The sequence below is a fragment of the Haliotis rubra genome, unplaced genomic scaffold, assembly GCF_003918875.1.
Source record: "Haliotis rubra isolate DU_JTF1 unplaced genomic scaffold, ASM391887v1 Scf592, whole genome shotgun sequence".
NCBI lineage: Eukaryota > Metazoa > Mollusca > Gastropoda > Lepetellida > Haliotidae > Haliotis > Haliotis rubra.
This window is the reverse complement of record NW_025767293.1, coordinates 1,619-73,707: the sequence shown is the minus strand read 5'-3', so window position 1 is coordinate 73,707 and position 72,089 is coordinate 1,619. Positions and strand designations below refer to the sequence as shown.

The window sequence follows — 72,089 nt, the reverse complement described above, 5'->3', positions numbered from 1 at the left end:
CAAACAGTATCAAATGCTTTACGAAAGTCTATGAAGACACGAAACAATTTCTTCCTCATATTTTGGTATATATCTATCAGAGCTTTCAGATTATATACTCTCCCAAAAACGTAACGCATCATGAAAATAGCAATTTCATGTAACAATGAATTAAAACGGGATTCATTTTACGAAAAGATTTTGCTCTGTTCATGAGTCCTAGTGTTTATGTTTTGAAACATCACAACAAAACGCACCATCCGTAAAATACCCGTATTTAACAGCATGATTTTCAATGTCGGCGTGTAGTGTCACAGAATACACAATTCACATGCAATGCACGCTAAAGTTGGGGATCAGATAGTCTCAATGATGGGTATAAAAGGTTGATCGCTGTCGGTCGATTATTCACTGTATTTGGAGTATTGTTGACGAACGCAAAATGTCACGTCTAAGTGAAGCCAACCGTCCTATCGCCATTGGTTTGCTTGAAGCTGGCCAGTCTCAACGTGCAGTTGCCCGACGCATGTATGTTCACCAAAGCACCATTTCACGGCTCTGGGAGAGATATCGCCGGCAGAATGCGGTAGCAGATACCCCTCGTAGTGGGAGACCTCGAGCGACCACTGCGGCGCAGGATCGCTACATCCGGGTACATCACCTGCGTCATCGAACAGCTACGGCGACCAGCACCGCTCGAGAAATACCCGGATTGAGGAGGCTTTCTGCACAGATTGTCAGGAACAAGTTGAGAGAGGCTGGTTTACGTGCCAAAAGACCTATTTTTGGCCCTGTGCTTCGACAACAACGTCGACATCGAGTTCAATGGTGCACCAACGTTCAGGCCCGGAACCTACCGAATTGGCGTAGAATCTGGTTCAGTGATGAATCACGATTTCTATTGAAACGACGGGATGGAAGAATGCGGATGTACAGACGTCGACGTGAACGTTTCACCGACGCTTGCGTTTCCCAGGTGGACAGATTCGGCCGGGGAAGTGTTATGATGTGGGGAGCGATCACCTGCCGTAGGAGAAGTGATTTGGTGATGATCCAGGGCAACCTGGCAGCTCAACGGTACTGTGACGAAATCCTACGCCCACACCTCTTTCAAATCATTGATCGCCAGAGGGGGGTGTTTCAACATGACAATGCCAGGCCACACACAGCACGTCACACTAAATACTACCTCCAGAACCACAACATCAATGTGCTCCCCTGACCCTCAAGATCACCGGACTTTAACCTGATCGAACATCTGTGGGATGCAGACAGACAGGTGCGACGCCGTAACCCTCAGCCCCAGACACTTCAGCAACTCGCACAGGCACTATAGGCAGAGTGGGCTGCGATTGGGCAACACGAGATTCTGATCAAGTTCAAGTTCAGTTTATTCTCAAATAACCACGTTTGGTGGTACAAGAGAAAATCAAACATAATCCATTTAAATACATATAAATAAACATGACAAAATGACAGGTAGAACAGTTTAAAATGAAACATAATAATGCCATAAATTAAGATCTGTTAAGTGATTTGTTGTCTATAGAAAGAGCTGATTGAGGTTTAACCATTTTTGACAAAGAGTTTATCTAATACTAGCAGATATTTGGATAGATTTCTTATTTCTTTTGAATTTCTACTATTAAATATTTTCTTCAATGTTGATAAATTGGGGAAGTACATATGTCTAGTTGGTAAATATTTCAATCTAATATCTGTAAGGGCTTCACATTTAAATAAGTAATGAAATTCGTCGCCTATTGCTGGTGAATTGCAAAGTTTACATGTTCTGTTTTTTCTAGCGATACCATGCCAACGACCAGTTTCTACCGGGAGATTGTGATTACAGGTTCTGTATTTCAAAATAGAAGAGTAAATATACGCTGGGAAGAGAAGATAGTTTTCAAATATGGGAGTATCTTTAATATGTTTATAATAAAATCCCTTAGAGCTATTTTCAATATCAGCTTTCCAACTTTGTTGACACTGGTCTTTTAATACAGTCTCCACTTGTGAAACTAGCCATTGGCATGGTACGCTTACAGGGTTATAGAATACAAAAGATAAGCCACATTTATCTAATAAAGATTTAACATGATGCATCCAGGGATCAAAATCATTCTCAAAGATACTTTGTGCATATGCATAATTGTTGATCAGTTTTGATAATTTCTGCTGCATTCCAGGATTATTAAGTTTATGCCAATAACAAATAATACGCTTAGCTGCAGTGATATATAAAGGAAATCTTCCGAGTTCTCCATATACCATAAAAGTAGGGGTAGAATTTCGTAAACCGCTGGCCAATTTCAAAAATTTCAAATGTTTTTTTCAATTATATTTAAATTTTCATATGCCCAAGTTTCGCAGCCATACAAAAGAATTGGGGCTATCATAACATCAAATGCCTTAAGTAAACAGTCCAACGGGATATTATGATTTCTAGATTTTTTTAAAAGACAAAACATTGCTTTGGATGCGCTTGTTGCAAGGTTTTTGATTGGTAGATTAAATTTCCTATTTCTACTAAATGTCACTCCAAGATAAGTATAGTTATCTACAATTTCAATTTGAGATTGTTGAAAGACAAAATTAAGTTTACTATTTTTAGCAGGGCCACTGTTTTATCAAGATTCATTTCTAATTTCCAAATTTTACAGTATTTGCTAAAAGAATCTAAGGTACTCTAAGTTCGGATGCGGAATCAGGAAACAGGACAGTGTTGTCGGCATAAAGAAATACAATAAATGATAGACATAACTGTATGTTTACATTCTCGAGCATAACACTTTTACAACTGTCATCGATGAGAAATTGTTCTAAATCATTTATGAATAAACAAAATAAAAGAGGTGAAAGATTTTCCCCTTGGCGGACGACGGAATAACATTGAAAATAATCTGAGAACTTATCATTTGAACATACACAAGATTTGATATTTGCATACATGTTTTGTATAAGCGTAAAAACTTTACCTGTAATTCCATTGTTAACTATTTTTTGCCAAAGTCCAATCCTCCATACATTATCAAAAGCTTTAGAACAATCAATGAACGCACAATATAACTTTCTTTTACAGGCCTTTAAAATCTGAGTAAGCATGTTCAAAACAAATATGTTGTCGTTTGTGGAATGTTCTTTCCTAAAACCTGCCTGCGCAGGGGTTAAAATATTGTTTGTTTCCAAGAACATGTTCAGTCTGTTGTTCAATATACTAGTGAAAAGCTTTCCAAAGCAGCTTAAAATAGTGATTGGTCTATAGGCATTGTGGGTCTGATTTCTGGCCTTTACCTTTGTATATAGGTCTGATAGTGCCAGTCAACCATGCTTCAGGCATTATTCCTGTGGAGAATATCAAATTGAAATAATCAACAAACAAAGGACCAAGTAGATCAGAGGAATCAATAAGATAGTCATTTTCAATGTCATCAATACCAGAAGATTTATTTCGTTTTAGCTTTTGATAGCATGTGTCACTTCTATCAAGGTAATATCATCATTTAATATGTGATCATCATAATCTTTAATTTCTTGATCTATTTCACAATCAGGAGTAGTCTGTTTACTGTTGATATGCTTGAAATGTTCAAAAAATTCTTTTATGTCTGGTATTTCAGAATTATCATATTTGTTACCTTTTGTTAGTATTTTCCAGAATTCTTTAGGGGAATGCTTTTGTTTTTTTCTTACCAAGTGAGAGAATTCATTTTTATACTTGTTTATATGTTTATTCAGACATTTCTTATATTCTTTTGAACATCGGCGATATTCAGCCTTATTAGAATTCGTCTTACTTTTAAAATACCAACGTTTTGATTTTTGAAAGCATTTGCGTTTTTCTCGACATTCTTTTCCAAACCAAGGCTTATCATTACAATCTCGTTTCGACACTGGTGGAGGCGAGCGTCTCACACCAAATGTTGCACGAGCTGCGTCAGCCAGAAGGTGCGCTACCCCAGAGGCAAAGTCATTGACTGCATGTGCTGAGCGTCTTGACTTGATGTTGATTGCAATAAATGGGTTAATTCCAGGACAGAGTTTTTGTTAATATTATTTACAAATGTTTGCTTCATTTATGTCATACCGCTTTGGTTTTGTAGAAACTTCTTTTGGTGAATTGTTTGTTACATTTTCCCGCCTATTCTCAGGTGGTTTTGAGTTAGAGTTTAATCCTATATTTAATGAGAAAGTGATGGGAGAGTGAACATCTGAATACAAAGGTGAAAAATCAATAACATCAAACTCAACAAAACATGGAAGACATTGTGGCGAGGATAAAACATAGTCAATTAAACTTGAGTCATTACATGTCACTTTACCTTTATCCTTATCTTTGTCTAGTCTCCCATTGCATATAAACATATTAGTGGTTTTACAAAGCTCTATGAGCTTAAGTCCTGAAGCATTAACCTTTCCTAAATCTTGGTTAGCTCTTGTTATAGGGAGAGAAGAGGCATAAAGAATATTTTCAGGTTCAAAAATATCTGTCATAGTTTCAATATCAATATCAAGTTCTTCAATTATATGCTTGTCAACTGTGCAATACTCTTTCAATAGTCTAGTCCTAGCATTGAAATCACCCATAAGTAAAATGTAATCACTCTTAGCAAGCATTTGTAAAATAGATTGTTCTACAAGGGGAAACATATCATCTTTTGCATATCTAGAACTATCTGGTGGTAAATACACATTACCTAGATAAAGATCATTATCAACATTGAGCAATTCTTTAGATATTCTATACCAGATAACATATTCACATTCATGGTTATATAATGAGATATGGTCAGAAAAGGTGTTTCTTACTGCTAACCCAATACCACCAGACTTCCTACGGAAGCCTGGTCTATGGTGAAGATATAATTTGTAGCCTTCAATTTCTAGCTCATCAAGCGAATCTGTTTTTCGTTTCTTGTAGGCCAATTATATCAGCACTGTTTAATAGAGACGTGAATTCAGGATACTGCAGTTTTCTTCTTAGCCCAAATACATTTAGATTGATAAATTTTAGTTTACTGACAGAACTTGATGAATCATCATTAGTTGCAGTTTCATTACTAGACTGGTTAATTGATGTAGGTTGTGTCTGTGGTATACTTTATTCTCCAGCTTTAGCGGTGTGAACTGACTTAAGGGAAGTTGTGCTGGTGTGGAGTTCATCAGTCTGCCTAGTGGAATTATTATCATAAGCATGTGTCATAGTTTCTGATGATAATTCTGATACATCAATAGTGTTTATGTTCATTACAGATTCATCATTTACAACATTTGTCAAAGTGTTGTGATCATAGCTAGCATCTTCATTGTTATATGCAGCATCAATGTTACTAGCATCAATCATATGGGTTGAGGATTCATATACACACATGTTTTATCTGAGAGACATGGACTTTCAGGGGTAATAGATGTGTTGCTAACAGTGTTAGCATCAGCATTATTAGGCATTGTATGTTCAACACTTGTATCATTCACATAAGAAGTTGATCTATAAATGTTCTTAGGTGGAGGGATAGCATGACTATCATCACTTATTATGGTATTGTAAAGGGTACTTGAATGGTGATCATTATACATACAGTGTATATTACTATGTGTATCAACATTAGACATACTTTTACACTCACTAGTGTCCACACAAGGAAACATAACACAATTAGTGACAGTCAAAGGAGTAACACAGTGTACAGTGCATGTATTTACACTGAGGTGCATATCATTTACATACCTGGAAGTATTCACAAGATAAGATGCTTCATGTGCACAAGTGTTCACATGTGGGTGGGTAGCACTATATGAGTGTTCCAGACAGATGGGACTCAAGTTCTCAAGACCACCATCGCACCCCTATGGTCTAGGGTGGGGCCTGGCACTGTACCTGGTAGAGGTACTGGGTGCTCTGTATGGGGGTGGCACAGGCACAGTTTGCAGTCTGTTCTCAACATAGAGTTTGTCAACAGTGATATGCGCCTTCTTATTGTCTCTCCTTGCCTCTCTAAGCAGGGGCATGAGAACATCCTTCCTATAAGTGCTCACTTCCTCAGGGAACTGTTCAAATATGCTGAACTGCTGTCCCTTAAGTTCCCTCCCAGCCCTCTTGACAGCATCCCTCTCAACAGTGTAGATAAACTTCGCTATCATAGGGCGGGGTCGCGGGGTAGCTCCCTGGGGTCTCCTATACTGGCCAAGACGGTGTACACGTTTAAACTTAATGTCCCCACTGTTACTCATGTGTAACTTGTCTTTTATGAAACTCCTCAGGACCTTCTCACACTCTCCATAGCTGGAGTCGGGCTCAGACTCAGGAATGTTAGTGAAGATGAGATTGTCTCTCATACTTCTACATCTAGAATCAATCAGTGATTCCTTCAATTTCAAATTTTCTAATTTGAAAGAGTCTTGTGTCCTGTCTTGAGATAGAAGTTGGTCCTTTAATTGTTTAACATCCCCTTCAATTCTGGTTTTGTCTGTTTCCCAAGTGTCGAAACTAGCACTGACAGATGAGACTCTCTCCTCTAACTTGTCCACCCTCCCCCTCACCTCCTCAAACTCCCTCACACGTATCTCTAACGAGGCTACGTCAGCTTTGACGGATGAAATATCGGCTACGATCTTATCCAGTTTACTCAGTTTCTTATCCATACCTTCAAGTTTGGCCATAATGAGTGTCATGTCGGGTACCGGGGTGGGAGCAGCGTAGGTGTAGTTGGGGCCAGTGTAAGGTGTGGCGCCCGGGTGGTTGTAGTGTCCCTGGGGGGCAGGGTAAGCATGGGGCTGTAATATATGTTCCTGAGAGTACAACGTGTCCATAGATTGCCGTACCAGGTTCCCCATGCTCTTTTCTTGAGAAGCGGGTGGGCTCGGGGTGTCACCCATATTCGTGTCTGTCTCGTTCACTGACGATAGGGACTCTTATTTCCTCTTGTTAGCCTTACGAGAATCGCTATTTTTTGCCTTTAGACATCTTAGTGGGTAAACAGTTCAAATACTAACCACATAGTGTAACTAGATGTCTCTTGTAGCGCTAAAAACTTGTATATTAAAACAGAGTGAGACTCATAGCAGTGTTACCCGCCATGTTGCCACGTCACTTGATACATTACTGGTATCAATACAGTCAATTAGCACATCGATTTCATGTAATACATTACTATCAACCTGGTTTACATAAACAACACATTTACAGGCTTCCCATGGATTCAGTGTTACACGTGTAGTACCCTCGTCACTGACTTGTGTAGGGTTACATACCTTCACCTCACTTGAAACTTGAAAGAAAGAGCACAATGAACATCTGAAAATATTCCATCAAAATCGCATATTTCAAAGTCCTCAATGATAGGAAACATTTCAGCCGTAGCAACACAATAATCAACAACACTGGCATTCTTGCAAGTATGTTTTCCGATTTTCCTGTCTCTCCCATTGATAATATACACACCATTGTTTTTACACACATCCAGAAGCTTATAGCCATAAGAGTTCACAGTTTTGTCCATGGTTTGTCTCGCAATGTCGATGTTATTTCGCTCAGTGTTACCACCATAGAGTACATTAAAGATTCGTCTATTTGGTCATTATCCCTCAAAAAGTCATCAAAAACTATATAATCAGGTAAGTCCTTAGTGCAAGCATTAAAATCACCAGTAATGCAAACACAGTTGGTAAGTGTAGACATATACTCTCCCAAAAAAGAAACGCATAATGAAAATAGCAATTACATATAGTAATGAATTAAAACGGGATTCATTTTACGAAAAGGTTTTGCTCTGTTTATGAGTCCTATTGTGTTTATGTTTTGAAACATCAAGCCAAACCAACCATCCGTAAAATACCCGTATTTAACAGCATGATTTTCAATTTCGGCGTGTAGTGTCAGAGAATACACAATTCACATTCAATGCACGCTAAAGTTGGGGATCAGATAGTCTCAATGATGGGTATAAAAGGTTGATCGCTGTGCCACGTCTAAGTGAAGCCAACCGTCATATCGCCATTGGTTTGTTTGAAGCTGGCCAGTCTCAACTCGCAGTTGCCCGACGCATGAATGTTCACCAAAGCACCATTTCACGGCTCTGGGAGAGATATCGCCGGCAGAATGCGGTAGCAGATGCCCCTCGTAGTGGGGGACCTCGAGCGACCATTGCGGCGCAGGATCGCTACATCCGGGTAAATCACCTGCGTCATCGAACAGCTACGGCGACCAGCACCGCTCGAGAAATACCCGGATTGAGGAGGCTTTCTGCACAGACCGTCAGGAACAAGTTGAGAGAGGCTGGTTTACGTGCCAAAAGACCTTATTTGGCCCTGTGCTTCGACAACAACATCGTCGACATCGAGGTCAATGGTGCACCAACGTTCAGGCCCGGAACCTACCCAATTGGCGTAGAATCTGGTTCAGTGATGAATCAAAATTTCTATTAAAACGACGCGATGGAAGAATGCGGATGTACAGACGTCGACGTGAACGTTTCGCCGACGCTTGCGTTCCCCAGGTGGGCAGATTCGGTCGGGGAGTGTTATGATGTGGGGAGCGATCACCTGCCGTAGGAGAAGTGATTTGGTGATGATCCAGAGCAACCTGGCAGCTCAACGGTACTGTGACGAAATCCTACGCCCACACCTCCTTCCAATCATTGATCGCCAGAGGGAGTTGTTTCAACAGTACAATGCCAGGCCACACACAGCACGTCACACTAGAGACTTCCTCCAGAACCACAACAACAATGTGCTCCCCTGGCCCTGAAGATCACCGGACTTAAACCCAATCGAACATCTGTGGGATGCTCTGGACAGACGGGTGCGACGCCGTAACCCTCAGCCCCAGACACTTCAGCAACTCACACAGGCACTACAGGCAGTGTGGGCTGCGATTGGGCAACAAGAGATTCTGAGACTTATTCGTTCGATGCCCAGGCGATGCCGTGCAGTTTTGGATGCCCACGGTGGTCACACGAGGTATTGACTTCAGCGCCACCACACGTCTCCATGTGACACTCCAACTGACTTTCCTCGAGTTGGTGCCAAAGACGGATAAGTCTGCATTCCCGGTGTGCAATTTCGCTATATTTCATTGACTCATAAAGCCTAAACATAAAAATACAGTTGAAATTCCTATATGCGTTTCTTTTTGGGGAAAGTATATTAAAAATATCAAGTTCGAGTTGCGTAAAGTGTTCTTTATCTCAATAATTACTGTTTTCTGGCGGCATATAAACACATCCAAGGATTAAATCAGATGGGAGTTTGAGATAAACGTTGGAAATTTTACACCATAGAGTTATATCATTTGTCCTTGGGATCACAGATATATAGTCTCTTAGATGATTTTTTATAGCTACTATGATTCCTCCTTATCCACGGTTTGACAGGAATTGAGGACGGGGATATCGGTGACATCGATTTCACACAGTTTAGTCTCAGTTAATCCAGTGATCAACAGCATGAGCATCGATCTGCTGGAACATAAGGCTGTGTATTACCGAATAAAGTGTATGTCTGTCAGTCTCTCTGGATGTACTACCAGAGAGCTGAAACTGCATCACTAGCTGTGACTACGGGGAGCTTGGTGCCAGGAGATTCCAGAGGAATTTACATGATCCTTCCTAAAATGGTACGATGCCTGCATGTCCTGTCCTTGAATCTGTCTGAAGACTTCTTGGTTCCAATGAAAGCAAAACCCTTTGATTTATACAGCTATTAGAGCACTCTAAGTTGATTAGACGCATCTACAAGATTTTATATGAATGATAAAAGTGCTCCTGTTGACAAGTATGGAATGTTTATTTGCACCGAGACGTGCATGTCATAACCCGAGTTGAGAGGGTATACAAGAACGTGGAAAAACCAAAGGGAGCAATCTTAGGTGCTAAAGATCTTTGAATCTTGGTCATGCTTTAAGTAGGTTAACCGGCCATGGTGTCTAAATGTTGAAATGGTAAGTCCTCGGTGATCCAAGCTTCGGACCAGTAACTAACCATTTCAATGTGTAGACGTTACCTTATCGGGAACATACCAGTGCTTAACATCGAGGCGTTTGTTTTAGATGCTTGCTGGTGTTGAGCGTTGACAAGTCATGTAGCATCGACAATAATCATGTCCACAATCACAAGAATTCTTCCTTGTACCAATACCATCCGCATGTTATATATTCACAGTTCACTAATAATACAGAGCGTTTCTGTGTACTTCTTGTGAACAACTGACTTTTGCACGTGTTTGTAACAAACACCGGCGGTGCAGTAAACGCTCAAACGCTCACCTGAAATATCAAACATATTTGACACATTCATAAACTCATTGTTTATGATATATGTTACAGTCAGTGTCCGTAATAAAGCAATATGTATATTGATTTATTCGCTGAAGTAATATGGTACTTTGATCAAAGTAACTACTGTAAGTAAGTAACAATATGTATGTAATGAATTGATTTGGTATATTAAACATTCATGAAGCTGTTGTCCATTTTTCATATAACTAATCTACTCAAAAATATGAGTAATGCACCCGTTGAGATAATGAATTACAGCATGCCACTGTTTATTTTCAAAGGAATTTTCTGCAATGGTTATAAATGATTGAATTCCATCGTGAGGACTGGATCACCCTTAAAATGGGAAAAAGTGGGTTTATAAATCCTCTTTCAGTGTTTCTTAATTCCCTTTGAAGATGACACAAAAGGAAATATCTGAGCTGTGAATAAAAAGCCATAACCGGAATGTCTGACACTGGACAGTCATCAATCTCATCATACACTCCTATACACAGTTATCAGTCCAGTAACAATGATGAAAACAATGCTGTGAAGAACAATCACTCACTCACTGACTCACTCACTCACTCATGCATTCACGATTTGAAGTTAAACATCATTTGGATAAAACTGAAAAAGCATTTTTCAAATAATGTTTTGCAACATTATACAGTAGCACAGGGCTTGGCATGAACAGCCGATTGATAGAGCCGGGCCTATTTACCAATCCGTCTAGGTGTAGTCAGGGTCGAAGTGATGTGTTGGGCAAAATGAAATCGGTTCCCGGCTCCTGTGCCCTCAGCCACCATAAGTCCACCGACATGGTCGCAAACACACAAGGTTGCCCAATTCAGTTGCCCTTTACCATCAGCAATGAAGTGCTGAGGACAGATTCTACCCAGGATGCCTGGGGTGGAACAGAACTTACCGTCAGCCATCGCTCACCACGAAGACGTTTCTATTCTTTCTTTCGTAAATTCCTTCTAAAACTCTAAAATTACCGGAAACTATTTGTAACCGTGATAGAAATAAACTCTGTCAAAAAAGAAACGCAACCCCTGTCCTCAGATATGAAAAATTCGTTTGAATGAAGTTATTGCTTCCAAACTAAATTTTATTCGAATGTATTGAAATTATACACGTAATTAATGAAGATTACCATCCAAACAACTGCATTTGTACGCATAAGTGTATTTTATTGCTTATTCCGTCACAACGCATGAAATGACCCTCATGGTGACTTCGCACAAAAAAAACACATGCAAATCATGAAAATGGCAGTTAATGTAGGGGTGTATAAAAGCCCATGTGCTTTCGTATTATATTCATTCATTTGTCGCCGAAAAGCTGTGTTAAAATGCCACGATTGAGTGCTGCCGACCGAAATATCGCCATTGGTCGTGTTCAAGCCGGAGAAAGTTTGGAACTGTTGCACGGCACCTAAATGTTCACAAAACAACGATATCCCGACTTTGGAGCCGCTACAACAACTTCAATTTGACCAACGATCGCCCGAGAAGTGGAAGGCCAAGAATCACGACCCCCTTCAAGATCGGTACATCCGGGTCCATCACCTGCGTAATCGGCATGCCCTACCAACCGTGACTGCCACACAAATACCAGGTTTGAGGAGAGTGTCAGCTCAAACGATTAGGAACCGTCTGAAAGAAGCGGGTTTACGTGCCTGTAGACCAGTTGTTGGATCTGTACTAAGCCCCCTACATCTCCGCCGACGACTCAGGTGGTGCAACAACGTAAGGATATGGACTTTACAAAACTGGAGGCGCATCTGGTTTCTGATGAATCCCGTTTTCTTTGCAACGTCACGACGGAAAAACGTGTGTATAGGAGACGTCATGAATGTTTTGCGCCCATCTGCGTCCGACAGGGGGGACAGATTTGGCGGAGAAAGCGTTATGGTTTGGGGATCCATCTCATACAACCAGAAATCAGACTTGGTGATCGTTGAAGGGAACCTGACAGCCCAACGTTGCATCAACCACGTATTACAGCCTCACCTTCTCCCGATTATTGACCAACAGACACAGATTTTTCAACCAGACAACGCCCGGCCTCATACTGCACTTGCAACAATGAACTTTCTGCAGAATTCCAACGTCAATGTCTTGCCATAGCCCCTCTAAATCACCAGACCTCAACCCTATTGAACACCTGTGGGATACTCTGGGTCGACGCGTACGTCAACGTCAGCCGCCGCCACAGACGCTGCAACAGCTCGGCGTTGCACTGCAGGAGGAGTGGAGAGCCATTCCCCAGGAAAGAATCCGGCGTCTTATCCGTTCTTGTCCAAGGAGATGCCGTGCAGTGATTGCAGCTCGTGGTGCTCATACGAGATACTGAGAAAGACGCCCCCCTGGTGACAAACTGGTGTCTGTGAGATGACTTTTGAAATGACAATTTTAAACATGCCCATCTTGGTTATTATTCTGCCAAATTTCAGACTTCTGTCTTAAATAATAAAAATGCTGTGTCGTCTTCAAACTTCAGATCAAAATCTCTAAAATACAGGGGTTGCGTTTCTTTTTTGACAGAGTTTATAAACAAAAATACGTCTCATTAATGTAGTGCATGTTAATTTTTGGAACCAATACTTATTGTAATCACTATTGTGTATGGATTCAGGAAAAACATGGTTCGATTTGAGGAGGGACAAATCATATCACAATGAACAGATAACTACATATTACAAATGGGGTATCCAAGTGCAATATGTAATGTGCAATTGTATATTTATTTTAACTTTCACATTTTTAAGTAAATTCCATAGTCAATCAATCCGTCATTAACCTGCAAGAACAAAATATGCTGTTGAAATACAAGCTTCGACATTATTTGTCATACAAACACAAGCATGAATTCTACGCATATGTTTTTCTTAATTTGGAAAGTAGAAGGGCCCTCGTTAGAGAACAATCTCCCTTCACTATTACATTTTTAAAGTACTACTGTGTACTTGTACTTTAATGTACTTTCACCAAACCATACACAGATAGCGTTTGTGTCATACCTAACATAACCACCAAGATTCCTTCACATCCATCCATAACGTATAGAGATAATATTCATATTCTCCATTTATTTAACATTGCGATTATTTTCAAAGTACCTCTGTGTACATGTGTCAAATTAAGCAAGTTTTGAGGGTTGAATATTGTAGTTGGTATGGTTTAGAAGAACAACCATATAAATGGTTTTATCTATCATGATTGTCATGAGCTTGACTGTTATGGAACACAACCAAAAGCATGCAAAGCATGAGTACAACCTTTGACTATAAAAGACCCAAATGCATCTCTCAAATTCATCCAAGACACTTGCAAATACTGGATGAGAAAATGGTACGTCTCAACGGTGCCCACCGAAATATTGCCATTGGACGATTACAAGCTGGCGAATCCAAGAGTGTCGTGGCGAGGACCTTCAGCATTCATCCCCGCACAATAACTCGTTTGTGGGATCGTTTTGTGCATTCCATTTCAACAAATGACCATCTAAGTCCAGGAAGACTATGAGTCACCACACCAGCCCAAGATCGCTACATCGCCGGGTAAACCACCTACGTGACTGCCATCGTTCCGCCCGGGACACATCCTCGATAATCTCCATGGTAGACGTTACGATAACTCTCCACTATAGCCTGGATGCATCTACGGCTCGGCCCCATAATTTTATTCCTTCCCTTGGTTGGTTTTTTATCCAATCAGGTGTCTAGGCTGGGAAGTTGAGCATACCAATCACAACTCACTTTTGCTTTTGGAATTATCTACCCAGTTAAACTTGTCAACATAATAATATATTGGCAGAGGTACTCTGAAAGAAGTTCTTGCATTTATATTTTTAAGGTTTCAGACCTGCCAATTTGTTTGTAACGGCAGCCTATCTGATTGGCTACTGTGAGAATGCGGAGCCTGCAAAGTGAGGTAATAAAATCATTAGGCTAAGCCGTAGATGCATTCAGGGTATAGTGGAGACGTATCGTAACATATACCCTGGAGATTATCGAGGATGCCCGGGACACAGCACAAGAACTGTTTTGGACCCGGAGAATGTCCGACCAGACAATCAGGAACCGTCCTCGAGAGGCAGGTATGCGTGCCAGACGTCCAAAGGTTGCCCCCTCTCCGACACGATTACGTCACAATATTGCTCAAATATTGCCGGTGTGACTTTAAATCTTAACTCACTCATCACTGACACGATTACATCAACGTCCGCGAATCGGGTGGTGTAACGCGGAGCAGCCATGTAACCTTGGAAACTGGAGGCATATATCGTTCAGTGATGAATCGCGGTATGCCCTCAAGCGACGTGACGGAAGACAACGTGTCTACAGACCACGCACTGAACGTTTTGCACCCAACTGCATCAGGCAAGTGGACAGATTTGATGCAAATAGTGTGATGATGTGGGGAACCATCCCACACACCTGCAGATCGGAATTGATGCTCGTCCAAGTCAATCTTACGGCCGCTCGAAATATTGACCAGATTCTCTGCCCTCACGTGCATCGCCTTGTCGACCGCCAAAGCGAGCTGTACCAACAGGACAACGCCAGACCTCACACAGCACGTGCTACAGTGGACTACCTGGACAATAACAACATCAATGTCCTCCCCTGGCCCTCCAGATTCCCAGATCAGAAACCAATTGATTACCTGTGGGATCAGATAGATAAACGTGTACGTCAACGTCGTAATCAGTCATTGAGTGAGTGAGTGTGTTAGTTAGTTTACGCTGCTTTTAGCAATGTTCCAGCAATATCACGGCGGAGGACACCAGAATCAGGCTTTAACAGTAACTGTTGTTCAACATGTTGTAGGAGGAATGGAGAAGGATTCCACAACGAAACATCCAACAACTGATTCAATGTGTGCCAAGTAGGTGCAGTTCTAGCAGTAAGAGGTGGTCATACAAGGTAGTAACGTCAATGTCGCCTCGTGGACAGCAGTAATGACTATGATGACTATCATTCTTGTGAAATGTGCTCGACATACCAATGTATTGCTCTACATAATTTCAATGCTGTACCATTTATTTTCGTTGATTTGTCTAATTGAATAAGACCAAGTTTTTGCTTTTGCGTTCCTTTTTTGAAGAGTGTACTTTCTTCAAGATCTAATTGATTTGTCCTGGAACATACCCAAGAGATCCAGTAAGTTTCAATGAAATCCATCTAGTAGGTTTGAGTAAAGATGCTAACACATAAATACACACACAAACAGGGTTGAATGCATACCCTCTGCAACAAACCTTCGGTTTGGGCAGAAGCAATTATGATCATATTGATTATTATGCATACATATGTTATTGAGATTCATGATATATAATGGAAGTTATAAAACACACATCACAAGGCACATTTTGACATACTACATGCCTATGTTGTGACAGGTTTATAAAAATATGTTTTTCTCACATTGGTGTAGCAGCTCGATTAATGAGTACCGATGTTCAGTTTCCCCAGAATGACACTTATAATCATCAGAAAAAATGGAACTATGTTTTTTCTGCATCCATATGCAATACTGATTACAATTATCAGTGGTTCCAAAAATTAACATGCACTTCCCACGGAAAGCATTTTTGCTACGTAAGCCCCTGCACTAATGATTGTGATGAAAGAAAATTTAATACCAAATGCACTAAACCTGTGAAATGATGAAGATTTGAAATGATGTATCATCATACGTAGATGTATAGTGCAATGATAATGAGCAGATTCGATTATCCGACAAAACAGATTCCATTGGTCCTACAAGGCAAAATGGCAGTAGGCGCTACATGAATGAATCGGTGCCAATCAGATCTGATAATGGGATGTGTAGGTCTTTTGTGTAAGTCGAGTTGATTGGCATGGGTTGTCGAGGATATACTGTTCTGTTCTGACATCCTTAATTAACCACAGTTGCCTAAATTGTATAATGCCATTCAGTGATTTCAAACGATATATCCGTAGTGCTTCGTTTCTGATACACTGATACTCTTCACTTTCAGTATGGACCCAAACTGCTTGCTTGATGACAAACAATACCAGAAGCATATTACATTAAATGTTTCTTATCACCAAGATAACATCAATGCTTTCTTAACATCGGTGCACACCCGTTTCTTTTGAATAGGTTCAATTCTGTTTGATAGTAAGTACAAGGGACTGCATCCCAAGGCGAATTACCTCCCTTTGACCAAGCGTACAGCAGTCACATAGAACCATTGTACATTGGCGAATGTACGATCATTACCAAGATAATTTTCCTCAAATAAATTTAAATGTCGATATACACGGGGGCATTACTATTCATTAAATGCACTGTATCGTCATGCTAAATGGGCTTCCAAGTCCAGTGTATCTGAATGTATGTATGTAAACTAATCAAGACGCTATATCCAATACGCTTCACTGTTGACAGTGTTGGAGATATAGATATAGCCAAGTTACTCATGTCACAAGTGTATTTCATACTTACTTCCCTGATGTGATGTGATGTTGTCAGTTGGTGGGAAGCAAGGACACGGGAAGTAACAATGGACTACACGCGTGTGTTTCTCTGTATTGTTCTATACCTTTGGCAGCTCTGTCTTCCAACTCATGGTAAGTCCTCATTTTATATTGTTGAAAGAATAACGCAATTTCTTCTTGGTAACACCGGAGTTGGCTACTTAGTATTGTCTATGTGGCAACGTTTAGGTGTGACTGGATTCTGAAAATACATTTACAAGCTTACTGAGTCAGAAAAATATAAATACGATGACTATATATGTGTGTGTTATGATTTTATCCAATCATCCAAATATCAAATACTTTTGTGTGGCTATTCGTCTTCCAAATATATAATTAGGACAATGATAGGATCATTTCAAAGATGTTTTTATACTTTTGCCGGGTGATATTGAAGACAGTATTTCAGACATGGCTGAAATTGATAATAAATATTTTACTTATGAAGATCCGGTTAAGCTTGGTCTTCAGCTACCTATGTTTGTCGTAAGTGGCAACTAACGGGATCGGGTGGTCAGATACGCTGACTTGGTTGACATATATCACTGTAACCAATTGCTTAGATCGATGCTCATGCCGTTGATCACTGGATTGACTGATCCAGACTCGATTATCTACCGACCGCCGCCATATAGCTGAAATATTGTTGAGTGCACCGTTAAACAACAAACACAAAATACAATCCTATGTTTTTAGCCATTCACACAGAAATAAGTATGTTGTCAAGAAAAGTGAGTGAGCAGGGGTGCGCACAGACACACACACACACACACACACACACACACACACACACACACACACACACACACACACACACACACACACACACACACACACACACACACACACACACACACACCACACACACACACACCGTCCTGAAAGTTTAAGTGACCATTGAAACTCTCGTCAAAATGCATCCCACCTTTCTCAAAAAGCTGTATCCGCCCCTGTTTGATGAAGTCACTTTTAAAATTCAGGTAGATATACTAACACTTGAGACATGGTCTTGTGGCCTTCTCCGGGACACAATAATTTTACAATGCTTCAATCCCCATCAAGGACACAGCCACTAACAATCTCAGTTCATAATCATATCCTACCAATATATAAAACGAAGACAGGTACATCAAAATTCATCAAATAATTCAATTTCTTTTTAAAAGGATAATATTAAAGGATAACCAACATTGCTTAAAAGATCCTTTACTGTTTCTATTTTGAAATATTTATCCTTGTGTTGGAAAACTCAACACAGTCAAGCAAGACGTGCTTGACTAACTCTATCAAGAAAAGAGCAATGTTTCCTGGGGGTATATAATTAAAATGTGAATCTGCCTATAAATACCAAGATGTTTCCTTTGCTACTTTGTCTCGGCATTGGCATCTATGTAATGCTAATTTACAGCAAAAAGGCAATATTTAAACTTGTTCAGTCCCAGTTAAAACAAGGTTTTAAACAAGGCCCTCCAGATTCCCAGATCAGAAACCAATTGATTACCTGTGGGATCAGATAGATAAACGTGTACGTCAACGTCGTAATCAGTCATTGAGTGAGTGAGTGTGTTAGTTAGTTTTACGCTGCTTTTAGCAATGTTCCAGCAATATCACGGCGGAGGACACCAGAATCAGGCTTTAACAGTAACTGTTGTTCAACATGTTGTAGGAGGAATGGAGAAGGATTCCACAACGAAACATCCAACAACTGATTCAATGTGTGCCAAGTAGGTGCAGTTCTAGCAGTAAGAGGTGGTCATACAAGGTAGTAACGTCAATGTCGCCTCGTGGACAGCAGTAATGACTATGATGACTATCATTCTTGTGAAATGTGCTCGACATACCAATGTATTGCTCTACATAATTTCAATGCTGTACCATTTATTTTCGTTGATTTGTCTAATTGAATAAGACCAAGTTTTTGCTTTTGCGTTCCTTTTTTGAAGAGTGTACTTTCTTCAAGATCTAATTGATTTGTCCTGGAACATACCCAAGAGATCCAGTAAGTTTCAATGAAATCCATCTAGTAGGTTTGAGTAAAGATGCTAACACATAAATACACACACAAACAGGGTTGAATGCATACCCTCTGCAACAAACCTTCGGTTTGGGCAGAAGCAATTATGATCATATTGATTATTATGCATACATATGTTATTGAGATTCATGATATATAATGGAAGTTATAAAACACACATCACAAGGCACATTTTGACATACTACATGCCTATGTTGTGACAGGTTTATAAAAATATGTTTTTCTCACATTGGTGTAGCAGCTCGATTAATGAGTACCGATGTTCAGTTTCCCAGAATGACACTTATAATCATCAGAAAAAATGGAACTATGTTTTTCTGCATCCATATGCAATACTGATTACAATTATCAGTGGTTCCAAAAATTAACATGCACTTCCCACGGAAAGCATTTTTGCTACGTAAGCCCCTGCACTAATGATTGTGATGAAAGAAAATTTAATACCAAATGCACTAAACCTGTGAAATGATGAAGATTTGAAATGATGTATCATCATACGTAGATGTATAGTGCAATGATAATGAGCAGATTCGATTATCCGACAAAACAGATTCCATTGGTCCTACAAGGCAAAATGGCAGTAGGCGCTACATGAATGAATCGGTGCCAATCAGATCTGATAATGGGATGTGTAGGTCTTTTGTGTAAGTCGAGTTGATTGGCATGGGTTGTCGAGGATATACTGTTCTGTTCTGACATCCTTAATTAACCACAGTTGCCTAAATTGTATAATGCCATTCAGTGATTTCAAACGATATATCCGTAGTGCTTCGTTTCTGATACTACTGATACTTTCACTTTCAGTATGGACCCAAACTGCTTGCTTGATGACAAACAATACCAGAAGCATATTACATTAAATGTTTCTATCACCAAGATAACATCAATGCTTTCTTTAACATCGGTGCACACCCGTTTCTTTGAATAGGTTCAATTCTGTTTGATAGTAAGTACAAGGGACTGCATCCCAAGGCGAATTACCTCCCTTTGACCAAGCGTACAGCAGTCACATAGAACCATTGTACATTGGCGAATGTACGATCATTACCAAGATAATTTTCCCTCAAATAAATTTAAATGTCGATATACACGGGGCATTACTATTCATTAAATGCACTGTATCGTCATGCTAAATGGGCTTCCCAAGTCCAGTGTATCTGAATGTATGTATGTAACCGAATCAAGACGCTATATCCAACACGCTTCACTGTTGACAGTGTTGAGATATAGATATAGCCAAGTTACTCATGTCACAAGTGTATTTCATACTTACTTCCCTGATGTGATGTGATGTTGTCAGTTGGTGGGAAGCAAGGACACGGGAAGTAACAATGGACTACACGCGTGTGTTTCTCTGTATTGTTCTATACCTTTGGCAGCTCTGTCTTCCAACTCATGGTAAGTCCTCATTTTATATTGTTGAAAGAATAACGCAATTTCTTCTTGGTAACACCGGAGTTGGCTACTTAGTATTGTCTATGTGGCAACGTTTAGGTGTGACTGGATTCTGAAAATACATTTACAAGCTTACTGAGTCAGAAAAATATAAATACGATGACTATATATGTGTGTGTTATGATTTTATCCAATCATCCAAATATCAAATACTTTTGTGTGGCTATTCGTCTTCCAAATATATAATTAGGACAATGATAGGATCATTTCAAAGATGTTTTTATACTTTTGCCGGGTGATATTGAAGACAGTATTTCAGACATGGCTGAAATTGATAATAAATATTTTACTTATGAAGATCCGGTTAAGCTTAGTCTTCAGCTACCTATGTTTGTCGTAAGTGGCAACTAACGGGATCGGGTGGTCAGATACGCTGACTTGGTTGACATATATCACTGTAACCAATTGCTTAGATCGATGCTCATGCCGTTGATCACTGGATTGACTGATCCAGACTCGATTATCTACCGACCGCCGCCATATAGCTGAAATATTGTTGAGTGCACCGTTAAACAACAAACACAAAATACAATCCTATGTTTTGCCCTAGCCATTCACACAGAAATAAGTATGTTGTCAAGAAAAGTGAGTGAGCAGGGGTGCGCACAGACACACACACACACACACACACACACACACACACACACACACACACAAGACGTGCTTGACTAACTCTATCAAGAAAAGAGCAATGTTTCCTGGGGGTATATAATTAAAATGTGAATCTGCCTATAAATACCAAGATGTTTCCTTTGCTACTTTGTCTCGGCATTGGCATCTATGTAATGCTAATTTACAGCAAAAAGGCAATATTTAAACTTGTTCAGTCCCAGTTAAAACAAGGTTTATTTCCGTTTCGGTTATATTGTAAAATGTCGACATGAAAATAGTTCCAATTTTTCTTTTTGACTCGGAAGTTTGTGGTCTTTTTCTAAATGAGGGAATTGAAGTCATACATACTTTGAGCAAGAAAATGATCTCTCGGGGTCAGGCCTCAAAAGCCGAACATCATGGCGCGAAGCGAGTATGGTCGTTATCCATAAATACAAAAGAGTTGGCTACATGCTGTTAATATACATGGCTGTTGTAACCCAAGGAAGCGTTATAAATATAGCTGCATGCAGAACGTTTTGCTGAAGTCAGCTGGGCGTCAAAATGTAAAGCTTTCACGTTTAGTTTGTGGATGGGTTATAGTTGGAAAAACCAGTTTATTATAGTCAACATCAATTCTTTATGTCTGAACGTACGTCACGTCTTAAGTATATATACTAAGCAGCAAAAGATACGTCAGTTCGATAACTGTAAACTCATTTAATGTTTTGATTGTATATTACCTGATCAAAGACATTCCTTCCCAAACTCAGAATGGAACCCAGGAAATGGTCTAAAAACCGCACCCTGATCTCGGAGATGATACCGTGTTCTACATGTTTTTCATGCAACTCATGCTGCACGTGCTATTCACAAGGACCAGCCCTATAAAATGCACCCCCACCAACACCACAAATGATCGCCCCCGTACTGGCAAACCAAGGGTGACCACAAGACGACAAGACCACCATGTTGTTCGACAGCATGTACAGAAACCTTTCATGCAGGCATCTGAAACAGCACGCCAGACAGTGGGAACACCAATCAGTACTGACACAGTACGCCTACGTCTTAACAGCGGGAACCTCCATTGCCGTAGACCTTACCGTGGACCTATCCTTATTATGTCCATTTCTGTAATGATTTGATTACAGTGCCTATCTAATTTTGAATTCGCACTGACGTTGTTTTGTTTTTTTTTGCTGCTGAGTATATGAACACGATTGGCATGATAAACTCAAACATGGCATTGAATATCCAACATGCATAATGTTTAAGCAATCGTTTAGCTCAGAACTGTGTATTAGCTGTGTTACCATCACTAAATTTCCTGCTTATTGAAACAGGATTATACATTAATACCCCACGGAGTAGTGGACGTTGTGTCTGTAATGATGGGTATCCTGAAGCAGAATGTCACTTGTGTCAGTGCATGATTGCGAGCTGACGTTTAATGATGACCAGCAAAATGTAAGGATCACATTTCACCCAAGATTCTTAGCCCGGGCCTATTTAGGAAGCTTAACCACTGTTGCAGCTTGATGAAATCATCATCATTGTCTGTACCACCATGGTCATTGGTTTTATATTTCATTACTTAAAGGTCACATGCAACCAAATAAAAAACATAATTAAAACACAATTATCACTTATTCATGACATATAATATACATTGCTGATTATGAAAAATAAAATAAACAAAATTATAAGCGTACAATCGCAAATAAAAAGTGCAATAATTTGTACTTGGGTTTACTTCCCTTGAAACGAAGCACCCGGGATACCGAACCCACTCAGAGCGGGTTGGCGTGCACTTAAGTGTAACGAAGGCTTTCATTGGCTGGTTCATTTGCGGATACACTCAGGGCTCTTTGTGTGTGTGTATAGAGATGTTGGGTTTTGTAAATACATGCTCAGTTTTTGTGTATAACATTTTGCAATATGCAGATATCATAACATGTCATGTGTGCAAGAATCACACCTGCCTGTCTGTGTAATTACATAATGTGACAACAGAACGAGTCATAAATCAATGCATTTTGTTTATGGTGTATAGCCTGATAGGTGTTAAGTTCAAATTGCGTGTGGTCAGTGATTGAAGTTGTGTATTACTGTAGGGAAGGCTCGGACATTCCCAGTCCCAGCTGTATTCTTGCTCTTGTACTACAACCTAAGGTAAGACGAAGCTGACTTGTAGGTACTTACATGGTAGCTGCATACCCTTCAACTAACCTAGCTAAAGAGTTGCCAATATTATGGATAAGACAAACTCTATGTATGTCAACGGACAGAAAGTGAATGTTACAACTTGTGCGACGGGCTTACACCTGAGCAAATGAGACCATGGCGGCAGAGAAGACCCGAGACATACACGATCAACCAGAGCCACTACCAATAGAGAACTGATACCAACCCAAACAACACTGTGCTACATTGACAGGGCGGGGCAATGGCAGCAGACTGTGATGCACATTGTCCGAAGAAGGATAGAGAGTCAGTTGAACGTGAAGAATGCTCCACATTGCCGAATATACTGACTGCGGATCAGTAGAATGTTGCCGTTCGTATGAAGGACATAGGATTAAAGTGGATGGCATATTGTCAGCAACCGGACTTACAGGCTTCACAAACCAGAACCAAGTGAACGACATCGTTCCCCGGAGGACAGACAACCCAGCGTCAGCTACCCTTGCCTAACACTACCAGACTTACCGATGCACACACAACATTACAGACAAGACAACAGAACCGTAACAGCAGTGAACAATGGCAGAAGGCATACCTCAAAATAATCTGTATGGTCAGCGGGCGTCCAATGCTGAAATGCAACCTGGCCACACTAGGGTCAAACATTTGCACAATCCAACGTTTGACCTATGCTAATATAACACAATCATATTTCATGAATAGCATAAACATGATGATAAAAAAGACAGTAAATAAACACTAACAAGTTGCACAAGCTACCACACTTACCAAATGAATATAAATAATAAACAACTAATATACACACCAGGCCTAGGTGACAGTTAACCACTGTCAGTCAGTCTTGCCAAGAGTGACTGAGTGCAGAAGTGTCAACCTAAAGCCTTGTATAAACAATCAGGCGCAGTGAATACATACCTGCCAGCCCATTTATAAATGAAAAGACCTGCAGAATACATACCCACTTTTTAATGTGCATTAATGTAATAATACATAATATGTGTTATAATAATAGAAATGGATATATACTGGTAACACAAAACATATAAATATGCTGACAGAAATTTGATTAAATACAAAACACACAAAGCCATGTGAACGTTGCTACATCGTTGCCATGCATCAAGCGACAGTGATTGACAGCTAGGTACATCGCAACACTGCAATCAACACCATGAAATTTACACGTCATACGCCGGGTGCGAGGCATGCAGCTTTCACCGGGTGACATGGATAGTGGATACATCAACACCCTTTCATATTACTATGTTTTTTTACATTGCGATGATTTGTTTACGGCCGAAAAGTGTAAATAGAAAACTAAAGAGCATTGGGCTTTCACTCTATTTGCCAATGAAAAAGCTTAAAACACTCCATACAGCGAGTTTTGCTCTAAGGACATCACGAGGCCCATTTATCAGTCCTTTCCTATTGTCGTGTGACATATTTATCTTGTCACAAATTTCACAAATAGGCTTAATCCTGCTCATGTGAACAGCGCCATTGTTGTGAAAGCCTAGTGAAAGGAAAAGGCGCCTCGTAAGCGTCGATGAGTGGGGAGATCAAACTTTAGGGGTCAGCTAAGTACGTCTGTTCTCGTCCGTGTCCATTGTCGATCTGTCATCTGTCACCTGTCAGATTTGGCGGGTAAGTTGATAACGTGCCACGTTCACACCCGGAAACATACGAGCAGCATCGGATGGCCAGGCCAATGTTACCCGACATACGAATGAGGAAGCACCGATCACTACATTAGTAATCTGGTTGGGTCTATACACCTATAGATATGTCTTTCTAACGCTATTTCTAAGCGAGACACGCCCCTATGGTTGTTTCAGGGCACTAACCATGGAACAAGGACTGGCCATCTCAGAGTCAGCACCTTGTCTGAGTCTAATATTTCTATTAAACGGTGGCATGGTATTAGAGTAGGGTCGTAATATGGAACCGGTAATAGTCATAACTAGTACAAGCGCTCATGCACATGATTTTTGCTGTGCTGAGCTGGAGTTTTATCACTGCATTTTGTAATTACAAAAAAACTGGTGCTTTTTGGTAGTTTTGGATTTCTTAATAAAATATGTTTTGCGTTTCCATGGCAAAACGTTTGACTTCGACTGAAATTGGTAGTAGTGCTAGTTTCCAGAGGAGAGCTTTAAAAACGTTCACTATTTCTTCACCAAACATGGCACATAGATAGGTCTGGTGGTTTCTGGTGCCTTTTGGTAGTTTTGGAATTCTGAATAAGATATCTTTTGCGTTTCCATGGCAACAACTTTGATTTCGACTGAATTTGGTGGGAGTGCTCTTTTCCGGAGCAAAACTTTAAACTGTACAATGTTTCTTCACCAAATATGACACATGGATAGGTCTAGTGGTGAACTGGTGCCTTTTGGTAGTTTTGGATTTCTGAAACGCACTAGTAAGCTGGCGATACAAAGATGGCTACACATAAAACATTGCTCAGACAAAAAATACAACATGGAATCACGGCTATGCACTTCCTGAAGTGTGGTATGGTGGAGCCTGTAAAAGCAACCTTAAACTGTTAGATTCAATCCAATACCAAGGTCTAAGACTTTGTCTTGGATCTTTTAAAACTTCCCCTGTTGACAGTCTTTACGTCGTGGCAGATGAGCCATCTCTTAAACAACGCCGTATAAAATTATCTTTACAATACACTACAAAACTATACTCTAACGCATCTAAACCTGCATATAACTGTGTCTTCAATCCCATCTATGAGGATTTATACAACAAGAAATCCTCTCTTGTTCCGCCTCTTGGGTTCAGAATTAAACCATTCCTTTCTACTGCCGGAATTGTACTAGAACATATATCTCCTTCCTGTCTTCTTTCTTCTCCTCCTTGGCAATTGGTTAGGCCACAAGTTGACCTAACATTAACCACTTTTAAAAAATCAGAAACTAATGAATTACAGTATAGACAAGAATATAATCAAATAAAAAGTAAATATAGTACATATAAATCCTTATTTACAATGGGTCCAAGGATGGTGGCGCGGTGGCTTCTTGTGCCACTGTCATTGGATCCAGAACAAAATCTTCTCGTTTCCCGGATAACAGCTCTATTTGTACAGCAGAAGCAAACGCCATATTAACAGCCTTAAGATATATTAAAAAAAACACCCTTAATACGAACAATATTTAATATTTTCAGACTCTTTCTTGTCTTCAGGGTATAAAAAATGTTTCGTGTAGACATCCACTTTTAATCGAAATTATTGAATTATATAATGATCTTGCTACAGGCCAGTGCGACATTGTCTTTTGTTGGTTACCCAGCCATGTTGGAATCCCTGGTAACATGATGGCCGATGCACTCAACAAATCATTGACACCACTTCTCATTCCATACTCCGATTACAAAGCTGCCATTAGATCTTATATCCGTGATGCAACAGAAGTGGGACGCCCAGGTAGGTATCAATAAATTACATGCAATAAAACCCTATATCGGTTACACTTACTTGGGTTTTCAGTCCCGATTTGAGAGGGTCATTATGCAACGATGTCGCATTGGCCATACTTGATATACTCACGAAAATTTATTGAAAGGCGAAGATCCTCCGTTTGGTATCCCTTGTGATGAGAGAATCACGGTCAAGCATGTCCTGCTTGACTGTATTGATTTTGCCATCACAAGGGATAAATATTTCGATGTAAAAACAGTGAAGGATCTTATTTACAATCAGAGTTAATTATCATTTAATACTTGGATTTTTACAGGAAATAGAATTATTAGATAAACTTTGAATATGTTTTGTAAATAAATAATTGGTATTTTTAACATGATAGTGTGAATTAGCAACTGCGATTGTTAGTGACTGAACCCTCAAAGGGGGCTGAAGTAGCGTAAAATTATTGTCCTCCTGAGAGTGTACGTAAGTCCCAAAACCTCAAGGTCATTTAAGCTCTACCAAACTTTTAATTGTAGAATATTTGTTGTTTTTAATGATGGCTGAAACTCAGCACAGTCGCCAGCGGCTGAAGGGATGGTGTAAATCCAGCTAGGGTCCATGCAGATAGCAAAAGTACTGTAAGTCCCCATGGACCCTGGTGTGGTGATCTACCTTCAGTTGTTGGTGATCTATAGCCCGTTTTTATATTGTATCGTCTATAGTGATTGAATTTTACGATAGCGTACTAGTTTTAAATTTATATCTGTGATGCTCTAGCTTTTTTACTGTCCTTCGGTGACAGGTTTTTACGTTCTACATTTATTGATTTTAATATTGATGTAAATTAAATTATTCTCGTCAGGACATGGCTGAAATATTGCCGATGTGACGCTAAATATTAACTCACTCAGAAAAACTATATTATATAGGTATCACATAAGTCAAGGATTTTTAATATACTACATCTTGATCGGCATTCAAAGGGTTTAGAATATATATTCAATAAAGGTTACAGGTGAACTATAATAAGCTTTACATTTATGCTGTAGTGTAAATCACCTTTCTGGCTATCAAGGCGTTTGGTGAGGTAATCTACTCCCTTGTGCACCATATTTCTTGTAACACGGTTTTCAAATTTCAAGCATGGTAAAAAGTCACATGGCACCATATTTCTTGTAACACGGTTTTCAAATTTCAAGCATGGGAAAAAGCCACATGGCAAGTGTTCATCACGAGTTTGACAGCATAGTGCCTTCGACTCTGTTTCATGACCAGAAGAGCAGCACTCCTCGATTTGAGGTTGCATCTTCTGTTTGGTTTCTGTTAACTTCATGAAAGGCAGGTTACTATGTGGATGTTGAAACGTGTACACAGGGTGGTGATGATTGTGTCCGTGCAAACTGTAAAACCGAATTTTGCTGCAGATGTAAAGCTGTCTGGACAGGAAATCGCTGAAATACAGGAAGTATGTATGATCTGTTGAAGGAACAATGCTCACAGCGTCATGAAAACTGGAATTGACAATATTTTACAAATGGGTCCACCCGTATTTGGCATTAAGTTATCAATAGTAAATATATAACTGAATTCCATCATGATCAAACAATAGTGAAATACCTAGACTGTATATATGTACAGTGCACAAATATCAGCAATATTTACACCCATGTGTTCCTCATTTATCAACTCCTGTAACAAGAACGATGCTCTTGTTTCAATAATAGTCAAAATGTGGATCACCAAACGATCGCCCGGGAAGACTACACATAATCAACATCGTTCTTATAACTAAAACATTTGCGTTCATGTGCATGATCTTTTAAAAACATTCAAAACAGAATGTTAGACTGCACTTTATCTCACGATAAATGTGCGACACAACTGTCAAAACTCTTTCCACTAGAATGTGTGACTTATACGTTTCAATTGTCAAGTCGTGCAATATCGCCTTTACTTACTTGTACATTTGTTCCCATAATTGTTTCAACAGGCAAATAAATGCTTATAGGTGGTTGGAATGCTATAGTCGACTCTGCTTTAGGTGGGCGTCCTATGACAATGAAAAGGGGTTTTGTTCAATTTCCTGGACTAGTTCACATAGTTCACGTCGGTGACATGCTAATACCTCTGTGCGTACTTAACGTGCTATCGACTCCGTTTTCTAGTTGGTTGCTGGCGATTAATTGCCTGTCTGTTCATTGCACGGTCTTCTAATGGTCATACTATTTGTAAGACTACCTTTTAAACAGTCTGTAATAATCTACTTTTTCTTCTGTCCATTGTCGACATGTTTTCATGTTTAATATCAATGCATAACATGTTCTAGTCACGATGAGGTTGAAATATATATGAATTTTAAGCCACTATGGAATATTCCTGTTAAACTGTGGCGTGGTCATAGAGTGGGGTCGTAATATGGAACCGGTGTTAGTCATGTCTCACGCCATGATTTTGGCTGTGCTGAGCTGGGTTTAATCATCACTTGTTTTACTTACTTTCTTTTTTAAACACTCAGGATTCAGATTCTTTTTTTTTATGAAACAAGATCCAGATTCGAATTCCAAGTCTACATGTTAGGGGTTTATTACAATAATAATCCGATTTCATATAATGTGCTGTAACATATTAACATAGTTCCTTAAGGATATTTACTCTTACATTAATTACAGGGGAACTAGTATAAGCTTTATGTCTATTTATGCTATAGTGTTATGTCATCCTTCTGGATCAAATTGTGTGTGTGTTTTGTATGTATGTGTGTGTGTGTGTGTGTGTGGTCTTTTATTCTGTTGTATTTTGTGGTTTTTTTGTGTTTTGTTTTGTTTTGTTTTGTTTTTGTTTTTGTTTTCTTGTTGTTTTTTGTTTGTTTGTTTTATTTTGAGGTTTTTTTCTTGGGGGGTGTATCCTTGTACCTTGCGCACTTATTTGTTTATGCGGAACTCTTTTCCCTAGAATTATAAAGTTTTCACATTGCAATATATTCAAATATTGGAATACACATGAGGGAATATGTTACGTTGAAATGTGATCAAAAGTTACAAACGTTGGGTCACTGAATGGGATTGACAGCATAGTGACTTCGGGGTGCGGCGGCGTCATTGATTTGCAGGGGTGTCACTCATTTTCTTCTTTTTTTTGGGGGGGGGGGGGATATTGAATCAGTTGCTTCACTGCATGTTCCAACATGTCGTTTAAAGTGCCTATTAAGCACACAAAAAGTTGCATTTACCTTAGAGTATAAATGACCTCATCACGTATCAGTTTATATATGACTATCACATTTCAGGGTGTTCCCAAAATTTTTGTTTGTAGTATATAATAGCCTTCCATTGCAACCAGATTTTCTACACAGAGCCTCTGAGCCAGCCGAAGGGTGTCTACGTGTCTACGCCCAGCACACCACTTTGACCCTGACTTCATCTAGACGGGTGGTAGAATGGGCCCGGTTCTATCGACCGGCTGGTCATGCCAAGCCATGTCCATGAATTATATGCATATGAAATATCTGAATATTAAATATGTTTCATTGGTCTTGGCGATATGGATATTCTTGCCGAAGGATTGTTCGTGACAGAGCCCGTTGCCTGTCCGACATAGCTTAGGAAGATAATTCAAACGAACTAAAAAAGGGAGTGACAGTCAAGCGTTTTACAATGAAGACACGACACGTTGATGTCATCACGTCAAATACCGATCTGATTACCTTTTTACTGTCAGCCTTACCTAAATGAATATAAGCTGGTATGTCTACATCGGAGTGGAGATGTATGTCCCCAATCCACTCCAATGTTTCAAGGGTAAAAAATTTGGACATGGATCCAAGTCTTGCAATCGATCTGCTGTTTGTCACCGTTGTGGAGAGGGACATGGGGACGCAGATTGCTCAGCAGAAATCAAATGTGCAAATTGCAAAAGTCAGCATGTAGCTTCATCAAGGTTATGTCCTGTGGCAATAATACTAAAGTTAAATACTAAAGTTATTACATGAAAAAAAACTCGTTTCATGAGGCAAAGGAACTCAAATTTTTAAATTCAATCTCAAAACTCAATAAAACCATTTCTGCATTTGTTGCTCATTCTGCACATCATTTTCTGTTCATGCTAATTTGACATGGATCAAATCAAACCAGCCCACTAACATCATTTCAGCCATATACGAATACAGATCTATCCAATTGCCGTCCAATATCTCTCACTAGCTAGGTCTGTAAAACTATGGAGCGTATGACGAATAATCGAATAGTCTGGTACCATTGATCACCTTGTGCGTCTAGAATCGTTAAAATAACCCATCGTAAGTAAACAGCATGCTGCATATATTTTTTACGATTTAGAAAAAGCTTATGATACAACGTGGAAGCAGGACATTTTAAAAGATCTTTATGATTTTGGATTGAGAGGTCTTGTGCCTCAATGCGTGTTGGATCAAGCCTGTCTGACCATTATAATCAGTATCAGGGTGTTCCACAAGGCAGCATCCAGTCTGTCACATTATGCAGCATTAAAATTACCAGTCTCTCTACAGTAGTGAACGACTCAGTTGATGGTTCACTGTTTGAAGATGACTATGCACACAATAGCAAAACAACTGCTAAACAACTTGAAAGTTCTTAATCCCCTAAAAGTTGTAACTAATTCTAAATGGGGAGAGGATCAGACAACCCTTGTAAATTTATACAGATCCCTAATTCGATCGAAACCCAATTACGGCTCAATTGTATACGACAGCGATTCCAAAAGTAATTTTTAATAAATAGTATACACCACCACGGACTGAGGCCCTGTCTTGGAGCGTGTAGAATGTATTCAGTAGACTGTTTGTAAGAGGGGCGGTTGGGTAGCCTAGTGGTTACAGCGTTCGCTCGTTACGACGATAACCCGGGTTCGATTCCTGTCATTGGATCTAAAATCATATCTTCCAGGATTCCTGATAACAGTTCTATTTTCACTGCTGGAGCCAAGTCAAATAGCCCTGGAATACGTTCAGCACGAAACTAGATATAACAATTTATCATCTTCTCTGACCCTCTTTCCTGCCTTCAAGTACTTAAGTTTTTAACTCCACAACACCCCTTCATACTTGCTATTTTAGAAGTATATAATAAGCTCTCTACTGTCCGGTTTGACATCGTCTTCTCTTGGCATTGCAGGTAACACACGAGAAGATGTCTCACAATTACGGATACCTCATTCCGATCTAAAATTTAACATACATCAAAGAATACATCAGACAGTTAATGCAACCAAAGTGGAAAGCCCAAATAGGCATAAACAAGCTTCATAAAATGAAACAAACTTTAGGTTATACCTACTTGGGATGTTATTCAAGACATGACGAAGTAGTAATGCGACGATGTTGAATTGCCCATACGCGTTTTACACATGAATATTTATTAAAAGGTGAAGATCCATGTTGTGTCCCTTGTGATGACAGAAACTGTATTGATTTCTCTCTCACAAGTGATACTTATTATTAACCATCTTCTTTAAAGGATCTTTTATGAATATCAATCCACTTTTAATTCCTGTATTTTGAGAGAAATAAAATTATTTGATATTTTTTGAATATTTGAACTGTTTTAAAGTTAGTGTGTTGTTATCCCCAACTGAGATTATTGATGTCAGTGCCACTCAGGGGGTTAAAGTAGTGTAAAAGTATTGTTCCCCTGACAGTGGCACGAGAGTCCACATTATTGGAAGTATATAACATCGACTAGCGTTTCAATAACTCCATTATAGTTATATTTTTAATATTGATTAGCCTCGCATACAACCATTAGTGGTCAAAGTGATCCGTAAATCGTAAATCCTCCGGGAAAACATGTAGGATGCAAAAGCACTCTTAATCTCCAGGAACATGGTCTTTGGTCACTAGTGGTCTATAGCCCGATTTAATTCATGCTAGTTAATATGCTGACAAAGGTGTTTTTTTATAATATTGAAAAACTCACTCACTCAAGTGTGTGTCGTTACTACGCCACGCTACACCTGTGAGGATAAAATGTAAATTTTGTCCAGAAACTGTTTCAAAGAATAGTATATCATGTGAAATTTTCCTTTCGGGTATGACCTTATGCCTTCTAACATTTCTCTTGCCCTCGCGTACACAATCCCAAACGAAATCCCAAAGTAGCGGATTAAGATACTCTTATCAATATTTCCTCATTTACAATTGCACCCGTTTGATATGGAAAGACGAAGCCCAAGAGGTGATATATTTTGGGGCATTGGTCAGGGATATCAAAAACAAAACCTCATCTGTGATATATGTTGAAGTTAATTCAAAATTAGATATGGGGTTATATGCAGTTTAATAACGAGGTACAGCAATAGATTTACACCTACATGTATTCTGATGGCACCATTCATGCTTAGAAATGCCAATCTGCCCCCTAACATGTCTTGACTGTTTGTTGGTTTACATGTCACAACATGGCAGGAGCACTGCTGTGTAGGGACAGGCAACGAACACATACTCGTTAATGCAAATCCTGAATACCCACGGTAGGGCAGAACATTTTGGCTAACACCTGTTCAAATTCTCAGTGATGCACCCACCACATTGAGTCGGCTTCAGCGTAGGCTGCATGTATTTACAAAATCCGGGAATGGAATGTATTCCGTTAGTTATTCAAAGACATTTTGCCATAAGCATTCTGGTTATTTGAACTTATTTCTGGTATTCTATGGTTTGGTTGTGTCCCTTCTTTCTGCTGTGCAGCAGTTTGGAGTTGAGTATAGTACTCGTTGGACAGTATAATTACTACAATGAAAATATCATAGATTTGTTGCGTTCGGGGTAGAAATGATGCTGAGAATCATTAGCAGGGAGAAGGTTTCCGGCACATTTCTCTCCCAGTTTACCACATTCATTTCCTCCTTTCGAGGAAACGCGTGTGCCTATTACGACCATAGATATACGTGTTTAGCGTCACCTTTAGATAAAAGCGGTGTAAGTTGATTACAATTACCGGAAATAATTATTTCATTAATAAGAAACATCTCAGATGTTTATTGTTTTAATGGGGAGTGGGGTACCTTTGTAGTTAGAACTTTTGTCGTCACACGGAAGAGTCAGGTTCGATATTCCCCCGATGTGTAAAGCCCATTTTTTTTAATCCCCGGCCGTAATATTGCTTGAATAGTGCTAAAAGTGGCATAAAACCATGATCACAATCTCAGTATTGTTGCAAACAATGCTTGTACCTTTCGTGATATTATGAAAGAAGTACACTGTTCCTTAGTTTCACCATTGAGTAAATAATTCTCCGCTCCGGGAGGATTCGAATCGTCGTTTTTATGATTCTCAATTAGTCCATACAAAACAATGGTCCAGTCCAACATGACCTATGTAAGGACCAATCGCGTTATCAGCAACATAATGTCCCAGTCAGATGTTTCGACTGAGTAGTATTAATCATATTCTTGCACTATTGTCATGCTGCCCTCTCCCACCTATATCGATCATTGGTCCGCTCGAAACTTGATTATGGCTCCATCGTCTATGGTGGAGCCTGCAAAAGCAACCTAAGATTGCTTGATTCTGTCCACCACCAAGGCCTAAGACTTTCTCTTGGGTCCTTTAGAACCTCTCCTATTGATAGTCTCTATGTTGAGGCTGATGGGCCATCCCTTAACCAACGTCGTATTAAATTATAATTACAGTATATAACAAAACTCTATTCTAACGAGTCTAATCCTGTATTTAATTGTGTTTTCAATCCTCTTTATGAGGATTTATACAACTAAAAGTCTTCTCTTGTTTCGCCTCTTTGGCTAAGAATTAAACCATTTATTTTTTGCTGCCAGCATTGAGCTGGAAAATATATCTCCTTCCTGTCTTCTTTCTTCTCCTTGGCAATTGGTGAGGCCCGAAGTTGCCCTAACTCTGACAAAGTTTAAGAAATCTGAAACTAATGAATTACAATATAAACAAGAATATAATCAATTAAAAAATAAATATAATACATACAAATCCTTATTTACAGATTGGTCCAATGATGGTTGCGCGGTGGCATGTGCCACTGTCATTGGATCCAGAACAATATCTTCTCGACTACCATATAAAAACTCTATTGTCACAGCAGAAGCTAACGCCATATTAACAGCTCTTAAATATATTAATAAACGCCGTAAATATAAACAATACATAATCTTTTCCGATTCTCTTTCGTGTCTTCAGGCTGTTAAAAATCTTTCTTATAAACATCCACTTTTATTAGAAATTATTGAATTATATAATGAGCTTGATTACAAAGCTAGCATTAGAACTTACATCCGTGATCTGATGCAAAAGAAGTGTGACACACAGGTAGGTATCAATAAATTACATGCAATAAAACCCTATATCGGTTACACCTACTTGGGTTGTCAGTCCAGATTTGACGATGTCGCATTGGCCATACTAGATATACTCACGAATATTTATTGAAAGGCGAAGATACCCCGTTTTGTATCCCTTGTGATGAAAGAATCACGGTCAAGCATGTCCTGCTTGACTGTGTTGAATATTCCATCACAAGGGATAACTATTTCAAATTACGAACCATGAAGGATCATTTAATTATTGCATTTTTAAAGAAAGTAGACTTGCTAAATGATTTGTAAATAGATAAATATTTTATAATTGGAAGTTTAAATTAGTAACTCAGATTGTTAGTGGCTGTTGTGGCATATTGTGTATTTCAAATACAGTCAAATCCCGATGAGTCGAATGTCGGTGTCTCGAATATTATGCATAACTAGAAGTACCTGTCGGTCCCGACCATTCCCTGTTATAGTTGTCATCATTTGAATACCGGTTACACGAATTCGTCTCATAAATACACACGATGACTCGAGAAGGAAATTTGGTCCCATGAGATTCAAACAACAGCAATCTTGTATACATAAGCCGAAGTCAGTCGATGAGAAGTTGATTGCAAACTGATCCAAGTAACAAACCGGCGCGGCTCACACCTTTCCGCCATTGACGGGTGAGTTCAAAAGGCAGATTAGTGATTTTACGGAAATCACTGTCTGTGCTAATCAGACTGGAACTGATAAGGTGCCCCTATTAGTGATATGGAAATCATTAGATAAACAAATGCTTAGGCGGCGGAATTAGGACTGGATCATCTTTTTTTCTGCCCTCTCGAATACATTGATAAGTCGAATTTATTACTTGGTCCCCAGCGATTCGACTCATCGGGATTTGACTGTAGTTGTTATGATGTCAGCGAACATCCTATTTACTAAAAACAAAATCTTCCATCTGTGTCCTGGAGTATATCCATCCTGTTGTTGACACAGAGTGTTCCGACGGCTACTATGGTGACAATTGTGCTTCGACATGTGTGTTTTATGTTCGTGTGATCGGGAAAGAGTGTACGAAGTGGGCATACATATTGTAAACATGGCCGGACGCACTCGTTTTCTTACAGGTGTGACAGTAACTAATCACAGTTAAAACTGAGTCGCCATTTTAGGCTAATCCCATTAATCCAAACTCACAGAAAATACTTTCATCATTCGATCCTCACTCATCATTTATGGAGTGTATCTGAATATGCAGTTGGATGCGTGATGTTCACCATGCCAGCATTCATCGGACGATAATGTTGTCGTGTACAGGAAAGCTGAATTCAGGAGGACAAAAGACAGAGACTTTAAACATAAGATTTGGAAGCAATCAACAATGAACGTTTCTTCTGACTCGTACCTTAGCGAGAACTTACGACGCTTGTTTTGACCCATCGTGTCTCCAAGGATCAGCCGGACCAAATACAAGCTGTGCAGACGAGAGTGGTCGTTGTTAGACGATCTCGTTGTTGCTATGCATTTTCGGCCATTCATTCCTCCTCCTTTGTCCGTCCACAGTACTTTCAGCCTCCGAAGGTCAAGGGAAGAGTTCCTCCGCAACGCATGCTTGTTGTAAGAGGTAACTAACGGGATCTGTAGTGTAGGCTTGACACATGTCATCATATCGCTGGAATATTTCTGAGTGTGGCGTTAGACAACATACAATAAAAAACTCCAGTGTTCTAAGATCATCGTATACAAGACACTCAATTATCATCCGCTAGTTGCATTTCCAGATGTTTCAAGCCACGTTCATCGCTCTGAAGAATGTTCAACGACCCAATCTTTCTACTATACGTCAACGTTCAACATCGCCTTCGTTCAGTTTTATGCCATCTCCTTCTCCTCGATTTCACTTGGAGTCGCTTAAACCTCCCTCAGAAGATGTGTCGAGCCCGGGTAGTCTGGAGGGTAACCTTGAGAGTACTGACACATTGAACATGCTGCCATGGATGATTGTTAGAAATGGATTCTTCCTTCTTTATCAAGAATCGGGATCTACTGTCACACTACTGCCCCTTCCGGTCATCGGGCAACTTCCAGATGCAGGGTTTAAGGAACTTTGAGAGTTCCAGATGGCATATTTTCTCTAAAGTTCTCCCACGTTTATTGGTTTGCTTCCACTGTCACATCAACTCCTATCGATGGGGACATCTACAACCTGCGTCCTGTGTGCTACAATTCTTCGCCACTTCTCATTGAGGACCGGAAATTGCTACATCTGCATACGACTTTCAGAATGGGTTTCCTGTTATTCATTTAATCCTTTCTGCTACTGAGTCTGTTTCGATTGCAGTAGCGCATGCATTTGCGGGATCCAAAGATGCATAGTTATCTTGAATTAACATGATTTTATTCTTACATTGGGTGGGTCATTTTCCTCTTGCAGTAGTTTACTAAGGTGTTTGAGTACAGTGGTCTTTGGTGACTACATCGTAGACTTTAGAGGTCATCCGTGTACAACGACGCCGAGATGATCCACACTCTCTGTCCTCTCTATCAATATTTACAGATTTACAATTGCAACTTTTTCATATCGAAAGACGAGACACGAGCTAACATGGCATTGCTACAAAAAAACCTGATGACACTGTGGTTTTCCAGACACTATTATATATATTGAACTCCTTGTTAGGGAGGTATTATATGCAGTTTAATAACTAGGTACAACAATCGGTATTGTCCCAAATTTTCCACTTAAATGTATGCTAATGGCACTATCCATGATATGGAATGTCCCTCACCACCTACCGTGTCTTGACTGTTTTTTGGTTGTTTACATGCCACCGTTTCATGACAGGAGTACGTTTGGTCGACATTCATAATGTCACCAGTACTCCCTAACTGCTGTTTAATTGCTCATCTTGAATATCAAGCTTGGAAATTCACTGACAAACGTATTTCGTCTCCTCATACGACCAGATGGATTGTACTTTTCATAGAGATAGACATCAAACTAACTGTACCAATGTACCATATGTGTGTAGATGATGTGTTGGTCTTATTTAAGGATTTGAACTGCATGGTGTGCTATTATTCTCAAAAGTATGTTACGTCTGGAACTCTTCCCGTTGATGTGAAATATTCGATCCACTTTGAATAATACTTACATACTGCTACAGCAGTAATGGCCCCTGCCCTCAGTTTAGTAAAGGGATTCTATTGTGTCAACGTTTGTTCTGGTGGCTCAACCACAGATATGGGGTATTCGGAAACTGATATCGTATTTGATACATGTGTAATAGGCTTCTCTGCCCAGTGACAGTTGAAGTTGGTTATTGTAGGGTTTAGGACCTTGCGTTGTGTACTGTTTTTAATGTGGTGATGGTAAAGTAGCCAACTTCAGGTAGGCTCTATGTGTCAGGCCTCATTGCTGGTAAAAACATAACGAATAGAAAAGAGGAACTCAATATATTTATTTACAAAAACTTAATACAGTGAAATTCTCACCCCCTGAACCTAACCTAAACTTACAACCTAACCTAGATTAACAACCTAACCTAATCTATACGTAACAACCTAACCTAACAACTTAACCTAACCCCAAACCCTAACGTCACATGGCTCTGATTTCCCAAAAAGATAAATTTATTAATTTCCTATGTAAAAGTCAATGAATGTAAAAATAATAACCCCCAAAAGCCTATCTACTTGGTCTGGATTACCAGCACTCAAGCCCCCGAAGTAAATGTCCTCACCTCTGGTGAAACAGTGTGCTAAAGACAAAGAGTACTGTGAAGCTACTCACTTTATAGGGCTAGAGGCAGGCAGTGCATGTGCTGCACATGCCAGGCAGACCACACCTACCTGCCGGGTGTGTTGTGGCTATGCATACCAGCATAGCCGAGAACACACTAATAACCCATGTTAGGTAAACCCAACCCCAAATACAACTAAAACCTTACCCAAAATATCCTAAACTACCACACATGTTTGAGAATGTCGTACATTAATATTTTATAATAATGTTTTATCAGTGACAACTCTTTTCTCAATAATTGTTATATAAAAATGTCAAAACCCTTTGAGAGAACCCAAACAATAATGTCTGTTTTGTAGTGTTATTAATTCGAAGTGCCTACAAAGAGCAACAAGTTCGCCGTTCATTTTTTCAACAGTGTACCAATCACACGTAACCACCCCCATCCCCACCCCCAAACAACAAAAAACAAAACAAAAAACAACAACACAACAACAACTAACAATCAAACAAACAAACATTCAACGAAATTGACAGTGATCGATACGTTGTAAAATTACCTACTCTCCGAGCCTAAGCGCCCGCGTCACAATATCACTTCTTACCATATCATGGCTATGACATTTTCTCTTTGTAAATAGAGATGTAATGAATACATATGTTTTGAAAAAAAAACATTTGGACTTTGCACTTGGGATGTTTATGAATGTAGACTTGATCTCGTCACTATATGGCTGGAATAATGTGACGTAAAGCCCAACTCAACTCAACAACTCCTACCATATCAGCCGTACAACAACCCGTAGAAAAATAGGTCTGTGCCAATAGATCTATGCGTGTCAAAAGCATGTGTATTTTGGATGCACCAACACTTCGTGGTCATCACCCACCGTGGTCGTATTGATGACTCAGCAACATGCAATTTATGGATATATGTATTCATGTGACATTTGGGATTCATGACAGTTTCAGGTATATTTGATCTTTAAAACCAGCCTGTTCGTGTTTGTGTCCAGCAACATTATGTTAAGTCAAGCCACATGTGAATGCTGTATTCTCCGCCCGTTCCAGAATGCATGACCGGCTATTACACGGACAGAGGAAACTGTGTACAGTGTGGAACAGGTTGTAAGCCGGGAACTTGTGAACGTGACACCGGGAACTGTACGTGTAAAGCTGGGTGGACAGGACCCAGATGTGCCACACGTGCGTTTTAGCCATTATACATCACTGTTGTCTTATATTCTATCATCTTGTGTGAGGTCTGATTTTAACAGCCAATGCACAGGGGTTCTGTGTGTGTCTGTGTGCGTACGCGCATGCATGTGTTTTTTATGGGCGTCTGTGCGTGTATTAATATATGTACCATCAGTATATACAATCAGTTGTATGTTGTTTATCACTGGCCTGTCTTGTGCAGACTCGATTATTTACATACCGCCGGCATATAGCTGGACTATTGCTGGGTGCAGCGTTAAACAACCAACCAACCACAGAGAGTTTACCATAAACATGTTGTGTTCGTGTATTTTATGCTAAATGCTTGTCCTGCCTTTCTTGTGCCGTTGGACATGTAGCCAGACGGTTGTGTTCAGAGTTTGAATTATGCTATAAATCATAAACAGTGCGATGTTTTCAGTATATCTGTCTCCCTGTTTACCACAGACATTTCATCATTTCTCGAATGTGTGTTTGCCTAATAGGATCAATTTCTATAAGGGTTTTCGTGCCACCTTCAGGTAAAACCTGTGTATGTTGATTACTATTATCGGAAAAGATTATTTTTATTAAAACTTTACCTTAAATGTATCTTCCTTTACGCATATTAGGGTCCCCTTGTAGTTTAACTCTGATCGTCACGGGGGAGACCCGGATGCAGCTCCATCGTTCTACAATTGAGTAATTGATTCTAATGCACTGAATTGGAGTTGTCGGGAATAAAATTTGGCTTTCTGACTCATGATTTGCCGATATAAAACAAGGGTCCAGACCCAGATGACCCATATGGGCGCCAATCGTGTTGCCAGAAAAATAAGATCCCTGTCAGATGTTTTGACTGAGTAGTATTAATCATATTCTTGCACTATTGGTGACATAATGTATTTCAAATAGGCACAGAGTGTCCTATCGGCTACTATGGTGCCAATTGTTCTTCGACATGTGTGTTTTATGTTCGTGTGATCCGAAAAGTGTGTACGAAGTGGACAGGCATACTGTAAACATGGTCGGACGCACTCGTTTTCCTACAGGTGTGACAGTAACTAATCACAGTTACAACTGAGACGAGACTTTAGGCCAATTCGATAAAATAAGAAGTTGGGTTGTTTTATGTTCAGACTATTGTTTTAGATCAGTCGGTAGACAACCTATGTACCAAAATCAATATCTTTAGTCTGTGTCCTAAAGAGTATCTTCTGTTTGTTAACACAGAGTGTCTTGGCGGCTACTATGGTGCCAACTGTGCTTCGACATGTTCCCCTGGATGTGTTTCATCTCCGTGTGATCAGGAAACCGGAAGGTGCTCGCAAAGTAGACAAGGTTACTGTAAACCTGGCTGGGCGCTCGGGTCTTATTACAGGTGTGAAAGTAAGTAATCACAGTTACAACTGATACAGTATTTCTGATAAGATAACCATTGCATGTAGACATTTGTGTAACCAACCCTTTTGTGGAGACCGTTTTCGTATTTTCAGACGGCTGTATCAGTTGAGTATAGTGTATGATTATCCAAATGACAATGTTTCTATTGGCGTTATTTATGTTTGTCATGATTATGTTAAATGGGAAGATTTGTCCACTAGAATGTTACGTCAAGTGGTAGCCATTATAAAGACAGTACACCAAACAGATCTTTCTTGTCGGACCAGGAAGATCACCTCCTGGGATAATTAATGTTCAAAGCATGGACACGTACGACGCATTGCCCAAGAAGTGGAAAGTTCTCTCAAACTGCAAGTAAACTGTTTCATCATTCGATCCTCACTCATCATCTATGGACAGTATCGGTATATGCAGTTGGAATGCGCGATGTTCATCATGCCAGCATTTAGTGGACGATACTGTTGCCGTGATTAGGAAAGTTGCATCCAGGAGGACAAAGGACAGCGACTCTAAACATAAATCCGAAGAGTTCAGGGCGATCTGCAATGAAGGCTCGACGATTTACTTAACGCTCCTTCCGACTCGTACCTTAGCGACAACTTACGACGCTTGTTTTGACGCCTCGTGTCTCCAAAGATCAGCCGAACTAAATACTCGTTGTTGCTACGTATTCTCGGCCATTCATTCCTCCTCCTTTTGTCCGTCTACAGTCCTTCCAGCCTCCCAAGGCCCAGGGAAGATCCGAGTTCTTCAGTAACGGAAGAGTTGACTAAGGTTTAGGCTTGAAACTTTGTCATCATATCCCAATTGCCACCATACAGCTGGAATATTTATACGTGCGGCGCTAAACAACATACGAACAAAAACTCCAGTCTTCTAAGACACTCAATCGTCCTTCCCTTGTTGGATTTCGCTCTGGAGAATGTTCAACAGCCCACTACTCGTTAACATTCAAGCTCTCTTTCTGTGAGTTGCCATCTCCTTCTCCTCGTTAGGAGTCGCTTAACCACCCTCAGATGATGTGTCGACGCTGGGTAGAGTTCAGGGTAATCTTGAGAGAACTGGCACGTTGAACATGCTGCCATGGATAGCCAACAAGCTGCAACTATCTATGGTCAGATCTGGATTCTTCCTTCTTCATCAAGGATCGGGATCTCCTGTCACACTACCGCCCCGTCCGGTCATCGGTCAACTGACTGCCTTCTCAGATACAGGATTTAAGGGATTTTGGGAGTTCGATATAGCATATTTTCTTTGAAGTTCTCTATAAATGTATCCAGACAGAATGGCATTCGGCACATTTGTCTCCTGTTTTACCACAGGCAATTCATTATTTTGAGGAGATATGTGTGGCTATAAAGACTAATTTATATACGGGGTTTTGTGTCACCTTTAGGTAAACCGGTGAAAGTTCATTATGATTAACGGAAATGTTTAATTTCATTAATGAGAACTATATTTCATATGTTAATTGGGTATTAGGGTACCCTTCTAGTTAGAACCTTGGTAAGAACAGCCTTTGAACTATCATTTGTTTGTTGTTCGCGTGTTTTCCAGCTCACACAATCTGTGCTCAACTGTTGTCGCTTCACGTCATGTTACCGAATAATAAGAGCCACGTCATACCAGGAGTGTTGTTATTTATTAGCCGACAGTAGCTTTATTATAGCATTCATTATTGTAATTTCTTCTTTCATCGACTACCGATACACTTATGGAGAAAAGTTCTAATTTTTTCATATTTTGTGTAATTTTACCATTAGTCATGGTGTCTGTTTTGAAGTTTCATTATTTCATCGTGTCTACAAAGAGCAAGAAGCAGTTAGAAGCGCCATTACAAGTCGACGTTCATTTTTCTAACAGTGTCCCAATCACACATAATCACATTGAAGAAAAACATTCAACGAAATTGATAGTGATCGATTCATTCTAAAATTACCTATTCTACGAGCCTAGGCGACCACGTCACAATACCACTTCATACCATATCACAGACTCATTATTTACAGACCGCCGCCATATAGCTGGAATATTGCTGAGTACGGCGTAAAACTAACTTCACTCACTCCCTCATGCCATATCATGATGCGATAAATCTGAAAAATCTATTTTTGCCACGTGAGCGGGCATTTCATTGTTAACTTCCTGAGGAAAGTTGATCTGTATCATAAATTGTAACTATGTAATGTGAATGACGAATTGTTAGCTTTTGAGTTTGGTGCTATGACATTTTCTCTTTGCAAATAGTGATGTAATGAATATATGTTTTGAACAAAACTCATTTGGACTTTGCACTTGGGGATGTTTATGAATGCAGACCTGATCTTGTCACTATATGGCTGGAATAATGCCGACGTAACGTAAAGCTCAACTCAACTCAACAACTCCTACCATATCAGCCGTACAACAACCCGTAGAAAAATAGGTCTGTGCCAATAGATCTATGTGTGTCAAAAGCATGTGTATTTTGAATGCACCAACGCTTCATGGTCACCACCCACCGTAGTCGTATTGATGACTCAGCAACATGCAATTTATGGATATATGTATTCATGTGACATTCGGGATTCATGACAGTTTCAGGTATATTTGATCTTTAAAACCAGCCTGTTCGTGTTTCATGTCCAGCAACATTATGTTAAGTCAAGCCACATGTGTATGCTGTATTCTCCGTCCGTTCCAGAATGCATGACCGGCTATTACACGGACAGAGGAAACTGTGTACAGTGTGGAACAGGTTGTAAGCAGGAGACTTGTGAGCCTGACACCGGGAACTGTACTTGTAAAGCTGGGTGGACAGGGCCCAGATGTGCCACACGTGCGTTTTAGCCATTATACATCACTGTTGTCTTATATTCTATCATCTTGTGTGAGGTCTGATTTTAACAGCCAATGCACAGGGGTTCTGTGTGTGTCTGTGTTCGTACGCGCATGCATGTGTTTTTATGTGCGTCTGTGCGTGTATTAATATATGTACCATCAGTATATACAATCAGTTGTATGTTGTTTATCACTGGCTTGTCTGGTGCAGACTCGATTATTTACATACCGCCGGCATATAGCTGGACTATTGCTGGGTGCAGCGTTAAACAACCAACCAACCACAGAGAGTTTGCCATAAACATGATGTGTTCGTGAATTCTATACTAAATGCTTGTCCTGCCTTTCTTGTGTACAGCCGTTAGACATGTAGCCAGACGGTTGTGTTCAGAGTTGGAATGATAGTATCAATCATAAACAGTGCGATGTTTTCAGTATATCTGTCTCCCTGTTTACCACAGACATTTCATCATTTCTCGAATGTGTGTTTGCCTAATAGGATCAATTTCTATAAGGGTTTTGTGCCACCTTCAGGTAAAACCTGTGTATGTTGATTACTATTATCGGAAAAGATTATTTTAATTAAAACTATATCTTAAATGTAACTTACTTTAATGCATATTAGGGTGCCCTTGTAGTTTAACTCTGATCGTCACGGGGGAGACCCGGATGCAGCTCCATCGTTCTACAATTGAGTAATTGATTCTAATGCACTGAATTGGAGTTGTCGGGAATAAAATTTGGCTTTCTGACTCATGATTTGCCCACATAAAACAAGGGTTCAGACCCAGATGACCTATATGAGCGCCAATCGTGTTGCCAGAAAAACCCTGTCACATGTGTTGACTGAGTAGTATTAATCATATTCTTGCACTATTGGTGACATAATGTATTTCAAATAGGCATGGTTGTTATGATGTCATCGAACATCCTATTTACTAAAAACAAAATCTTCCATCTGTATCCTGGAGTGTATCCATCCTGTTGTTGACACAGTGTCCTATCGGCTACTATGGTGCCAATTGTTCTTCGACATGTGTGTTTTATGTTCGTGTGATCCGGAAAGTGTGTACGAAGTGGACAGGCATACTGTAAACATGGTCGGACGCACTCGTTTTCTTACAGGTGTAACAGTAACTAATCACAGTTACAACTGAGACGAGATTTTAGCCCAATTCGATAAAATAAGAAGTTGGGTTGTTTTATGTTTTGACTATTGTTTTAGATCAGTCGGTAAACAACCTATGTACCAAAATCAAAATCTTCAGTCTGTGTCCTAAAGAGTATCTATGTTTGTTAACACAGAGTGTCTTGGCGGCAACTATGGTGCCAACTGTGCTTCGACATGTTCCCCTGGATGTGTTTCATCTCCGTGTGATCGGGAAACCGGAAGGTGCTCGCAAAGTAGACAAGGTTACTGTAAACCTGGCTGGGCGCTCGGGTCTTATTACAGGTGTGACAGTAAGTAATCACAGTTACAACTGAAACAGTATTTCTGATAAGATAACCATTGCATGTAGACATTTGTGTAACCAACCCTTTTGTGGAGACCGTTTTCGTATTTTCAGACGGCTGTATCAGTTGAGTTTAGTGTATGATTATCCAAATGACAATGTTTCTATTGGCGTTCTTTATGTTTGTCATGAGTATGTTAAATGGGAAGATTTGTCCACTAGAATGTTATGTTAAGTGGTTGCCATTATGAAGACAGTACACCAAACAGATCTTTCTTGTCGGACCAGGAAGATCACCTCCTGGGATAATTAATGTTCAAAGCATGGACACGTACGACGCATTGCCCAAGAAGTGGAAAGTTCTCTCAAACTGCAAGTAAACTGTTTCATCATTCGATCCTCACTCATCATCTATGGACAGTATCGGTATATGCAGTTGGAATGCGCGATGTTCATCATGCCAGCATTTAGTGGACGATACTGTTGCCGTGATTAGGAAAGTTGCATCCAGGAGGACAAAGGACAGCGACTCTAAACATAAATCCGAAGAGTTCAGGGCGATCTGCAATGAAGGCTCGACGATTTACTTAACGCTCCTTCCGACTCGTACCTTAGCGACAACTTACGACGCTTGTTTTGACGCCTCGTGTCTCCAAAGATCAGCCGAACCAAATACTCGCTGTTGCTACGCATTCTCGGCCATTCATTCCTCCTCCTTTTGTCCGTCTACAGTCCTTCCAGCCTCCCAAGGCCCAGGGAAGATCCGAGTTCTTCAGTAACGGAAGAGTTGACTAAGGTTTAGGCTTGAAACTTTGTCATCATATCCCAATTGCCACCATACAGCTGGAATATTTATACGTGCGGCGCTAAACAACATACGAACAAAAACTCCAGTCTTCTAAGACACTCAATCGTCCTTCCCTTGTTGGATTTCGCTCTGGAGAATGTTCAACAGCCCACTACTCGTTAACATTCAAGCTCTCCTTCTGTGAGTTGCCATCTCCTTCTCCTCGTTAGGAGTCGCTTAACCACCCTCAGATGATGTGTCGACGCTGGGTAGAGTTCAGGGTAATCTTGAGAGAACTGGCACGTTGAACATGCTGCCATGGATAGCCAACAAGCTGCAACTATCTATGGTCAGATCTGGATTCTTCCTTCTTCATCAAGGATCGGGATCTCCTGTCACACTACCGCCCCGTCCGGACATCGGTCAACTGACTGCCTTCTCAGATACAGGATTTAAGGGATTTTGGGAGTTCGATATAGCATATTTTCTTTGAAGTTCTCTATAAATGTATCCAGACAGAATGGCATTCGGCACATTTGTCTCCTGTTTTACCACAGGCAATTCATTATTTTGAGGAGATATGTGTGGCTATAAAGACTAATTTATATACGGGGTTTTGTGTCACCTTTAGGTAAACCGGTGAAAGTTCATTATGATTACCGGAAATGTTTAATTTCATTAATGAGAACTATATTTCATATGTTAATTGGGTATTAGGGTACCCTTCTAGTTAGAACCTTGGTAAGAACAGCCTTTGAACTATCATTTGTTTGTTGTTCGCGTGTTTTCCAGCTCACACAATCTGTGCTCAACTGTTGTCGCTTCACGTCATGTTACCGAATAATAAGAGCCACGTCATACCAGGAGTGTTGTTATTTATTAGCCGACAGTAGCTTTATTATAGCATTCATTATTGTAATTTCTTCTTTCATCGACTACCGATACACTTATGGAGAAAAATTCTAATTTTTTCATATTTTGTGTAATTTTACCATTAGTCATGGTGTCTGTTTTGAAGTTTCATTATTTCATCGTGTCTACAAAGAGCAAGAAGCAGTTAGAAGCGCCATTACAAGTCGACGTTCATTTTTCTAACAGTGTCCCAATCACACATAATCACATTGAAGAAAAACATTCAACGAAATTGATAGTGATCGATTCATTCTAAAATTACCTATTCTACGAGCCTAGGCGACCACGTCACAATACCACTTCATACCATATCACAGACTCATTATTTACAGACCGCCGCCATATAGCTGGAATATTGCTGAGTACGGTGTAAAACTAACTTCACTCACTCCCTCATACCATATCATGATGCGATAAATCTAAAAAATCTGTGTTTGCCACGTGAGCGGGCATTTCATTGTTAACTTCCTGAGGAAAGTTGACCTGTATCATAAATTGTAACTATGTAATGTGAATGACGAATTGTTAGCTTTTGAGTTTGGTGCTATGACATTTTCTCTTTGCAAATAGTGATGTAATGAATATATGTTTTGAACAAAACTCATTTGGACTTTGCACTTGGGGATGTTTATGAATGCAGACCTGATCTTGTCACTATATGGCTGGAATAATGCCGACGTAACGTAAAGCTCAACTCAACTCAACAACTCCTACCATATCAGCCGTACAACAACCCGTAGAAAAATAGGTCTGTGCCAACAGATCTATGTGTGACAAAAGCATGTGTATTTTGGATGCACCAACGCTTCATGGTCATCCCCCACCGTGGTCGTATTGATGACTCAGCAACATGCAATTTATGGATATATGTATTCATGTGACATTTGGGATTCATGACAGTTTCAGGTATATTTGATCTTTAAAACCAGCCTGTTCGTGTTTCATGTCCAGCAACATTATGTGAAGTCAAGCCACATGTGTATGCTGTATTCTCCGTCCGTTCCAGAATGCATGACCGGCCATTACACTGACAGAGGAAACTGTGTAAAGTGTGGAACAGGTTGTAAGCAGGAGACTTGCGAGCGTAACACCGGGAACTGTACTTGTAAAGCTGGGTGGACAGGACCCAGATGTGTCACACGTGCGTTTTAGCCATTATACATCACTGTTGTCTTATATTCTATCATCTTGTGTGAGGTCTGATTCTAACAGCCAATGCACAGGGGTTCTGTGTGTGTCTGTGTTCATACGCGCATGCATGTGTTTTTATGTGCGTCTGTGTGTGTATCAATATATGTACCATCAGTTTATTATACAATCCCTTGTATGTTGTTATAGTAGATATAATGATAGTCCGAGACCAAGTCCAACAAAAGCCTCTGTAAAGCTTTATTTCACAAATAAAGCTTTTGTCAGGCCCTTAGATCTCGCCCCCATTGTATATACTACTTTTGAACCCCCAGTTAACTTCCCGACCCCACGTGACACAATAGTGTCGCTATGACCACGAACTAGCACTTGACACTATGTCGCGTTGACCTCGATGAAACAGTTTAATGTGAATCGCCTATGATCTCTTTGGTGTTCGTAATAAAGGCTTGCTGGGCTTTCCGTACCCCCTGTTCTATGTCTTCGCTGATAGCAGACTTACGAGACTTGGACCGGATTTCTTGTTTCATCTTACGGTACTTGTCGAGTTCAGAGAGGATTGAACGAAATTCCTCCTCTGAGATCTTACTGTCAGTGAGTGCTGTGGAAATACGCTCACTTACCGTGTTCAGCTTTGCTTCGGCTAGAACCCTGATCTCGTCGTGTTTCAATGCCTTATGATGCCGTCTGCGGGATGCAAACTTAAACACCAACCCTGCCACCCCTACCACCCCAGCTGTTATTTCAATGCCTAGCACTATAGGTGCGGCCACGATGGTGGCTAACAACCCAACACCTGCCGCCCCTAGTCCCAAGCTGGTTGCCATAGGGGCAGTATCAGTCCCGTCCACGATATTGAAAGCTCTATGGTACTTCTTATATAGTGCTTTCCATGTGTCGCAGTCTTGTTCTAGTTGGCGTTTTACATCACATAACTGTCTCAAGCAGAATCCGTCTACGGTTTCCAGGGTCTTCGCGACTTCCTCTACGACTGGGTGCAGTCCCCTCCTGTGTGCATATAATATATTTTATGAGATATTTTCTAATTGGGCTTTAGTTAATGGTTGATCAATGTACTTGATACTTGCAAAGTCTAGATACTTACCTAGGTAAATAGGTGAGAGGCTAATAGGTAACTCTGCGTCCACACAAACCTCATAGGAGGGTCTTACTGAGGGGGTTATAGAACCCGTTAAGGGGTCCGGTTGTATGATGATACGGCAACGTCCTTTGCTACTCTTCGGAGGACTCCAGTGTATTGTCACCCCGGGTAAAAGTTGTTGCTATGCAAAATAAGAATATCCCCCGAGATAGGCTTCTATGATGAGTGTGGAGCCTCCTCTCATAGTCATAAACCCCAATAGATACTCGGGGGAGTCAAACCTTAACTCACCCTCCCCGTATGAAACTAAGCTGTTGCTCTTTTGATCCGTTGTTACCTGAGCACTTATTTTATTAGGCCCCGGGCCCGGAATGAAAGCCCCGAGTAAGATACCGCTGTTCCTAATTTCATTGATGTGGTTATCTTTGTTTATCGAGATATAAGGTGCGGTGAGGGTCATGTTGATCAACCATTCGGGTTCTTTATAGTCTGCTAGGGACACCCGCCTATACACATTGTCTTTCAAGCATAGGGCGTACAAGGCGTCTTCCTAGCCTGGCAGATTGAATCCCTCCGTGTCTCCTAGATCGTTGAGTGTGGTGTGGGGCCGATGACGATTGGAAATTGCTATAATACTATTACAAGATAGTTTCCAATTGTTTTTTTGATAATTTCTCAGGGGTGCACTTCACCCCCATGAAGTGTATGTTGTCGGGTAGGAAGATCTTGGTGAGTGATATGGTGTCTTCCACGGTCACGGTGACCCCCTGCAGACTGGTGTGGGATTCGACACCAACCCGCACGTAAACAGTGCAAACCTGATACTGGTGCCGTTTCACCCACCGGAGTTTGATCCCCTTCACGATTTCGATTTCATCCCGCGATGGTTCCCCTAGGTAGACTTTGATGATCAGAGTGGCGTTATCCGGTAGGTTCGTCAGGATGTTGACCACGCCTTCGAATTCAGACACCAACTGCAATGTCACGTCTTGCACTCCCGGTTTACTCGATAGCATGTGGGCTGCCATACTGGCGACTGGGCTGATGATCACGCTACGTCTCTGAGCCGGGACGTAGGCCACGAGCAGGGTTCCATTGTTCACGACTTTGTTTAGGTAGTTGTCTTTGTTCTCCGTGAACACGTAGGAGGAGCCGAGCCTAATGTTGAGAAACCAATCGACTTTAGCGGGCAACAACACCCACTTGTCGTCGTCGGTGAAGACGAGCATATATGGTTTGTTTCGGGCGACGGTCGTGCTATCAACATCTTCTAAGTCGAACAGTTTGCCTCCGAACGATTGGGATACCGCCCATCTATCATCACCGATCCGGACTAGGTCAAACCAAGTGGTGAGGGCCGCTCCTGAGACATCTTCTATGTCACCTAGGGTTCTACCGATGGAGGGGACTTCAACGCGTTTGTAAATGTTGTTTTCCAGTTGCAAGGCGTACAGTTTACCATCTACTCTGGGGTCGTCGAATCCGCGTGTGTCCCCGAGGTCGGAGATCCCCGTATTGATGCATATTTTCAACCTCATTCCGGAACCTTGTGCGCTAGTCATTTTATATGCAGCGTTATGCTGAGGTATCCTATATTCACAGGATTATGCTTTATATCTAACACCGATATTATCGACTCAGGGATGTTGCCCCGAGTTAACCTCTTATACTGACGTGGTGAAAACGACTCGGTTCTCCCGTTGTTGTATTTCTCCGTTTTCACCGGTACGGCTCTCAGTATCGTGGAAGGGTGGCCACCTTGAATGTTGCCCGTTGTGCTCAACTGACCGAGATGAATGCACAGCTCTCGGTACGGCACTAGGTCGGGTAACTTCGTGCCTGTGACGGTAGTTGTTGGTTTTATCTCGTCCGGCGACATCACGAGTGTCCTAGCCAATGGCCGACCGATCCTCAAGGGGTTTATCCCGTTGTTGATTAACACCACTGTGCCATTTGAGTCGTTTATCTTGAGTTCGGCTCCCAAGGGTTTGAAGACCTCGTCGCTTAGCGAGCACACACTGTAGTAGCCGTCAGTTATCTGGTTGCGGGCGCCACTGAGGAACAGCTTGTTGTTGTTGACGTTGATGTTAGTCCATCGCGGTAGGTAGGTGATATCGCAGATTGCGACTTCAAGTTGACCCGACGTGTTATCAATCGCGTGTATCAACTGAACGGACTCGCTGCTCGTTATTCCTGGAAGTGTTACGCACATGTTAGAGTATATATACCCATTACATAATACTTTAAAAATGTACAAGCCAGGAGTGTTTTACCCTAAACTGGACATAGATTTCCCACACATGAAGATCGTGGTCAGTGATGGGTTGTATTTCGACTCCCAGTTTATAGATGTATTTGCTAGGTATAGGTTTTTGGTGACTAACGTTAAGGTAGTCCACGCTTGGTTCAACCACCCGATGCAGTTCTGGCAGAATCAACTCAACTTTGCCGTGTGGTGCGCTACAACGGGGTGTGGCTTGACATTAACCCGGTGGGGACCGCTGAGTCAGTCTGTGTTCATGTTCCACGTGTACTACCAGGTTCGAGCAGGTGCCCGCGGACGTTTTGAAAATGTTCATGCTGGACACGTCGAAAGGGTTTACTCGTGCTGGTGTCACCAGATTGAACGACTCGATTCGAACGTACGTGTGGGCGCTGTTAGATGCGCAGACGCAAACGCGTTCCAGTATCATCGGTAAGGGGACTGCTTACGACGCGCAGAAACAGTTCGTTGCTAACGTCGAGGATGCCATAGCCTCCCCGGTCGATCTACCGGGTGCCATCCGACGATACCAAGACGTGTTGGAATATGCCCGGTCGAAAGTCGACTACGTGTTCGACGTGGGACTGTACATGGCTCCGAGCGACATGCGACTGAAAATCAACAAACTGGTGGGCTACAACAAGAAAATCGTTGTAGCCACGACCAAACAGAAGCAGGGTATCAACCCCAATGTCAACGTCCCCCACGTACCACCTGCCACGACCGGTGAAACGGGTATAGTCGTACCACCCCCGGAGCCCAGGGTTCAACCAACACCCCCACAACCCAAACAGCAGGTACCCAATCAGCAGCACATCGACCGTAAAACAGCGCTGGTGGTTGGCGGGGTCGCGGTTGGATTGGGGCTTATTTGGTTAAAAATTCCTTAGCCGCTACGTACACCAGACCCGCCACGGCAACAATGGCTGCCCACAGGTTTTGACCGAGCTGAGTGACAGTTTTAGCCAGCGTGCTAAGTAACCACGGGACGATGCTACCCAGGATGCCGCGTAGGGCTTCGGCGGCCTTACCAGTGAGTTTAGCCAGGGCCTCCCCGAGGGATTTCAGGTGTTTTTTTATCCGGTCTCTGACGTCACCAGTGGGTGTACCACCTGGTGTACCACCGCCCCCGAGGCCGCCGGCAGGCGTCAGCGGCACGACCAGGGTTGATATGATGAAGCCCAATGCCGTCAGAATGCTGGCGATGGGGATGCCTTGCTCTCGGAAGAGGATTCGGATCCTGTCAGCTAGTGTGGTGTCCTCATTTAGGACTCGATCGATGGTTTCCTTACACGACTGATCTGGGATCGGAGGGCTTCCCGGTTCGAGGAAGCGGATTCCAAGTTTTTTATTCTCTCCTCGATACGGCGTTTCATATCATCGTCCTCCGTTTCGGTGAGTTTTATTTTCTCGCGAGCGATGTGCTTGTCGACTTCATTCAGTTTCCCCATGTTGTTCACGAGTTCTCCGCGTACACGTTTCAAGGCTTCGTCTAGACTGTACAGTTCCCTCAGGGGAAATTCGAAACCCGGCAAGGGTTTATCATGGTACGTGGTCCATATTTTTTCGATGTTGTCTGATGTTTCTTTAGCACGTTGGGGTATATCACCTTCACCGCTGAGTTCGGCCCTGATGTTTTGTAGATCTTGGACGACCTTCGGGGGAAGCTTAGGCCGTGCGCCACTGTAATCTCGCATGTTTAATTCATCACGGATAAAGTCAGTACCATGGTGACCGGTGAGAGTAAACAAAGCGAGCGGTTTTCTCGTGCGCTTATTCACGAGATCGATCTCCGGATGAGCTTTCAATCGCAGCGTGCCCTTGTCATCGATGGTAAACTTAGAATACTCTATTCCCCATGGCTTGGCATAATTTTTATCCTGTGTTAACCCCTTGTAATAATCGTTGACGGTTGTTTTTAAAAGTTCGTCGCTCAAGGTGCCGCCCATGAATGAGGTGTCTTCACCGGAATCCACCTCAACAGGCGCACCAGCGTCAAAATAATCCATTTCGATGTCGTCAGCCATTATTTATATTAAACTTTTATATTTTATCTATATAACAATGTATGGTAGGAAACTAGATCCTTTCCGAAGATCAAGAGAGCCTCTAGGCGTCAGAGCCGTGCGCCAGTCGGTGACCATCACCAACAACCCGAGTAAGATAGATCAGAACCAAACGCTGCTGGTTAGATTCCCAAACCTGGGTGAGAATGACCTCATCGTACCAGGCACGGTTCGACTGACGTTCAACCTCACGTTGACCTCCGACAACGACAAACGTGATATCGTGCGGAACGTAGGTCAAGCCATCATCAAGAAAACCACTATCAAGATCAGTGGTAACGAGGTGCTGAGCATTGACGACAGCGACGTGTTTTATTGCTATGGGGACCTTTGGAAAAGCGAGGGAGAACGCATCAATGACGTGTACCAAGGTATAAGCAAATCAACTTGGTTGTGCGTGGGGTACGGCTTCACGGCAGACCAGCTAGACAAGATCTCGGACGGTGAAAAGGCCATCGCCCAAGCGTACGGGAACAGGTTCTGCGTGCTGCTCGACTTCGAGTTGCTCACGGGACACGCGCCGTTTTACCAGGCCGCGCTGGGTGATAGGCTTGAATACAAGCTCACGTTTAACGACTACAGCAAAGTCGTGCGTACGTCGAACGGTGATGAGGCCAGTTACACCATCGACAACATGTCTCTGGAGTTCGACATGGTCACTAGCCCGGAGCTGGCCAGGCAGGTTCGAAACCAGTACTCGGGGAAGGTGGCCATTCTGTACGACTGCGTATTGAGACATAGAGCGATCGTGCGGGATAAGAGCGACACCTGTGGAATATCAACCTAAACGTGCCGGTGCGATCAATGAAAGGCATCCTGATCGTCCATGTGGAGGATTACGAGCCATTCCGAAGGGACAGCGAAAAGTTTTTCAACCCCGCAATTGAAAAGGTGGAAGTGACCATCGAGGGCGTGCCCAACCAGCTGTTCAGCGCCGGTATGAGGGCACACCAGCAGTGGGACGAGATAATGAAACTACCGACCCGGCACCAACACGTCATCATGGACCTATCCGCCATGCAGATCGGTGAATACCTGACCACCAAGTACACACTGTGGTTGGACATGCGATCCACGGATGACGATAAATTGCACGGTAGCTGGTCGCCGCATTGACAATGGCAGCGAGGGGATTACAATCCAGATTATCAAGAAGGCTCAACCTGCGGGCAAGTTGAAATTATATCTGTACGTTATTATGGACGCGCAACTTAATATAGAGAATGGGAGATTCGTGCAAGCCATCTATTGATCTACCCCGTGACCCGCACTGCGCCATAGTGTGCGGGCAGACTGGTTGTGGGAAGACCGTTTTCATGCTGGATATGTTGGAGGGGTACTACCGGGGTGTGTTCGATAACATCGTTATCATGTGCCCTACTCTGCACATGAATAGAACATATAAGGAGAGACCTTGGGTGATGACGAACCCGAACGTACACAAAGTCGACCCGGGGACACGTCTGCAGGACTTGTTGAAGGCTTATCACAACAAATTCAAGGGGGAGTCAACGCTGTTTATACTGGACGACTGCAGCGCTAATCCTGGGATAACAAAAAAGAGAGACATGCTATCGTACCTGGCCTTCTCCGGCCGGCACACAAAGCACAGCATCTGGGTGCTAACGCAGAAGTTCAACTCGGTGTTGAAAGACCTCAGGGAGCAGACGCGATGGGTGGCCTTATTCCACTCCAAGGACAGGGATTCGTTCGAGGAGTGTTTGAGAGAGAACGATGTGATGAGCAATCTAGAACGAGAACGTGTGAAGAAACAGCTCGCTGAAACTAAGAATGCTCAGCTCGTGCTCAAGACCGACCAACCCGCGGCCTATAGGGTGTTTTAGCTTAGCAAAGCTTAGCAAATGCTTAGCAAAGCTTAGCAATTAATTGGTACAGTTATATAGGGAAGGCGATGGTTGTTTTTGAAGTGCTCGTCGTGTGCAACTTAACCTTCATTTTGGTTACGGTATGTTTTTAGCCCTGGTGACGGCGGCGATTATCACAGCAAAGCATTGCCAATTTAAGGAGGGGAAAAATAATAATAATAGTATACAAGATGGATGCTGCCCAAGAAATGAGTCCAATGTTGGGGGACCCTCCAGAGGAAGCCCCACCCCAGGAGAATCCACCGGAGGAGAATCCTACAGTCACCAGGCAGAAGAACCCTAAGAGAGTCGCCGCCGGTCAAAAAAGGTGGTCTAACCAACATAAGAGTAACTACACTCCACTCCTGTGGATTGCAGGCGCAACTGCTGCCGGGGCTCTCTCGTTATTCTTATATAATAAACAACCTCCCCAAGAGGGAAACCCTCCCCCACATTTAGAGGTCAACCCACATATCATGTTATAAATATATATTTTTATATCATATACATAATGTCTGAGGGGAAAACGTTCGTCAACGACGCATACCACGCCACCGTGGTCGCCAGTCTAGCCGTAGGGTAAGCTCGGTTGACCGAAATGGTGCTGAAACAACCGACTATCAAGCTAGATTTCAACCTGCAGGATATGGGCATGCTCATAATGAACCTGGGTATGGCGATGGCCACCAAGGACATCCTCGTAAAACAAGGGATCATACCGGAAAATATTTTGAAGTAAATGTAACTATATATAGGATGGCTACGATCGCCATGATGGTCGGTGGGGCGTTAGTAAACGCCCTGGCATTTTCCGGGAGTAATTTCCTCTTCTCGAAACTACGGGAGTCGAACGCAGCCGAGATAGAGGCAGAACGAAAGCGCCACGATTTGGCCTTTGAGAAATTTCAAGCAGCGCAAGCCGAGTACGCAAAGAAACGTGTACAGAGGATCGATTACATTAACGAACAACTCCATCGTGAGAACCATGCCGTTAAAACATTCCATGATGTCGAAGCCAGAGCGAGAGAATTATACCTGCTAACCGGTAAACAGCTAGAACCACTCCATAAGCCCACACTCGCTCAGAGCTACACATCATCCCCGGGGCAAAAGGACCGGGAACTTGTCTTTATCGCGCTGGGTCTAGCAACGACTGCGTTGGTTGTAAAACAATTAGACTAAGTACTCATATGAGTATACCAAAGATGAGACCTGCCCCGTACCGATGTCAGTACATACTTACGGGGAAGACCGAGGCCTGCGGTAGGAGATGTGGGACTGAGGGGTACTGTTGTTTTCATATAAAGAGTATCAACTACACATGTTCTGTGTGTGGTATCGGGGTGAAAGGTCACTACTGCCTATGCAAAGCTCATGGAGCAAACGTAGTCAGACATCATCTTATCTACGAGAAGAAAAAAGACTACAGAAAAGAACGTAGGCGCCGCCTCAGCATAGAGGTGTAATTAGAGATTATTTACAAGTATAAAAATAATGAATAGATGGCGAATTGAACATGTATCTATTACTGATGCCAAGCCTCTTATTATTAACAAACTCGAAGAATTGGGGCACATCAACTGTCAAATGATGATTGTTGTAAATCAGGATGTCTTCAGAGAGTGTATTTTGACTGAATCAGTTGATTTACATTCATATATCAGCGACATTCTGGAAATAATAAAACGGGAATACGACACTGAGCCAATAATCGATACGGTTATTATTGGTGAACAAATTTTTTGAGTTACCTCCCTTCCCGGCGGCCCAATTAGAAATTAACCTAGTTATGTGTGTACACAATGTCTACTACTCGAGAGCTCAAGCAGATTGCGAGACAGCGAGGTGTAGTTGGTTACTCTCGAATGAGGAAACTTCAGCTGTTGAGGTAACTCGGCCTACAAGCCCCTCTCACGGAAAAACAACTAAAACTCCGAGCAAAAGAGCTTGGGTTGACGGGTTATTCCCGCCTGGGTAAAGCCGGGTTAGTCGCATTATTACACGACCCCGTAGCAAAGACCCACACTGTGAAACAACTCAAACAGGAGGCCCGCGAGCTGGGGTTAGTAGGTTATTCCCGTATGACGAAGCCACAGCTAGTTGAACTATTACGTCAGAACAAAGCTATTGACCTAGAGTTCATGCGCACTGAGCGCACTGTAGGTAACTGTACACAGTAAAAAAAGTGTTGCAACCCCATATTAAAACTCTGGTGACGTTGGCATATCCAAAACACCCGAATAGGTTGTTGATGATAACCATTCTGCTAGGATTTGGTGTTGAAGTCATTATGTTTTCGTAGTGAAAACGATCTCTAAAACGTAGCAACCTGCGCGTCAATATCATTCTTCATGATTTTTGCAAATTGCAGTATGCCCATGTGATGAATCTCGCCTATAAAATTTGTTTTTCTGTCCGTTTAATCCATTGTAACGCAGCATGCAGGGTGCGAGAATATCAGATGCAGTCAAGTGGCAGATTATTGGACTCCATATGGCAGGTCTGTCCTTCAAGGAGATTGGCAGAAGAACCGGGCGTCATTACTCCAATAAGCCGCCTGGTGAGAAAACATGCGCAGACTAATGATGTAAAGAATCGCAGACCTTCAGGCAGACCACATACAACCACAGTCAGGGATGACAGAGCATTGCTAAGGCTGGTAAGGCGGCAACCCTTTGCTTCAAGTGCAACCCTCAAACGTCAATGGCTTCTTCATCGTCAGATCAGCCACCAAACAGTGAGACATCGACTCAAGGCCGCTGGATTGAGGTCCAGAAGAGTCATCAAGCACCCCCAACTCATAGAGAACCACAAGAGGTTATGTCTAGCCTGGTGTAGACAAAGACAAGGGTTGAACTTGAGGTCTTGGAGAAGAGTCCACTGGTCAGACTCTGCCATGTTGTGGATGGCAGAGTCAGAGTTTGGAGGCGTCCAGGTACAGCTTATGCACCTAGGAACATCATGCCAACGATACCATATGGAGGTGGATCGGTTATGGTATGGGGTTGTTTCTCATTTGACTGTAAGCTGTATCTAGTGACCATACAAGGCACTTTAACGGGCGATCGCTACATTCAGGAAGTGCTTGATTCAGTTGTTGTGCCACATTTTGACACTCATCCACTTGCAACCAGGCCAATATTCATGGATGATAATGCTCGATCACATCGTTCACGAGCTGTGACCCAGGTCATCCAGAACAATGCACTGACTCACCTCCCATGGCCAGCAATGAGTCCAGATCTCAATCCCCTGGAACACATATGGGACATTTTGGGCCCGTCTGATACAACGTAGGGATCCTCCTCCACAGAACGTGCGGGAACTGGAAGCAGCGTTGCATGAAGAGTGGCAGCAGCTGCCCATAGAGCGATTTCGACGTCTGGTGAGGGGGAATGAGACGAAGACTGGAAGCTGTTATCCAAGTACTTTTATTATTATTATAGGATATTTATATAGCGCACATATCCACACACATCCTGAAGGCCGACAATGGTGAGATCCGAAAGGCAAAGGGTGTTAAGAAGTACGTGGTTAAACAACACATCAAACACGCCAGATTCAAGGAAGCCCTGTTCAAGACCCGTACCTTCAGGCATAAAATGAACACGCTTAGAAGTGATGGGCATAGGATATACGGACTGACGATAAACAAGACGTCCCTGTCGCCGATGGACACAAAGCGTTGGATAGCTATTGATGGGATCAACACGTACGCGTACGGGCATGAGAAAATTGAACCAAGAACATAGGTGTATACATAAATACGATACCCTGTGAAAACGATGTCACGGAACCAAAGAAAGTTTAAGACTATTTACTACAGCCCGCTCGGGTACTGGAAAGGAGCTAGCGCCGTACATAAGCTAGCCAAAATGGCACGAGTTTCCCCAGACGAGGCCAAAGCGTGGCTTGAAAAACAAGCCCTGTGGCAGATCTATTTACCGGCACCACGCTACGTGCCTCGAAGAAGGTTCGGTATTACCGCACCCAATAGCGTTCACCAGGCCGACCTCCTATTCCTACCCCACGACAAGAGGTACAAGTATGCCCTAACCGTCCCGGACGTGGCCAGTCGCTACAAGGAAGCCGAACCCTTGATCGCGAAAGACTCGGCCCAGGTAGCCCACGGATTCGAACGCATGTACAAACGCAGTCCGCTGACGTGGCCCACAGAGCTGCAAGTCGACCCTGGGCGGGAGTTCATGGGTGTCGTGTCACAACTGCTAGACAAACACAATACCAAGGTCAGACGTGGCACGGCCGGGGCTCATCGCAGCCAAGCCATAGTCGAGAGATTCAACAGGACTTTGGCCGAGTGCTTATTCGGGCATCAGTATGCGAGAGAGATGGCGAACCCGGGGAAACGATCGACTGAATGGGTAGCGCGGCTACCTCAGGTGGTGTAGGCTATCAACCATGAAACCACCCGTCTCACCGGCAAGAAACCAGCCGACGCTATCAAACTAAAATCAATAGTGGCTGAGTCGGCTGCACCAATGTGTGGGAAGGAGAAACAGATACCCGATAGGGCCCCCGTGAGGTACCTCTACCAGCCAGGGGAACACGAAGGGGACACTCGGAAACGAGCCACCGATCCGATATGGTCAGTCAAAACTTACAACATAGATAAAGTGGACATCAAAGCCGACGAGCTGAACTTGTACTACTTGAGAGATGGGCCAGGGAGAGCTTTCGTTAGAGAGGAATTATTAGTCATACCGTACGGCACAATGTTACCCCCCAAGCAAAATATTTAACACTTACTGTTGAGTAATCCCAATAGTATCCTGTAACCAGCTCATTCACATTAAACTGTTTCATCGAGGTCAACGCGACATAGTGTCAAGTGCTTGTTCGTGGTCATAGCGACACTATTGTGTCACGTGGGGTCGGGAAGTTAACTGGGGGTTCAAAAGTAGTATATACGATGGGGCGAGATCTAAGGGCCTGACAAAAGCTTTATTTGTTAAATAAAGCTTTACAGAGGCTTTTGTTGGACTTGGTGTCGGACTATCATTATATTTACTACTGTTGTTGATCACTGGCTTGTCTGGTGCAGACTCGATTATTTACATACCGCCGCCATATAGCTGGACTATTGCTGGGTGCAGCGTTAAACAACCAACCAACCTCAGAGTGTTTGCCATAAACATGTTGTGTTCGTGAATTCTATACTAAATGCGTGTCCTGCCTTTCTTGTGTACAGCCGTTAGACATGTAGCCAGACGGTTGTGTTCAGAGTTGGAAAGATGGTATGAATCATAAACAGTGCGATGTTTTCAGTATATCTGTCTCCTTGTTTACCACAGACATTTCACCATTTCTCGAATGTGTGTTTGCCTAATAGGATCAATTTCTATACGCGTTTTTGTGCCACCTTCAGGTAAAACCTGTGTATGTTGATTACTATTGTCGGAAAAGATTATTTTAATTAGAACTATGTCTTAAATGTAAATTATTTTAATGCATAGTAGGCTACCCTTGTAGTCAAACTCTGATCGTCACAGGGGTGACCCGGATGCAGCTCCATCGTTCTACAATTGAGTAATTGATTCTAATGCACTGAATTGGAGTTGTCAGGAATAAAATTTGGCTTTCTGACTCATGATTTGCCCAAATAAAACAAGGGTTCAGACCCAGATGACCTATATGAGCGCCAATCGTGTATAATGTATTTCAAATAGGCATGGTTGTTATGATGTCATCGAACATCCTATTTACTAAAAACAAAATCTTCCATCTGTATCCTGGAGTGTATCCATCCTGTTGTTGACACAGAGTGTCCTATCGGCTACTATGGTGCCAATTGTTCTTCGACATGTGTGTTTTATGTTCGTGTGATCGGGAAGGTGTGTTCGAATTGGACATGCATACTGTAAACATGGTCGGACGCACTCGGTTTTTTTCTACAGGTGTGACAGTAAATAATCTCAGTTACAACTGAGACGAGATTTTAGGCCAATTCGATAAAATAAGAAGTTGGGTTGTTTTATGTTCAGACTATTGTTTTAGATCAGTCGGTAAAAAACCTATGTACCAAAATCAAAATCTTCAGTCTGTGTCCTATAGAGTATCTTCTGTTTGTTAACACAGAGTGTCTTGGCGGCTACTATGGTGCCAACTGTGCTTCGACATGTTCCCCTGGATGTGTTTCATCTCCGTGTGATCGGGAAACCGGAAGGTGCGCGCAAAGTAGACAAGGTTACTGTAAACCTGGCTGGGCGCTCGGGTCTTATTACATGTGTGAAAGTAAGTAATCACAGTTACAACTGAAACAGTATTTCAACAGTGTAATCAACCCTTTTGTGGAGACCGTTTTCGTATTTTCAGACGGCTGTATCAGTTGAGTATAGTGTATGATTATCCAAATGACAATGTTTCTATTGGCGTTATTTATGTTTGTCATGAGTATGTTAAATGGGAAGATTTGTCCACTAGAATGTTACGTCAAGTGGTTGCCATTATGAAGACAGTACACCAAACAGATCTTTCTTGTCGGACCAGGAAGATCACCTCCTGGGATAATTAATATTCAAAGCATGGACACGTACGACGCATTGCCCAAGAAGTGGAAAGTTCTCTCAAACTGCAAGTAAACTGTTTCATCATTCGATCCTCACTCATCATCTATGGACAGTATCGGTATATGCAGTTGGAATGCGCGATGTTCATCATGCCAGCATTTAGTGGACGATACTGTTGCCGTGATTAGGAAAGTTGCATCCAGGAGGACAAAGGACAGCGACTCTAAACATAAATCCGAAGAGTTCAGGGCGATCTGCAATGAAGGCTCGACGATTTACTTAACGCTCTTTCCGACTCGTACCTTAGCAACAACTTACGACGCTTGTTTTGACGCCTCGTGTCTCCAAAGATCAGCCGAACTAAATACTCGTTGTTGCTACGCATTCTCGGCCATTCATTCCTCCTCCTTTGTCCGTCTACAGTCCTTCCAGCCTCCCAAGGCCCAGCGAAGATCCAATTCTTCAGTAACGGAAGAGGTGACTAAGGTTTAGGCTTGAAACTTTGTCATCATATCCCAATTGCCACCATACAGCTGGAATATTTATACGTGCGGCGCTAAACAACATACAAACAAAAACTCGAGTCTTCTAAGACACTCAATCGTCCTTCCCTTGTTGGATTTCGCTCTGGAGAATGTTCAACAGCCCACTACTCGTTAACATTCAAGCTCTCCTTCTGTGAGTTGCCATCTCTTTCTCCTCGTTAGGAGTTGCTTAACCGCCCTCAGATGATTTGTCGACGCTGGGTAGAGTTCAGGGTAATCTTGAGAGAACTGGCACGTTGAACATGCTGCCACGGATAGCCAACAAGCTGCAACTATCTATGGTCAGATCTGGATTCTTCCTTCTTCATCAAGGATCGGGATCTCCTGTCACACTACCGCCCCGTCCGGTCATCGGTCAACTGACTGCCTTCTCAGATACAGGATTTAAGGGATTTTGGGAGTTCGATATAGCATATTTTCTTTGAAGTTCTCTACAAATGTATCCAGACAGAATGGCATTCGGCACATTTGTCTCCTGTTTTACCACAGGCAATTCATTATTTTGAGGAGATATGTGTGGCTATAAAGATTAATTTATATACGGGGTTTTGTGTCACCTTTAGGTAAGCCGGTGAAAGTTCATTATGATTAACGGAAATGTTTAATTTCATTAATGAGAACTATATTTCATATGTTAATTGGGTATTAGGGTACCCTTCTAGTTAGAACCTTGGTAAGAACAGCCTTTGAACTATCATTTTTTTTGTTGTTCGCGTGTTTTCCAGCTCACACAATCTGTGCTCAACTGTTGTCGCTTCACGTCATGTTACCGAATAATAAGAGCCATGTCATACCAGGAGTGTTGTTATTTATAAGCCGACAGTAGCTTTATTATAGCATTCATTATTGTAATTTCTTCTTTCATCGACTACCGATACACTTATGGAGAAAAGTTCTAATTTTTTCATATTTTGTGTAATTTTACCATTAGTCATGGTGTCTGTTTTGAAGTTTCATTATTTCATCGTGTCTACAAAGAGCAAGAAGCAGTTAGAAGCGCCATTACAAGTCGACGTTCATTTTTCTAACAGTGTCCCAATCACACATAATCACATTGAAGAAAAACATTCAACGAAATTGATAGTGATCGATTCATTCTAAAATTACCTACTCCACGAGCCTAGGCGACCACGTCACAATACCACTTCATACCATATCACAGACTCATTATTTACAGACCGCCGCCATATAGCTGGAATATTGCTGAGTACGGCGTAAAACTAACTTCATTCACTCCCTCATGCCATATCATGATGCGATAAATCTGAAAAATCTATTTTTGCCACGTGAGCGGGCATTTCATTGTTAACTTCCTGAGGAAAGTTGATCTGTATCATAAATTGTAACTATGTAATGTGAATGACGAATTGTTAGCTTTTGAGTTTGGTGCTATGACATTTTCTCTTTGCAAATAGTGATGTAATGAATATATGTTTTGAACAAAACTCATTTGGACTTTGCACTTGGTGATGTTTTTGAATGCTGACTTGATCTTGTCACTATATGGCTGGAATAATGCCGACGTAACGTAAAGCGCAGCCCAACTCAACTCAATAACTCCTACCATATCAGCCGTATAACAACCCGTAGAAAAATAGGTCTGTGCCAACAGATCTATGTGTGACAAAAGCATGTGTATTTTGGATGCACCAACGCTTCATGGTGACCACGCACCGTAGTCGTATTGATGACTCAGCAACATGCAATTTATGGATATATGTATTCATGTGACATTTGGGATTCATGACAGGTTCAGGTATATTTGATCTTTAAAACCAGCCTGTTCGTGTTTCATGTCCAGCAACATTATGTTAAGTCAAGCCACATGTGTATGCTGTATTCTCCGTCCGTTCCAGAATGCATGACCGGCTATTACACGGACAGAGGAAACTGTGTAAAGTGTGGAACAGGTTGTAAGCCGGAGACTTGCGAGCGTAACACCGGGAACTGTACTTGTAAAGCTGGGTGGACAGGACCCAGATGTGTCACACGTGCGTTTTAGCCATTATACATCACTGTTGTCTTATATTCTATCATCTTGTGTGAGGTCTGATTCTAACAGCCAATGCACAGGGGTTCTGTGTGTGTCTGTGTGCGTGCGCGCATGCATGTGTTTTGTATGTGCGTCTGTGTGTGTATCAATATATGTACCATCAGTTTATTATACAATCCCTTGTATGTTGTTTATCACTGGCTTGTCTTGTGCAGACTCGATTATTTACATACCGCCGCGTTATAGCTGGACTAAGGCTGGGTGCAGCGTTAAACAACCGACCAACCTCAGAGAGTTTGCCATAAACATGTTGTGTTCGTGAATTCTATACTAAATGCGTGTCCTGCCTTTCTTGTGTACAGCCGTTAGACATGTAGCCAGACGGTTGTGTTCAGAGTTGGAAAGATGGTATGAATCATAAACAGTGCGATGTTTTCAGTATATCTGTCTCCCTATTTACCGCAGACATTTCACCATTTCTCGAATGTGTGTTTGCCTATTAGGATCAATTTCTATACGCGTTTTTGTGCCACCTTCAGGTAAAACATGTGTATGTTGATTACTATTATCGGAAAAGATTATTTTAATTAGAACTATATCTTAAATGTAAATTATTTTAATGCATAGTAGGCTACACTTGCCAGAAGAATAAGGTCCCTGTCAGATGTTTTGACTGAGTAGTATTAATCATATTCTTGCACTATTGGTGACATAATGTATTTCAAATAGGCATGTTGTTATGATGTCAGCGAACATCCTATTTACTAAAAAAAAACTTCTATCAGTGTCCTGGAGTGTATCCATCCTGTTGTTGACACAGAGTGTCCTATCGGCTATTATGGTGACAATTGTTCTTCGACTTGTTCCCCTGGATATGTTTCATCTTCGTGTGATCGGGAAAGTATGTACGAAGTGGGTATATAGACTGTAAACATGGTCGGACGCACTCGTTTTCTTACAGGTGTGACAGTAACTAATCACAGTTACAACTAAGACGAGATTTTAGGCCAATTCGATAAAATAAGACGTTGGATATTTTTCTGTTCAAAGTATTGTTTTGGATCAGTCTGTAATCAACCTATGTACAAAAAAGAAAATCTTCAGTCTGTGCCTTAAAGTGTACATGGACAGTACCTATCATAAAGATAGACATAACATTGACTGTGCCTATCATAAAGATAGACATAACACGGACTGTACCTATCATAAAGATAGACATAACATTGACTGTACCTATCATAAAGATAGACATAACACGGACTGTACCTATCATAAAGATAGACATAACGTGGACTGCACCTATCATAAAGATAGACATAACGTTGACTGCACCTATCATAAAGATAGACATAACGTGGACTGTACCAATCATAAACATAGACATAACACGGACTGTACCTATCATAAAGATAGACATAACACGGACTGTACCTATCATAAAGATAGACATAACACGGACTGTACCTATCATAAAGATAGACATAACACGGACTGTACCTATCATAAAGATAGACATAACACGGACTGTACCTATCATAAAGATAGACATAACAAGGACTGTACCTATCATAAAGAGAGAAATAACACGGACTGTACCAATCATAAAGATAGACATAACACGGACTGTACCTATCATAAAGATAGACATAACACGGACTGTACCAATCATAAAGATAGACATAACACGGACTGTACCAATCATAAAGATAGACATAACACGGACTGTACCAGTCATAAAGATAGACATAACACGGACTGCACCAATCATAAAAAGAGACATAACGTGGACTGTACCAATCATAAACATAGACATAACACGGACTGTACCAATTATAAAGGTAGACATAACACGGACTGTACCAATCATAAAGATAGACATAACACGGACTGTACATATCATAAAGATAGACATAACGTGGACTGTACCAATCATAAACATAGACATAACACGGACTGTACCAATCATAAAGAGAGACATAACACGGACTGTACCAATCATAAAGATAGACATAACACGGACTGTACAAATCATAAACATAGACATAACACAGACTGTAGCAATCATAAAGATAGACATAACACGGACTGTACCAATCATAAAGATAGACATAACAAGGACTGTACCAATCATAAAGATAGACATAACACGGACTGTACCTATCATAAAGATAGACATAACACGGACTGTACCAATCATAAAGATAGACATAACACGGACTGTACCAATCATAAACATAGACATAACACGGACTGTACCTATCATAAAGATAGACATAACACGGACTGTACCTATCATAAAGATAGACATAACACGGACTGTACCAATCATAAAGATAGACATAACACGGACTGTACCAATCATAAAGATAGACATAACACGGACTGTACCAATCATAAAGATAGACATAACACGGACTGTACCTATCATAAAGAGAGACATAACACGGACTGTACCAATCATAAAGATAGACATAACACGGACTGTACCAATCATAAAGATAGACATAACACGGACTGTACCAATCATAAAGATAGACATAACACGGACTGTACCAATCATAAAGATAGACATAACACGGACTGTACCAATCATAAAGATAGACATAACACGGACTGCACCAATCATAAAAAGAGACATAACGTGGACTGTACCAATCATAAACATAGACATAACACGGACTGTACCAATTATAAAGGTAGACATAACACGGACTGTACCAATCATAAAGATAGACATAACACGGACTGTACATATCATAAAGATAGACATAACGTGGACTGTACCAATCATAAACATAGACATAACACGGACTGTACCAATCATAAAGAGAGACATAACGTTGACTGTACCAATCATAAAGATACACATAACACGGACTGTACAAATCATAAACATAGACATAACACAGACTGTACCAATCATAAAGAGAGACATAACATGGACTGTACCTATCATAAAGATAGACATAACACGGACTGTACCTATCATAAAGATAGACATAACATTGACTGTACCAATCATAAAGATAGACATAACACGGACTGCACCAATCATAAAGAGAGAGATAACGTGGACTGTACCAATCATAAACATAGACATAACACGCACTGCACAAATCATAAACATAGACATAACACGGACTGTACCAATCATAAAGATAGACATAACACGGACTGTACCAGTCATAAAGATAGACATAACACGGACTGCACCAATCATAAAAAGAGACATAACGTGGACTGTACCAATCACAAACATAGACATAACACGGACTGTACCAATTATAAAGATAGACATAACACGGACTGTACCAATCATAAAGATAGACATAACACGGACTGTACCAATCATAAAGATAGACATAACGCGGACTGTACCAATCATAAAGATAGATATTACACGGACTGTACCAATCATAAAGAGAGACATAACACGGACTGTACCAATCATAAAGATAGACATAACACGGACTGTACCAATCATAAAGATACACATAACACGGACTGTACCAATCATAAACATAGACATAACACGGACTGTACCAATCATAAAGATAGACATAACACGGACTGTACCAATCATAAAGATAAAGATAGATATAACACGGACTGTACCAATCATAAAGATAGACATAACACGGACTGTACCAATCATAAAGATAGACATAACACGGACTGTACCAATCATAAAGATAGACATAACACGGACTGTACCAATCATAAAGATAGACATAACACGGACTGTACCAATCATAAACATAGATATTACACGAACTGTACCAATCATAAAGAGAGACATAACACGGACTGTACCAATCATAAAGATAGACATAACACGGACTGTACCAATCATAAAGATACACATAACACGGACTGTACCAATCATAAACACAGACATAACACGGACTGTACCAATCATAAACATAGATATTACACGAACTGCACCAATCATAAAGATACACACAACACGGACTTTGCCAATCATGATGATAGACATAACATGGACTGTGCCAATCATAACGATAGACATAACACGAACTGTAACAATCATAAAGATAGACATAACACGGACTGTACCTATCATAAAGACAGACATAACACGGACTGTACCTATCATAAAGATAGACATAACACGGACTGTACCTATCATAAAGATAGACATAACACGGACTGTACCTATCATAAAGACAGACATAACACGGACTCTACCTATCATAAAGATAGACATAACACGGACTGTACCAGTCATAAAGATAGACATAACGTTGACTGTACCAATCATAAACATAGACATAACACGGACTGTACCAATCATAAAGAGAGATATAACACGGACTGTACCAATCATAAAGATAGACATAACGTGGACTGTACCAATCATAAACATAGACATAACACGGACTGTACCAATCATAAAGATAGATATTACACGAACTGTACCAATCATAAAGAGAGACATAACACGGACTGTACCAATCATAAAGATAGACATAACACGGACTGTACCAATCATAAAGATACACATAACACGGACTGTACAAATCATAAACATAGACGTAACACGGACTGTACCAATCATAAACATAGACATAACACGGACTGTACCAATCATAAACATAGACATAACACGGACTGTACCAATCATAAAGATAGACATAACACGGACTGTACCAATCATAAAGATACACATAACACGGACTGTACAAATCATAAACATAGACGTAACACGGACTGTACCAATCATAAAGATAGACATAACACGGACTGTACCAATCATAAACATAGATATTACACGAACTGTACCAATCATAAAGAGAAACATAACACGGACTGTACCAATCATAAAGATAGACATAACACGGTCTGTACCAATCATAAAGATACACATAACACGGACTGTACCAATCATAAACACAGACATAACACGGACTGTACCAATCATAAACATAGATATTACACGAACTGCACCAATCATAAAGATACACACAACACGGACTTTGCCAATCATGATGATAGACATAACATGGACTGTGCCAATCATAACGATAGACATAACACGAACTGTAACAATCATAAAGATAGACATAACACGGACTGTACCTATCATAAAGACAGACATAACACGGACTGTACCTATCATAAAGATAGACATAACACGGACTGTACCTATCATAAAGATAGACATAACACGGACTGTACCTATCATAAAGATAGACATAACACGGACTGTACCTATCATAAAGATAGACATAACACGGACTGTACCAATCATAAAGATAGACATAACGTTGACTGTACCAATCATAAACATAGACATAACACGGACTGTACCAATCATAAAGAGAGATATAACACGGACTGTACCAATCATAAAGATAGACATAACACGGACTGTACCAATCATAAAGATAGACATAACACGGACTGTACCAATCATAAAGATAGACATAACACGGACTGTACCAATCATAAAGATAGACATAACACGGACTGTACCAATCATAAAGATAGACATAACGTGGACTGTACCAATCATAAAGATAGATATTACACGAACTGTACCAATCATAAAGAGAGACATAACACGGACTGTACCAATCATAAAGATAGACATAACACGGACTGTACCAATCATAAAGATAGACATAACACGGACTGTACCAATCATAAAGATAGACATAACACGGACTGTACCAATCATAAAGATAGACATAACACGGACTGTACCAATCATAAAGATAGACATAACACGGACTGTACCAATCATAAAGATAGACATAACACGGACTGTACCAATCATAAAGATAGACATAACGTTGACTGTACCAATCATAAACATAGACATAACACGGACTGTACCAATCATAAAGATAGATATAACACGGACTGTACCAATCATAAAGATAGACATAACACGGACTGTACCAATCATAAAGATAGACATAACACGGACTGTACCAATCATAAAGATAGACATAACACGGACTGTACCAATCATAAAGATAGACATAACACGGACTGTACCAATCATAAAGATAGACATAACACGGACTGTACCTGTATCATCATAAAGATAGACATAACACGGACTGTACCAATCATAAAGATAGACATAACACGGACTGTACCTATCATAAAGATAGACATAACACGGACTGTACCAATCATAAAGATAGACATAACGTTGGACTGTACCAATCATAAACATAGACATAACACGGACTGTACCAATCATAAAGAGAGACATAACACGGACTGTACCAATCATAAAGATAGACATAACACGGACTGTACCAATCATAAAGATAGACATAACACGGACTGTACCAATCATAAAGATAGACATAACACGGACTGTACCAATCATAAAGATAGACATAACACGGACTGTACCAATCATAAAGATATAGACATAACACGGACTGTACCAATCATAAAGATAGACATAACACGGACTGTACCTATCATAAAGATAGACATAACACGGACTGTACCTATCATAAAGATAGACATAACACGGACTGTACCAATCATAAAGATAGACATAACACGGACTGTACCAATCATAAAGATAGACATAACACGGACTGTACCAATCATAAAGATAGACATAACACGGACTGTACCAATCATAAAGATAGACATAACACGGACTGTACCAATCATAAACATAGACATAACACGGACTGTACCAATCATAAAGATAGACATAACACGGACTGTACCAATCATAAAGATAGACATAACACGGACTGTACCTATCATAAAGATAGACATAACACGGACTGTACCAATCATAAAGATAGACATAACACGGACTGTACCAATCATAAAGATAGACATAACACGGACTGTACCAATCATAAAGATAGACATAACACGGACTGTACCTATCATAAAGATAGACATAACACGGACTGTACCAATCATAAAGATAGACATAACACGGACTGTACCAATCATAAACATAGACATAACACGGACTGTACCAATCATAAAGATAGACATAACACGGACTGTACCAATCATAAAGATAGACATAACGTGGACTGTACCAATCATAAACATAGACATAACACGGACTGTACCAATCATAAAGATAGATATTACACGAACTGTACCAATCATAAAGAGAGACATAACACGGACTGTACCAATCATAAAGATAGACATAACACGGACTGTACCAATCATAAAGATAGACATAACACGGACTGTACAAATCATAAAGATAGACGTAACACGGACTGTACCAATCATAAACATAGACATAACACGGACTGTACCAATCATAAACATAGATATAACACGGACTGTACCAATCATAATCATAAATATTACACGACTGTACCAATCATAAAGATAGACATAACACGGACTGTACCAATCATAAAGATACACATAACACGGACTGTACAAATCATAGACATAGACGTAACACGGACTGTACCAATCATAAAGATAGACATAACACGGACTGTACCAATCATAAACATAGATATTACAC

The 72,089-nt window shown here is 41.1% G+C and overlaps 1 protein-coding gene across 1 annotated transcript; it reads left to right on the top strand.

The window, feature by feature from the left end:
- The first annotated feature begins 14,260 nt into the window (after positions 1 to 14,260).
- Positions 14,261 to 42,295, top strand: LOC124255110 (multiple epidermal growth factor-like domains protein 11). The gene is made up of 6 exons (XM_046688955.1): positions 14,261 to 14,341; positions 16,747 to 16,844; positions 20,087 to 20,184; positions 39,570 to 39,704; positions 40,929 to 41,084; positions 42,219 to 42,295. The coding sequence occupies exons 1-6, from the start codon at positions 14,261 to 14,263 to the stop codon at positions 42,293 to 42,295; spliced, it is 645 nt and encodes a 214-aa protein (XP_046544911.1).
- Positions 42,296 to 72,089: the final 29,794 nt, after the last annotated feature.

Coding starts and splice junctions, on each gene's coding strand:
- LOC124255110 (XM_046688955.1), top strand. CDS start 14,261: ATGCCCGGGACACAGCACAAGAACTGTTTTGGACCCGGAGAATGTCCG. Junction 14,342..16,746: donor GAACCGTCCTCGAGAGGCAG/GTATGCGTGCCA, acceptor TGATGTTGTCAG/TTGGTGGGAAGCAAGGACAC. Junction 41,085..42,218: donor GTCTTATTACAGGTGTGAAA/GTAAGTAATCAC, acceptor ATCTATGGTCAG/ATCTGGATTCTTCCTTCTTC.